The sequence below is a fragment of the Miscanthus floridulus genome, chromosome 18, assembly GCF_019320115.1.
Source record: "Miscanthus floridulus cultivar M001 chromosome 18, ASM1932011v1, whole genome shotgun sequence".
NCBI lineage: Eukaryota > Viridiplantae > Streptophyta > Magnoliopsida > Poales > Poaceae > Miscanthus > Miscanthus floridulus.
In genome coordinates this window covers 122,724,525-122,794,923 of record NC_089597.1, presented here as the reverse complement: position 1 = coordinate 122,794,923, position 70,399 = coordinate 122,724,525, and the positions used below count along the sequence as shown (strand labels likewise).

The 70,399-nt window shown below is 47.4% G+C and overlaps 4 protein-coding genes, 1 long non-coding RNA gene and 2 pseudogenes across 6 annotated transcripts; 5 read left to right on the top strand and 2 right to left on the bottom strand.

The window, feature by feature from the left end:
- Nucleotides 1–25,504: 25,504 nt before the first annotated feature.
- LOC136522273 (tyrosine-sulfated glycopeptide receptor 1-like) lies at nt 25,505–28,026 on the bottom strand (annotated as a pseudogene).
- An 8,508-nt stretch (nt 28,027–36,534) lies between these two features.
- On the top strand, nt 36,535–38,881 carry LOC136520395 (uncharacterized). The gene is made up of 3 exons (XR_010775234.1): nt 36,535–36,953; nt 37,171–37,236; nt 37,398–38,881. It is a non-coding gene; the product is annotated as an uncharacterized lncRNA (long non-coding RNA).
- Nucleotides 38,882–38,908: 27 nt separating this feature from the next.
- LOC136520394 (cytochrome P450 716B1-like) lies at nt 38,909–41,675 on the top strand. Its single transcript, XM_066513896.1, has 3 exons — nt 38,909–39,034; nt 39,874–40,907; nt 40,988–41,675. The coding sequence occupies exons 2-3, from the start codon at nt 39,953–39,955 to the stop codon at nt 41,479–41,481; spliced, it is 1,449 nt and encodes a 482-aa protein (XP_066369993.1). The 5' UTR covers nt 38,909–39,034; nt 39,874–39,952; the 3' UTR covers nt 41,482–41,675.
- A 140-nt stretch (nt 41,676–41,815) lies between these two features.
- On the bottom strand, nt 41,816–46,497 carry LOC136520393 (uncharacterized). Its single transcript, XM_066513895.1, has 12 exons — nt 45,722–46,497; nt 45,495–45,615; nt 44,981–45,064; nt 44,274–44,390; nt 43,986–44,180; nt 43,703–43,894; nt 43,114–43,598; nt 42,882–42,981; nt 42,682–42,741; nt 42,505–42,597; nt 42,303–42,422; nt 41,816–42,170 (listed from the first exon to the last, which is right to left on the bottom strand). Exons 1-12 carry the CDS (start codon nt 45,802–45,804, stop codon nt 41,847–41,849), a joined length of 1,974 nt encoding a protein of 657 aa, XP_066369992.1. The 5' UTR covers nt 45,805–46,497; the 3' UTR covers nt 41,816–41,846.
- A 6,514-nt stretch (nt 46,498–53,011) lies between these two features.
- Nucleotides 53,012–56,400, top strand: LOC136521752 (putative cysteine-rich receptor-like protein kinase 20). Of its 2 annotated transcripts, none has more exons than XM_066515525.1 (8): nt 53,012–53,531; nt 53,836–53,891; nt 54,007–54,092; nt 54,554–54,735; nt 54,867–55,068; nt 55,292–55,529; nt 55,622–55,775; nt 55,913–56,400. In XM_066515525.1, exons 1-8 carry the CDS (start codon nt 53,046–53,048, stop codon nt 56,258–56,260), a joined length of 1,752 nt encoding a protein of 583 aa, XP_066371622.1. In that variant the 5' UTR covers nt 53,012–53,045; the 3' UTR covers nt 56,261–56,400. The 2 variants fall into 2 exon arrangements, with proteins under 2 accessions (XP_066371622.1, XP_066371621.1); XM_066515524.1 differs by having other exon boundaries at nt 53,833–53,891.
- A 283-nt stretch (nt 56,401–56,683) lies between these two features.
- On the top strand, nt 56,684–61,118 carry LOC136521466 (putative cysteine-rich receptor-like protein kinase 20; annotated as a pseudogene).
- A 5,297-nt stretch (nt 61,119–66,415) lies between these two features.
- LOC136523043 (uncharacterized) lies at nt 66,416–68,150 on the top strand. Its single transcript, XM_066516825.1, has 2 exons — nt 66,416–67,175; nt 67,272–68,150. The coding sequence occupies exons 1-2, from the start codon at nt 66,963–66,965 to the stop codon at nt 67,557–67,559; spliced, it is 501 nt and encodes a 166-aa protein (XP_066372922.1). The 5' UTR covers nt 66,416–66,962; the 3' UTR covers nt 67,560–68,150.
- The last annotated feature ends 2,249 nt before the right edge of the window (nt 68,151–70,399 follow it).

Sequence of the window (70,399 nt, the reverse complement as noted above, 5' to 3'; positions counted from 1 at the left end):
CCACGCGTGGTGGTGGCACAGAAGGCAGCGGCATAGAACGGGGACAAGTGCACCAGTTTTGGGATGAAGAGGGAGATATGAAGGAGTGCTCAGCAGTGGTGGAGGAGCACAAAGAAGGGAGCTCACCATTATTCATCGTTCGGTGGCTGGCAGCGAGGCAGAGAAAGAACGACAGTGGACAGACTGTTGATGGTAGTTATCATCCATCATAAACAGACGACTTAACTTGAATAAATGCATGAAAAGGATCACCAACATAGACTTAGGGGTTTAAACTGACAATTTTCATGAGTTTTGGTGAATCTGTGTTTTTAGCAGGGTTATTTCAGAAAATCGTCAAGGAGGATCAAATTGTCAAATAAAATCACGCTTATCCGCAGCGAAATCAACTCCAGAAGGTTCTAGAAGACTCAAGAGGACTCCACACCAAAGCAGGGGCGAAGCCTCTACCAGATGGGGCTAGAGGCTTACCCGGCCCCTAGGGGACCCACCTGTCAGCCTCCTTCGAAAGTAGGTTTCCCACCGCCTCCTTGGATGCATCTACACCGTCCTTTAAGTCAGTTTGATTCAAGGGCTCATGTTGGACTGCTCTGGCCTATATAACCTACCCTTGCCCCCCTCCAGGGCACGCTGCCATAAGTCAAAATTAGACCAAAAAGTAGGGTTTCCAGAGAGATGAGAATAGAGCTCTAATTCTTCAACTTTCTAGTATAGGCTAACTAGCAAGATTCAAGTAGAGTGTGGGCTATTGCTCAGGATTTCGGATCTACCGTCTGGAGACTGGTATAGCCATTTTATCTCTTTATTTATGACTTTGTGCTACTTTAATATTATGTTGCTATTTATTATGTTCCTAGTTTGCTCTAGTAATATGCTTGATATAGTTACGATTGATGATGAATATATGCATATGTTTTCAAAGCTCTTAGCTTAGTTCTCGAGAGAGTTAAGTGGTCGACATTATGTAAGCATTGTGCTTAGATATTGTTTGCCTACGGATACATTCTGCACTCTAGGTCATGTGGTAGATCACGGATGTGACACTCCCATTGAGTCCTTTGTAGTCCACTCCCCATTTGTAGAGCACGTAGAACGTGATTGCGAAGGAAGACAAGCTCTGTTCTTAATCTTCCTTAGTAATGTTCCTTATGCATAGATCCAAAGTTAGTTATACTATAGATGAGAGTGTATATACTTGGGTGTACAAAAGACTTAGTAGATAAGTAATGACTTAGAAATCTTTTGCTCTTAACGAATCTCCTATTTAGCCTTACTACATTTTATGAGTATCTATTTCTATCTTTGGAATACTATTATTTCCTTACACTTATCATTTATTTATCACTTGACTTACCCCTGCCATAGCATGAGAGTGGTTTTATGATACGTATACATATTTGTCAATATCTCTATGCCAACACAACCCCATAGCTCCTCCCTATGGATAAAATATAAATAACGATACTTGGTATACTCCCGGGTGAAATGCTATAATGGTATATTATCTGTGTGCTTGCGGATACCTTATATATAGTTTACAAGTGTTCTCATAATTACCAACAACGCATTTTTGGCATCATGCTAGGTATGACAACTTAGTTAAGAGTGATGCTAAGAAATGTCAACAAGCATTTCTTGCGTCGTTGCCGAGGAGGGGCACATGACTAAGAGAATTGACCAAATAAATACTTGTTGATAAAATCATAATCTCTGCTTTAGCAGGCTTACCCTTGTTTTATCTTTGTTCATATCTTATACAGGGTATTGCAGGATTGGTTGTGATTCAACAATTTCTATCAATCTGAATCAACCGAATAAAGAGGAAGCTCAACACCAATTTCTGAAGCTATGGCTGACAAGACTCTGCATGAGTTCTCTGCTCCAAGCACCGAGAACATTCGCACTGGGCCAACACTCAAAACCGATAATCTTGAGTTCGAGCTCAAGCCAAGCCTCATCAACATGGTGCAAGCTACCCCATTCTGAGGAAAGGCACATCAAGATGCTAGTGCTTATCTTCAGAATTTATGGGAGATAAGTAGCATGGTCGTCATTAAGGACATTGCTCGAGACATCATGCTACTTCGTTTGTTCCCATTATCACTTGTGGGAAGAGCGAAGCAATGGTTCTACACCAATAAAGATCACATCAATACATGGGCAAAGTGTTCAAAGGCCTTCCAAGAAAAGTTTTTTTCCCTATAGGAAAGACTAATGCCTTAAGAGAAAAGATTTCAAACTTCCAACAGCAGAAAGGAGAGGCAACCATACTTAAGAGAATTAGTCTTAGAACAAGCTAGGATTAATGAGAATATTTCTAAAAAGCTTGCTTTTAATGATAAGGTCCTAGAAAATATAAATACTAAAATGGATAGTTTTTCTTCTGCCATACAAGACCAACTTAACTATAATAAAAAGATAGAATCTCAATTAGCCTAGTTGGCCGCTGTGGGGGTATTAACCCCTATACCCTTACGGCTAGGCTTGGGCCGGCCCAGTCTAGGGGGTCCGGTCCACTAGAAGACGACGCATGGCTTTGCCGATCTACTCAGAGTCCCGCGCAAGGAATCAAGACAGACTTGGAGATCAAGCAAGATCCTAGTCGGTTAGAATAGGAATCCTTATCCGGCCACCTATGGCGATTGTAACCAGTTAGGATTAGTTTCCAGATCTGTAACCCTGCCCCTAGACTATATAAGGTAGGCAGGGGACCCCTCTCAAAAACATCCCTCATTGACATATAGCAATACAATCAGACGTAGGACGTAGGTATTACGCCTTCACGGTGGCCAAACCTGGATAAAACTTTATGTCTGTCTTGCGTCACCATCTTGTTTGTAGCTTGCGCATCTGTCTGCCGATAATCTACTACCTTGGGCATACCCCTAGGTAGACTGCCAACCATATTTCGTCGACAGTGGCATGCCAGGTAGGGGGTGTGCGTACTGCTCTCTAGACGAATAAGATGGTCATCATCCCCGGTTCCATGGCTACGCCGAACAGCCTCACGTTCACCATCGGCCAGATCACCTAGACCACTGGCTCCGACGACTTCATCGCCATGACCACGAAGGAGGCGTGGATTCAATCTGCATCGATCACTGCTTCACCTGCATCGGCTATGGCTCCAACCATGGTGGATCCAGCTCCAGCCACACTAGCATCGTCTTCAGCCACGCCGACAACCCGTCGTCCGCTTCCTCGATACAAAGGGAGGCAAATCGACAACACCGACCTGCTCGACTCCATCGATCGGGTCAGCACCAAGCTTGCTAAAACCCTAGCTCTAGTAAGTTCGATTCAAAATCAACCTAATGAGCAGGTAACCACTACCCATAACAGATCTACCCGACCAGCTCGGGCCAGTCGTCCTACATGACTCAGTACAGATCTCGTGGTCACATCTACTCCTGAAGGGCGCTCCGTTCATCGCCGACCAGCCCCCACGACGGGTCTCTGGCTTTTCGAGTGCGAAGCCTCGATGGAGAACTACCAGGCTCAGCCCTATGGCCTGCGCAACTTTGTTAACATGGTCTAGATTGAGGAGTATCAAGAAGGATCAGTCCACACAGTTCAAGAGGGCGGCTCAAGCTCCCCGTCTGGCATCGCATCTAATGGCTCTGTCCACACCGAGCTCCAGCATCATGACAATGAAGGCATTGAATACGATCTGGATATCCCAGACCACGCCCTAGGGTTCCCACGATTCCCATCCTTCCCACCAAGGCGAGGAGACTTGATCAATGCCTTTTGCCACTAACCTTGAGAAGGTCAACGCCATAATCACAAGAGGTGGCAAATCTACTCATGATCCGCCATATCCAATAAGGACAGGTAAGACACCAGTGGTAGTGCAGGAAGAGGAGAAGAAGGACGATGAAGAAGTTGGGCCACAAGAGCAAGAGTTACAACAAGATTTTCATGACACAACCTTCCTACTATTTCCATGCAGAAATAGAAAAGCCAAAATGGACGAGCAGTTTGATAAGTTTGTAGAGGTAATTCAAAAGTTATATATCAATATTCCATTACTACATGCCATATAGGTGCCTACCTATGCAAAGTATCTCAGAGACATCCTCAACAACAAAAGACCACTACCCTCCACTGAGGTAATCAAGTTAACGGAGGAGTGCAGTGTGGCCATCCTAAACACAGCACCTGTCAAGAAGAAGGATCCAAGATATCCCACTATAGATTGTTCGATCAAGATCCAGAACTTTGAGAATACGTTATGCGATCTTGGAGCAAGTGTTAGTGTCATGCCCAAGAAGGTCTTCGATAAGCTCAACTATTCAACACTCACACCAACATCGATGTGCTTACAACTAGCTAACCAATCAATCCGCTACCCTATAGGAATCGTTGAGAACATTTTGGTAAAAATATGAAACTTTTTTGTTCCTATAGATTTTGTGGTACTTGACATGCAGGAGGACATAAAGACACCACTCATTATTGGGAGACCCTTCCTGAGCACTACAAATGCGCACATTGATGTCGGAGCTGGAGAGATCAAATTTCATATTAATGGAAAGGAAGAGCGGTTCGCTTTCAAGCCAAGATATGAACAATGTTCCAATTTTGAGTGGCATGAGAAGCAAGTATCAAGGTCTCCATCTCCGGGACCAAATGATACACCTGAAGAATGAACCCAAATGGAGAAGTCTGGTTTGGTGGACTTAAAATTCCGAACCCTCACCGGGAGGTAACTCGGTAGTTATCCATATTTACTTTTCGCATTATATTTTTACTTCGGCATATCTACTTCTTAAAACTTGCATTAGAAAAATGAAATAAACAATACTCATCATGGCATACTAAAAATTTAAGTCCCATGAAAATAATTTTTACAGAGTAAAAACCCGTAAGAAATATTTATCGTGGAGGCATAAAAATTTAAAAATACCATCATTCCTCTTGTTATACTTCATAGCTTCACAAAAGTATTTTTGCATATTTATACATGCATATGGTAGGAATACGGGAGACACATGGGACCCACTCAACCACCACCCATCACTTCCATCACCTCCATCTCCACTTCACCTCCACCATCACCTCCATATCTCCACCACCCTCACTCACCTTACTTAACCACGAAGCAAAGAAGGATCATGAAAATGGAGAGGCCATTTGGCCACCTTGTGGGGCCGACCAGCCCCACCACTAGGCCGGCCAGCCTGCTGCTTCCCCTCTATAAATCCCACTCCTTCGTTGCTGCTCTTGGCCTCCAACACAACACAAGGCAACCACCTGAGCTCAAAATTCTAGAAGCAAAATTCATAGTTGAATTTCCTTTGGTAGAAGTAGTGTTGGAGAAAGAAAGAGTGTGGGAAAGATTGAGTGTGAAAGTAGTGCTAAAATCTTGAGAAAGAGAGGAAGAGGTTCTGCTGAAATTTAAGCAAGAAAAATAGAGTTTAAGAGTGGTAGTGCTGTCCAAATCAAGAGAGGGAATTAAAAAGAATTAGGGTGGAAGTCATGCCAAACTATTGATTACAAAAATTCATTAGAAAATCTTGGACAACTAACCCCCTGGACGACTAACTTTTGGATGGCTAACCACTAACATTTTTATTTCCCTAACCCCGTTCCATGAGTTGTATTATTTTTTGCCTGTTTTGCAGGAAAATGAGCAAGATCATTGGCAAGCTCAAGCGGGCGATATCGTTCCATTCAACAAGAAGTTCTTCGTCTCGAGCAAGCACCGACATGGAGGTTGATCCTCCTGAGCAAGCACCGACATGGAGGTTGATCCTTCGTCTCCCACTGTTGGAGCACCATCCCGATCAGCCCCTATAGAGAGGAACATTCTTCTACAAGAAAAGCAGCTCAAGCTCCAGGATGATAGGGAGAATGGCATCTACAAGAAGCTGAAGGACCGGGATTTTGTCCTCACCCCTGCCTTCGATCCAGCCCTACTTCAGTCCATAGGTATGGACTCCAAATTTGAACTCATTTTCAAGGCCATAGGATGGGAGGATGCATGGGAAATATATGAGTCAAGGTGCAAGCTTTTAACTATTGAATTTTATGCACTTTACAAACCACCAACTCGGAAGTCTCATTTAGGTTCTTTGGGAAAGAATTTTCTTTTCCTTGGAAGAACTTTAGTGAGCTTCTAGGATTCCTTGCTCAGTGCACAATTGATGTAGATTCTACTATACAAGACTTTGATAGAAATAAGTTTTGGAGGAATATATCGAAAGAGATTGTTTGCTACCGCCCTCGCACCAATGACATTCACCACCCTACTTTGTGGTTCATGCACAAATGGCTAGGATTTTCTCTTTTTCCTAGAAATGATTTCTGCACAGTAAGGAATGATGAACTTAAACTACTCTATGCCATGGTTAAAAGAAAGAAGGTTTCACCTATAAAATTCATGATGACACAATGGGCAGAAATTCCTGGACTTAAGGGAGATGTTGGGTGCACTTCTTTGGTCACCCTCATAGCTAGAAATTTGGGTTTACTAGCAAATGCTTCTATTACATACATTGATAGTCCCCGATGGATTATTGATTATGGCTATTTTAATCATGCACATATGTTAAAAAAGGGCAAGGATGGAAAAATAGTCATGATGTATGTGGACTACATAAATGAATTTCTGTTACCAGACCGAAACCTCGGTCTATATGTGGTAGATTCATTTGTCTTTGATTTGCAGAAAATAGAGCAAGCACCTTGCAGGAGTGCCTCTGCAAGGATCACTCGCAACCCGCAGCCTCGGTACCATGGAGACGACCCCATTCCAGAAGGCCCTGCCTTCACCGGCTACACATGATTTGATCAAGCAGAACCTTCCTAGATGCACCTTCCTCAGCATGCAGGCTGAGACTAGCCGGGATCTTTCTGTATGCACCAACCTGAGCATGCTAGGTGGGAGCAGCCTTCTCCGCATCATTCAGAGAGTTCCTGGCAATAGGGCCCAAGTGGGCAATGATAGGACAGTAATTTTGACTATTACCAGTAGTAGTCTTACGAGGAGGTCTCCAGTGGCCACCAGGGAGGACGCATGTCCTTCTCTACCCATGGCTACCATGACCATCCCACAGGTCATCATGAGCAACAGATGGAGTATGCTCATTTCGACACCAGGCTCACCACCATCAAGGAGAACCAACAAGAGATCCGGAACACTTTTCACCAACATTCCCAGTGGCAAGAAGTAGGACAACGCCTCGTCGCCATCCAGCAACAACAGCAACAGGGGAATGACAACTAGAACTACTTGTTTGGCCATCTCCACATTGACCACCCACCTCGCTGAAGGACCATAGCAACACCCAGCTTGGGGAGGAACCCCCATTTACCAAAGGTAAGTTTTGTTTCTAGTATTTTATTATTTTCTTTAGTTTATTTAATTTTCAAAATTGTATTAGTTAAAAAATGCAAAACCAAGAAAATAAAATAAAAAATTGCCTTTGTCTTATATATATATATAACTATGGTATGATCTAAAAAATGATGGAAACCAAATAAAAAGAGTATGTATATAGTTTGCTTAAGGAGTGCTTTAGTTTGTTTTTAAGAGTCAACAAATAAATAGAACTTGAAGAAGATTTCACATGATGGAAATGATGAATAGTTGCTCTATTATAATTCCTTTCAAGTACCTAGTTTTCAGCCTTGAATTCTCCTGAGTTTTGGATGAGATTGATTTGACATGAGAATTTACTCTGAACTTGAAACTAGTGGGTAGCAATGCTTGATCTAAGTCTAGGTAATTGACGGATATGATATGAGAAGGTTTGAGCTGCTATTTATCTTGTTCCAAGTGAAACTAAAGTTCTGGAGATTTATCTTTTGAAAAACATAAAAATATCACATGATGAGATCCTGTGTGACAAAGCTTGAATTCCTACCAGAGCCAAATATGTTTATTTAGGCTAGGAAAACTTCTACTTATATGCTACTTGTTTTGCATTGAGTTTAGTCAAGCTTTGTTAATGCCTTATGAGAGGTTTTTCATACTCTTAAAATCAAGATCACGTACACACCACCCACATATGCACTACTCCTACACTAGGGGTAGGCGCAAAAATATGTCTTCCATCTAGATCCACCAAAAAATGTTTTACTCCTACATTGGCAGAAAACACCAAAAATATGCTTCATAGGTTTCCACCAAATAAATGCTCCAAGTTCTTATTGCTATCTCTCAAAAGTTTGCTGCAGAAAAGAGGCATGGGCTATGCAAAAATTATTCATAAGAATAAAGAAAGGAAAAAGAAAGGAAAAAATTGAAAAAAAAATGGACAAGTGTCCGAATTATCAAAACAATGGGTACTTAGATGCCCACCTAAAAAAAGAGAAGAAAAAGATGAATAAAATAGCCCATGTTTTCTTGCAATTGTTTCCAAATTTAAAATGAGAGATATGTTTTCAAGGAGCATAGTAGAATTAGGTTAGCCACCATATATATTCACCATATTCCACACACATGCACATCTTGATTTGATTGTATGACTTAACTCTCTTTGGATTGACTTTACAATATATGTATTGCAAGTATGCTCTCTTCATGCAATTACCACTTCTATGAGCTCCACATAAGAATTAGTTATAGGAGAAGAAAATGCATAACATCATTCATTGCCTTGGTGAGGATCCACAAATACCACATATATGAGAGACTTGAGAGTGTCATACAATGGAATCTCTAAGTTTTATTTTGAAAACTTACAAAAACTCTAGAATAATGGTTGAACAAAAGAACTTGAGACAGTTGATCATTCTGTCTTTCAATTGCTCAAGATCCAAGTGAAAGCTAGAAAGCCCCATGGTTGAAGGTAATATGGGTAAGTTTGAAAGTTGGATCGATGAATTTTAATCCAGAGAACAATTCTTGTTTGAACGCATGTGTACTTTTGAGGAATTGCAAAAATTCTAAACTTTGCTAAGTTTGGCATTGCTCAGGGACGAGCAAAGGTTAAGCTTAGGGGAGTTTGTTGACGATAGTTATCATCCATGATAAACAGTCAACTTAACTTGAATAAATGCATGAAAATGATTACCAACATAGACTTAGGGGTTTAAACTGACAATTTCCATGAATTTTGGTGAATTTGTGTTTTCAGCAGGGTTATTTCAGAAAACCGTCAAGGAGGATCAAATCATCAAATAAAATCACGCTTATCCGTAGCGAAATCAAATCCAGAAGGTTCTAGAAGACTCAAGAGGACTCCACATCGAAGCAGAAGCCAAGCCACTACCAGGTGGGGCTGGTCAAGGCCGCCCTACCCCTAGGGAACCCTCCTATTAGCCCCCTTCGAAAGTTGGTTTCCCACCGCCTCCTAGGATGCATCTATGTCGTCCATTAAGTCGGTTTGACCCAAGGACTCATGTTGGATGCTCTGGCCTATATAACCAGCCCCTGCCCCCCCCATCCAAGGCATGCTACCATAAGTCAAGATTAGACCAGAAATTAGGGTTTCCAGAGAGGAGAATAGAGCTCCAATTCTTCAAGTTTCTAGTATAGGCTAACTAGCAAGGTTCAAGTAGAGTGTGGGCTATTGCTCAGGATTCTGGATCTATCATCTAGAGACAGGTATAACCATTGTATCTATTTATTTATGACTTTGTGCTACTTCAATATTATGTTGCTATTTATTATGTTCCTAGTTTTCTCTAGTAATATGCTTGATATAGTTATGATTGATGATGAATATATGCATATGTTCACAAAGCTCTTAGCTCAATTCTTGAGAGAGTTAAGTGGTCGACATTATGTAAGCATGGTGCTTAGACATTGTTTGCCTATGGATACATTCTGTACTCTGGGTCATGTGGTAGATCATGGATGTGACACTCCCGTTGAGTCCTTTGTAGTCCACTCCCCGTTTGTAGAGCACGTAGAACGTGATTGCGAATGAAGACAAGCTCTGTTCTTAATCTTCCTTAGTAATGTTCCTTATGCATAGATCCAAAGTTAGTTATACTATAGATGAGAATATGTGGCAGAACCACCTAATTTAATGCCTCATAGGAGTGCTTATCTTCCATTAGACACTAAGCACTCGAGGGAGAACACTAAATTACTCGGTTCCATCGGGCACACCCCAGGGGAGAACCCAAAAATCCACATTTTACCATCAGGATCACAAATGAGAGAATAAAGCTTACATCATTCGTAACCATTTCTTACATCACTTTTAATACAACATCAGAGTATAATATTTATTAATATAACAGCAGAATGAAATCATGTTATCAGAGTTATAAACAATTTAATTGAACAGCGGAATAGAAACATGTGAACAGAGTTACAGCGGAAATAAACATCTATTAATGACATGATGAAATATTGATTTATAGACTACGACAACATATTATGAAACTTTTGTTTATAAAAGTATTTAGTGAGAGTTATAAATAACAACTACGATCGCAGCATAAAGGAAATCCTCTCTGAGCCCACCAGGAGGAATCCACACACAAAGGTCAGCTCAAGCCTCCACCTATTACCTACAACAGGGGGAATAAAACCCTGAGTACTCAATTGTACTCAGCAAGACTTACCCGACAGGAGAAAAGAAAAGACTCCAAGGATATGCAAGGCTATCTGGCTTGTGGGTTTATTGCATTAGTAGGAAGCATTACTAAGCGTGCGTCCTTAAATTCAATTTTTATTAATAGCCACATTGGTTCATTAACTAACCATTCTATGTAAGCACCTGTGCTTCTTTCAAGCAGGTGGTAAGCAATCAGATTTTCTTTTTCCATCTTGCATCTTTTAGTTCTTACTATGATGCTAAACCGTAGACAAGCCGTACCAGATTTCTCGGCGATTCGCGAATCAATCCCCCAGCTGGGTACCTCGAAAACACACGCCCCGCTTGTACCCCAGGCACAAGTAGGACCAACCCATCACTCTCCTATCCCGGGTGTCCAGGTCCCTGTCCAAACTGGGACTCCAAGCCCTCGCCCCTGAGTCCTGGACTCAGTGCAGTGCAAGGACCTCCTCCACCAAAAACAAACCCTGACAGTCGGTCTGGAGAGAGCTGGATCCGCGACAAGAGAGCAACAAGTCTTCCAAGCGCCCATACACAAGTATATGCTCGGGATAATAAGTCTGTGACCTGCCTAGAGTCTTATGCAACGATCAGTCCTTAACCGACCACACAGGGAAAGCAGTGTAACCAAGCCACGCCCTGCATCCGCGGCGACACAACCTCTTACACCCACCAATACCCAAACCATATCCCTGCCCGGTCACCATTTTTCCTTTCCACCATTTATATTTTTCAAGTGATAATAATATAGTAACATATTTACTATATCTCGCGAGTGACAGGCAATCACTCGACTTCTACCGGTGTCCTGTAGCATAGCAATCTACATGATCCAATCATACTAGTAAGACTCATTGGATAAAGATATATATGCAAGTGGGTTTCATTCAACTTCTTAAAACTTAATGCACAAATATAATTTAAACTGCAGAAAAGTAGGGGTTATGCACCGAGGCGTGCCTGGGTAAAATATAACCAAAAGTTAGCATTCCATCTCTGTGACATGATCATCATGACATCATCTTTTAGCTACTCCTGTCGATCCCATGACCCATCATCGTTCCTCGCCCGGCGAGTAATGTCGACTCTAGCCAGCGTGCAGCTTGCAGACAGAGCAACAAAGTCGAGAGAGTGAGAAGAGAGCTGGAGCTATGGAGAGCGGAGGCTCAGCTGCTGGACTATGCGGGCTCGCATTTTGTAGGCTGCGAAGAGAAGCTGTGAACCGTCGGCAAGCTTGATTTAGCGAGATGCAAGAGTCCATGAAAAACAATCTTGCTTCGGATATGGAGGAAGGAAATAGTTTTATAATACTATATTATATATCTACAAGTATGGTTAACAGCAAGGCAAACAATTCGGGTGATGGACGTGTCGTGTGTGACAAGTTATACGAGCACATTTATGACGACCGACTCTGGCTACGAGAGAAGGGAGAAAAAAAGATGTGACATTGCCCTGTCGCTGCCTGTGGTGAACAGTCTTTCTTAGCTATAGCTACCATGTTTTTACCGGGCTTATTACAGCAGATGGTGACTGCTGACAGTAGTCGTCGTCGGATAGTGAGAGAAGCTAGCTAGGCTGAACAACTAACTGCTTGCATTGATAGTCCCCAGCTCCCACACAGCTTGCTTGTATGTGTGTGGCGTGCTGCACATGCGTCACATTCTTTTCCTAATAACACGTCATAGACTTGACTTTTGTCATCGTGTACGGCACGGTATATAATGCATGCATGTATACAGGGGACAGCTAATTAATCCATGGGAGACTTTGGTGCTTGAGCTAGTACACTATAGCCGGAAGGCACGACTTAGTTTGCAGGTGCATACCAAGGATGGTCAAGAGCTGCAAGAGGTCATGGAAGTCATGGTTCTCTGCAGAAAAGCAGTGTTTTCTGCGTGCTACAGTGTTTTCCATGGCGCTACAGTGATTTCCACGACGCTGCATTGTTTCTGTGGTGCTGCAGTACCCGACAGGCAAGACGTGCCAGCCGCAGTGAACCATGTTTGGATTTCAGGTGATGGACTTGTGTGGTCTTTGATCTTTCAATGTGTCAACTGGGCTAGTTGATCAGAGGAGTCTGAAATTGTCCATGTGTTTGTGGGTGCTTCGACGAACACTATACTTCATTTTTTTTATTTCAAAGACGAATAACACGACACTTAAATACTGCCGCTTGACCAGCATGTCATTTTCATCAGTGCACTGATCAGCATTCGCACAGACAATAAGCAAATAACTGAAGCTGTTCAAAACTCCTTTTGCATCCGTCCATGACTTTGGAAGTCTTGTGCTGAGTCATATTATTAGCTCCACTGTTGCACTTCACATAGTCATATCGAGCCACAGGCCACATCCTATAGTTGATTCATGATGGACTTGTACTCGAGTGTGTCTTTGTCGTGCCAACGGGGCTGATCAGCAATAGATAGTGTATGTGTGCTAATTAAATTAAGAAGGGAGAAGGAGAAGATCATTCGCAGACTAGCTCAAGACGAACAACCAAGGAGATGCGTGCGGGCTCCGTTACTTCTTAAACACGATGGCAGGACGGCCAGGCCCAACGTGGCCGGCAGGGCGTGCCGGTTGGCACGGACAAGACCACGGCCGTAGAGACAAGCAGTGAGGGAGGAAAAACAAGGAGCCGCTCGGCAAATGTAGACAAAAGTAATCAAGTCAGAGAGAGAAGCAAAGCAAAAGCCAGAGAGCATGGATGCGGATGGATGAGGAGACTTTGCAATGCAGCGAATTGCAGGGCCACGATGAGAATGAGACAGTAATCAAAAGTAATGCCAGGCGAGTACGTTGCATGCCGGAAAAATAAACGAAGCTGATGCGCTCTCTTTCTCGTCCGTTCGTGCTTAACAAAATAAACCCATGGATTTTTATTTTATTTATAAAAGTTGATTTTCATGCTTAATCTAACCGAACAAACCGTTTGCTAAACTCATCGTCGGACATTCCTAAATATTTCTACGCACTGAGTAATTTAACTTGGGCGTTTATTTGAGTCCATGAAACTAAGTCACACAGGATTCACTTATCGCATCAAGTACATTTTAAATCCAAAAATTTCGAGAACTCGTTTTGAAAATTTTACTTAGGCCTAAATCACGGTGCTAAACGAGATCGTAACACTAGGGGTGTTACAACCAACCCCCCTTAAAAAGAATCTCGTCCCGAGATTCAAAGCAAGAACCAGAAGAGGGGAAAACGTGATCTCATTCCGTAGATTAGGGATTACACAAAATATTACACGACTTCAAACACTAAACCACACGGGGATCTATGGATTCATGGTTAAGAGCAACCTGGTACAACCGAGACTTAATCCAGAAGTCAAGATAGATGAGAACAATGGAGAAACAACAAGATAATGATTATCCAAAACATGGCGTAGCACCAACAAATCCAAAAACAGTCGACTGAGAAGTAAAACATCGCGAATCCTAAAATCAAACTATCCAAAGAAACTTGAACTTCTTCAACGAACCGGATCCTTTCTTCTCCTCAGATTACACCATCACCTCAGACTAACAAATCTCGCTTCACAACGGCAACTGGATCTCGTAGCTCTACTCCGAATGAGAGGGGAAATGGGGATGAAGGAGAAGAGCAAGGACCAAGGGCATTTTATAGAGGCAAACGGAGGTGGGGCGCAACACACTAGAGGTGGATGCGGCAGGGATGGGATACACACATGGTTCATGCTGTGAAGATAAGATCGGACATGGTGTGCTTCCTGCGCGAGCGGCAGAGGGGGAAATAAAGGAGAGGAGAGGGGGACGGGTCCGCTCGATGAGGCAGGCGTGCGGGCGACCATGTTCACAAAAGAAGAAAGGAGGGAGGGGATGGGGGGTCCGGTACAAGGGACGAGGCGTGGGCGTTGAGAGCTGACCGGATGCTAGGAAAAGGAAAAGCGCACAGTGCACAAGGACAGCGAGTGCGGCACGATGCCACGGCCACACGAAAATGGGGTGCTAAAGGACCCAACACAGACGACGTTCGCAAGGCATGCAGCGAAATAACCTGGCATACATTGCGTGGTCAACTAAACATAGTACTTGGGACATGATAGCCACTCAGACTTCTACACGCACTCCCTACTACTCGAGACTATCCTTCCTTACTACTCTTCTTTTCTTTCCTTTACTCGACCACGTCCGTCTTTCATGTAGACTGAGACCATGTCATACTTTCTTCCTCCAAAACCATCTCCTCTTGTTTACCTTGAGAGAACACTATGTCATCAACCCATTGTGGATTTCCCGTTTGAACACCTGAACATTACCAAGGAGAAAATTTTGTAGCAAAATGGTATGGCGGTGTAACTTGGTAAAGGTACTTAGTCAAAAACCTCGATACCAGCGTGTGCCGAGCAGCGTCACCATGTGGCAGCTATTCCATAGGGAGCCCTCAGTTTCGTCGCGGCACCGTAAGCTTTTAACTTGGCAACTATTACCAACTTACACGCCATGAGGGCGGTGGGGTCATAGACCATAGAATAAGAGGAGTATTGCAACGGAAAAAATTCAAACAACAAAGGTTCCCTTCACAACAAGGGACAAGGAATTAAAATCGAACGGCGGATTTGTTTTAAAGAGATTCAAGTGTTCTGCTGGGACATCCACAATTAGTCGATACAATGTCCTATGTTCATGGTTGATCTGCTGGCATCTAAATGTCGACTTCTCATGTAACCCGCTTAATTTTGCCCATGAAAACTCTTAAGCACATCTAACAAACTTAAGGTAGATGAACTCAATAAACACAGCGAACTAAATAAAATGCATGTTCCAACGGCCTTATACGGGTACATCATACAGGCATTCAGGCTCCCATTCACGACACAACATTCCCTACAGTCGAACGAGCTCAACAACTACGGACGACAACTATGGCAAGAGTACAATACCAGAGAACAACAATGAAAACACTACTTCTAGGGGTACAGCATCCCAAGGCAACTAATCTACATCTTCTTGTGGCAGTGACTGACTGAGAGGAACCAAGGGTTCTACTTCTAACACTTTTGAAGGTGGAGGTGCTGGCAGTTCTGCATCTCCGGTTCTCCTAAGATTAGGGCATCCTACCTTTCAGTAGCCATCGTCCTCCGCTTGGCCCTGGTGACAAGATAGGCCTCACACAGCTGATGGACATGCTAGTCTTCAGCCTCCTTCAGAGCTTCCGACATGACAGTCTCCCAGCTCTCAGCAGCTGCAGCACTGGCATGCGCTTCAGCGAGCTACACCTCTAGCATCCGGGTGAAGATCTCAGCTTCCTCGGCTCGACGGAGGCAGATCCTCAGTTCCAAGGCTTGCCGGTCATACTACTCATCTAGAGCAAGCAGGTATGTGGTCAAGTGCACCACGGTTGGACTGTCCTCTTGCGCATCCCGCCCTTGCAAAGCCTCCATGCGAGCCCTCCATACCCGCCGATTCCTGTCCAAAGGTGGAAAGAACCGCATGGGGGTACGGGCGTTGGGCTCCTCATAGATCTGACAGAGGTATCGCAAGGCTTTGCGGGCCATAACCTGGTAGGTGTCGACAAAGCGAAACCCAGTTGCGGTCACACTCTAGGCTTCAGTGAGGTCAGGGAACTCCTCACTCTTCCCGATGTAGATGGTAACCTCACACCGCTCGGTGCCATGCTCCTCATACTCATGGCCCTCATACTCGGGATGATCTCTGACTCCAAGCTTTTGTAGGGTGGCATGCAGGATTCTAGGGAAACCCTCAATGTTAAGGCAGTAACTACTAACCCAGGCTTCTGCCATTTCTGGTGGTGGTGGTGAGGAAGGCTAAGCGAAAAGCTAGCTCAAAGGAAAAGCTAAGCGAGCTAAGGTGCACCGAGTGGTGATACCAATAGCTAAGTCAGGCTCTGCTTATAAAGGCAGAGCGCTCAGTGGTCCTGGCACGGTTCACCAGGGTTCCCACGCAGGATCACTACGAATGAACCGGCCAATTTCTGCGAGTTCGAGGCGAGCGACGTGCGAGGCCATTACTAACTAGTACGACTGTAGGGCAAGGGTCCGACAAGAGCGCATAAAAGGGGTATGGGGAGATGTGGGTCACGATAGGCGTGAACCATAGGTGAACACGGAGCACGAAGCCACAGTGTAGACCTAACTCAGGAACAGGAATGAGTCAGTCGTGCACAATACGACACGCGTGACACCTATGGAGAACGTATCCACAAGCAATACAAGTGCTACAATGCACAAACAGGATATGCATGGATGCACGTCCTATATGACCTTCCACTGTTGCCAACATATAGGGCAACCGTTCTCAGTTTTTTGGCACAACGTTCTCTCCCTGTAGCTAGTCGATACTATCGGACTATGCTCGAGTCAGTGTACCTACAGAAAAATTGATTAAGCCTACCTAAGTCAACAGAGTGCCCTCTATCCTGTATATACATAACCATAGTAATAGGGCATACTTATATAACTTCGCATACAAACGTCCTAACTTTTAAAAAGAATTTGTTGTCGAATTTTATTTTAGAAAAGTTTTCGAAGCTATATTTCCTCATTTGCACTCTGATACCACCTGTGGCAGAAGCGCCTAATTTAATGCCTTATAGGAGTGCTTGTCTTCCATTAGACACTAAGCACTCGAGGGAGAACACTAAATTACTCGGTTTCGTCGGGCACACCCCAGGGGAGAACCCGAAAATCCATATTTTTGCCATCAGGATCACAAATGAGAGAATAAAGCTTACATCATTCGTAACCATTTCTTACATCACTTTTAATACAACATCAGAGTATAATATTTATTAATATAACAGCAGAATGAAATCATGTTACCAGAGTTATAAACAATTTAATTGAACAGCGGAATAGAAACATGTGAACAGAGTTACAGCGGAAATAAACATCTATTAATGACATGATGAAATATTGATATATAGACTACGACAACAGATTATGAAACTTTCGTTTATAAAAGTATTTAGTGAGAGTTATAAATAACAACTACGATCGCAGCGTAAAGGAAATCCTCTCTGAGCCCACCAGGAGGAATCCACACACAAAGGTCAGCTCAAGCCTCCACCTATTACCTGCAACAGGGGGAATAAACCCCTAAGTACTCAATTATACTCAGCAAGACTTACCCGACAGAAGAAAAGAAAAGACTCCAAGGATATGCAAGGCTATCTGGCTTGTGGGTTTATTGCATTAGTAGGAAGCATTACTAAGCGTGCATCCTTATATTTAATTTTTATTAATAGCCGCATTGGTTCATTAACTAACCATTTTATGTAAGCACCTATGCTACTTTTAAGCAGGTGGTAAGCAATCAGATTTTCTTTTTCCATCTTGCATCTTTTAGTTCTTACTACGATGCTAAACCGTAGACAAGCCATGCTAGATTTCCCGGCGATTCGCGAATCAATGCCCCAGCTGGGTACCCTAAAAACACACGCCCCTCTTGTACCCCAGGCACAAGCAGGACCAACCCATCACTCTCCTGTCCCGGGTGTCTAGGTCCCCGTCCAAACTGGGACTCCAAGCCTCCGCCCCTGAGTCCCGAACTCAGTGCGGTGCAAGGACCTCCTCCACCAAAAACAAACCCTGACAGTCGGTCTAGAAAGAGCCGGATCCACGACAAGAGAGCAACAAGTCTTCCAAGCGCCCATACACAAGTATATGCTCGGGATAATAAGTCTGTGACCTGCCTAGAGTCTTATGCAACGATCGGTCCTTAACCGACCAGACAGGGAAAGCAGTGTAACCAAGCCATGCCCCGCATCTGCGGCGACACAACCTCTTACACCCACCAATACCCAAACCATATCCCTGCCCGGTCACCATTTTTCCTTTCCACCATTTATATTTTTCAAGTGATAATAATATAGTAACATATTTACTATATCTCGCGAGTGACAGGCAATCACTCGACTTCTACCGGTGTCCTGTAGCATAGCAATCTACACAATCCTGTCATACTAGCAAGACTCATTGGATAAAGATATATATGCAAGTGGGTTTCATTCAACTTCTTAAAACTTAATGCACAAATATAATTTAAACTGCAGAAAAGTAGGGGTTATACACCGGGGCGTGCCTAGGTAAAATATAACCAAAAGTTAGCATTCCATCTCCGTGACATGATCATCATGGCATCATCTTTTAGCTACTCCTGTCGATCCCATGACCCATCATCGTTCCTCACCCGGCGAGTAATGTCGACTCTGGCCCGCGTGCAGCTTGCAGACAGAGCAACGAAGTCGAGAGAGTGAGAAGAGAGCTGGAGCTATGGAGAGCGGAGACTCAGCTGCTGGACTATGTGGGCTCGCATTTTATAGGCCGCGAAGAGAAGCTGTGAACCGTCGGCAAGCTTGATTTAGCGAGATGCAAGAGTCCGTGAAAAACAATCTTGCTTCGGATATGGAGGAAGGAAATAGTTTTATAATACTATATTATATATCTACAAGTATGGTTAACAGCAAGGCAAACAATCCGGGTGATGGACGTGTCGTGTGTGACAAGTTGTACGAGCACATTTATGACGACCGACTCTGGCTACGAGAGAAGGGAGAAAAAAAAAGATGTGACATTGCCCAGTCGCTGCCTGCGGTGAACAGTGTTTCTCAGCTACAGCTACCGTGTTTTTACTGGGCTTATTACAGCAGATGGTGACTGCTGACAGTAGTCGTTGTCGGATAGTGAGAGAAGCTAGCTAGGCTGAACAACTAACTGCTTGCATTGATAGTCCCCAGCTCCCACATAGCTTGCTTATGTGTGTGTGGCGTGCTGCACATGCATCACATTCTTTTCCTAATAACACGTCATAGACTTGACTTTTGTCATCGTGTACGGCACGGTATATAATGCATGCATGTATACAGGGGACAGCTAATTAATCCATGGGAGACTTTGGTGCTTGAGCTAGTACACTATAGCAGGAAGGCATGACTTAGTTTGCAGGTGCATACCAAGGATGGTCAAGAGCTGCAAGAGGTCATGGAAGTCATGGTTCTCTGCAGAAAAGCAGTGTTTTCTGTATGCTACAGTGTTTTCCATGGTGCTACAGTGATTTCCACGACGCTGCATTGTTTCTGCGGTGCTGCAGTACCCGACGTGCAAGACATGCCAGCCGTAGTGAACCGTGTTTGGATTTCAGGTGATGGACTTGAGTGGTCTTTGATCTTTCGACGTGTCAACTGGGCTAGTTGATCAGAGGAATCTGAAATTGTCCATGTGTTTGTGGGTGCTTCGACGAACACTATACTTCATTTTTTTTATTTCAAAGACGAATAACACGACACTTAAATACTGCCGCTAGACCAGCATGTCATTTTCATCAGTGCACTGATCAGCATTCGCACAGACAATAAGCAAATAACTGAAGCTGTTCAAAACTCCTTTTGCATCCGTCCATGACTTTGGAAGTCTTGTGCTGAGTCGTATTATTAGCTCCACTGTTGCACTTCACATAGGCATACCGAGCCACAGGCTACATCCTATAGTTGATTCATGATGGACTTGTACTCGAGTGTGTCTTTGTCGTGCCAACGGGGCTGATCAGTAATAGATAGTGTATGTGTGCTAATTAAATTAAGAAGGGAGAAGGAGAAGATCATTCGCAGACTAGCTCAAGACGAACAAGCAAGGAGATGCGTGCGGGCTCGGTTACTTCTTAAACACGACGGTAGGATGGCCAGGCCCAACGTGGCCGGCAGGGCGTGCCGGTTGGCACGGACAAGACCACGGCAGTAGAGACAAGCAGTGAGGCAGGAAAAACAAGGAGCGGCTCGGCAAATGTAGACAAAAGTAATCAAGTCAGAGAGAGAAGCAAAGCAAAAGCCAGAGAGCATGGATGTGGATGGATGAGGAGACTTTGCAATGCAGCGAATTGCAGGGCCACGATGAGAACGAGACAGTAATCAAAAGTAATGCCAGGCGAGTACGTTGCACGTCGAAAAAATAAACGAAGCTGCTGCGCTCTCTTTCTCGTCCGTTCGTGCTTAACAAAATAAACCCGTGGATTTTATTTTATTTATAAAAGCTGATTTTCATGCTTAATCTAACCGAACGAACCGTTTGCTAAAATCGTCGTCGGACATTCCTAAATATTTCTACACACTGAGTAATTTAACTTGGGCGTTTATTTGAGTCCACGAAACTAAGTCACACAGGATTCACTTATCGCATCAAGTACATTTTAAATCCAAAAATTCCGAGAACTCATTTTGAAAATTTTACTTAGGCCTAAATCGCGGTGCTAAACGAGATCGTAACACTAGGGGTGTTACAAAATATATATACTTGGGTGTACAAAAGACTTAGTAGATAAGTAATGACTTAGGAATCTTTTGCTCTTAACGAATCTCCTGTTTAGCCTCACTATATTTTATGAGTATCTATTTCTATCTCTGGAATACTATTATTACCTTACACTTATCATTTATTTATCACTTAACTTACCCCTGTCATAGCATGAGAGTGGTTTTATCATAAGTATACATATTTGTCAATATCTCTATGCCAACACAACCTCATAGCTCCTCCCTGTGGATAAAATATAAATAACGATACTCGGTATACTCCCAGGTGAAATGCTACAATGGTATATTATCTGTACGCTTACGGATACCTTATATATATAGTTTACAAGTGTTCTCATAATTATCAACAACGCATTTCTGGCATCATGCTAGGGATGACAACTTAGTTAAGAGTGATGCTAAGAAATGTCAACACGGACGACGGATCCCGGCCTGGGTTAGCCCGGAAGCCGTACGAGCGGGATGGAGGAGGCTACGACAGAGACTATGGTGGTGCTGGATGGCTCAAGGGTGGTCTAGCGGGGGTGGAACGCGCGATGGCCGAGCTCAGAGCCGGCATCCATGGCGGACGCAAACGGCAAAGGGAGAACGAGCATGAGCGGGGAAGTGATGAGTGGAGCTCGGGGACGCTTAGAAGAAGGCAAGGCGGGGAACAACGAGGCATGGGCACGGTGCGGCAGGGCATGGACGAGGTGGCGTGGCGCAACAGGGGCCGACATGGGCAACCTAGGCGGTGGCGTGGGCGACTTGGGCATGGCAGTGGCTATGTACCCAAGTTGATGGCACTTTGCTGAGCGAACGGTCAAGAAACGGCCCCTACTTCCTTCACAAAAAGATCTTCGTGAAATTGTAGACTACAACTTTGCTTAAGGGACCAAGGTCATTAGGGCAGCGGATTAGTGGGTAATTAGGGCCAAAATTAGCAGTGTCAGTGAAAACACTAAGCACTTGGAAACTTTCTAAGTCTCCCAAGAAATAATATTTTATTCAAACTTTGAAGCACTAATTAACCTATCAAACATGCAAACTGAGCACCAACAAGCACTCCACCACAAAATTCATAACTTGCACTAAGTTTTCACATGGACGTATTTCAGAGTTTATTAATAAATTATTTATTTATTCAGCCTTCAACAAGCTATCAAGCAATTAAGAGCATCTCCAAGAGTACCCAAAACACTCTCCTAATCCTTTACTTTTTAGCAAGATTGAAAAAATACATCTCCAACAATTCCTAAACCCAACTCCTGATCTTTTGGGAATTGGTAAAAAACACATCCGCGCGCGTAAAGATACGCGCACGTAGCTCGCCCGTATCCTCTTACAGAGTCTTCTTTGCCCTCGCGCGCATGGTCACGGCGGGTACATCGGTTGACATGCTTGGAGCCTACGGCGACCTGCTCTGCCCCCTCGACGTGCGCAGCTGCGCCGTCAGGATCTCCAACCCGGCCATGGCGAGTCGCTCGACCTGCTGCTGCTGCTGCCACAGCCGCCGTGCACGAGCACGCGGCATGACCCGCGCACGTACTGCCTCGGCTCTGACGTGACGTGTCCACGGCGGGAGGCAGCCGGGGTTTAACTCTGCGCGTTGGCGTCGAGCCGCACTTGCGCGACGGCCTCCGCATCACTGACGCGCTCATCATGGAGGTAATCGAGATGGTGCTCGCCGGGAAGGTCAGCAAGAACCTCGTCTCCCTCATTAACATCGTGGGAGGAGCCGTCGTCAGCCTCTGCGGCAAGGACGCGCGCCTCATCGAGATGGTGCTCGCTGGCCCTTTGTTTGTTTTTGTACGTGATTGTTTCTTTTCTGTTTCTATATGTGCTTGTTCATAGGAAGAAGATGATGATATTTATAAAAATGCCACTGATTGCTTGGAAAGTTTGATGTGGGCCTAGATTTTTTTTATATTTTAGGAGTTACTTTTTAGAAACTGTTGGAGAAGCTCATCTTTATTACTCCCCATTTTTTTTTAGCACTTGGAAAACTCAATGATTTTAGAAAGAATTTTTTAGGTACTCTTGGAGATACTCTAACACCAATTAGGGTTTTTGACATTTTAAGCATTTTCTCCATATTTTTCCAACATGAACCCTAAACAACTTTTGTTCACAAATTCATTTAGAGATGTCTAAGCACAAAAACAAAGTTGGTTGACATCACACATATTGATTTTATTCATGGAAGTGATCCAAACAAATATGTACTTATCATTTCATGCAAGAATTCATCATCAAACCTAGGTAAACCTATTTATCAAGTTTTATTAAGCCTTAAACTATTGTTAAACAGGTACGTAACACTGGCGTGTTACACTCTTGATGCCTCCGTAGGGTAATCTGACACCTTGCGAGCCTACTGGTAGTGCTTATTTGGACCATGGTGTAGACGTGGAATCTGAGGCTACAAGCCACGCTGTAGCGTTAGGCGTGGCCTTATCCGACCCTAAAAATCCCTAGCCTATTGTTAAACAGGTACGTAACACTGGGGTGTAACACTCTTGATATCTCCATAGGGTAATCTGACACCCTGCGAGGCTACTGGTAGTGCTTATTTGGACCATGATGTAGACGTGGAATCTGAAGCTACAAAAAGCCACGCTGTAGCGTTAGGCGTGGCCTTATCCGACCCTAAAATTCCCTAGCCCATCTGCTGTTGTAAAGTGGGAAGCAGCGTCAACCGCTCAAATTAATATACTGTTTGCAGTGGTTGGGAGAAATAGAATAATTTATATTGTTTGTATTTTTATTAAGTGGATGTTTCTCTTCTCAACGATTTGAATATATCAATCACTGTGTTGGATCTAGTTTATCTCCTTTGACCTTTTTTCAAGGTTTCATTATGAACCTCTATTATTGATTTTTTTCCTATATCGAGTCTTGAAATTTTTTCTATTATGTTTTTGCTTGAAGTATCACTATATTGCTACTTTGGACCCGATTTTAAGGCCAACTTCAAACTTTTAAATGCATGGAGAGATTTTTTAAGCTCATCATTATTTTTTGAAACGCGCGAACCCTGCCATTTTTTTTATATAAAATTCAAACAGAAGATTAAACTTTTTTCTGGTTCCATCAGAAACCAAAGTTATTTTCACTCTAGAAACGTTTCTGCCAGATACCGAATCTCTGTCGAACACACTCTAAAGATACTTACTTGAAAAAACTGTTATTACTACTTGAGATTAGATACGCATTTTTTAAACTTTATATATCATATCCTATGAACTCAAAATTCTGAATTTCGAAGAAGGGGCTGCTGTACTCTGAGTCTCTGACCAAGCGGGCCACACCGTTCGATCAATATACCGCATCGGATCCGAATCGGGCGGCCAACCCGGAGCGGCGGCAGCGGGCAGCGTCCGCCGGTCGAGGGGACGGAGACGGACGGCAAGCGTACCGGCTCCACTCGGCCAGCCAGCCGGACCTAGGCCACGCGGCCACGCCGTCGATCTAGTGCCACCGCGGTGCGGGAGAGGCGCGGCCGCGCGGAATGGAGTGAAGCGGAGCGGCTGTTTCCCCATCAGGTCCTCAGGCGACACTCGATGGGCGGCTGGGTGGTCGCTGCTCCGGCTGCCGATGCGGCTGCGGGCAGCGTGCGCAATGTCAAAGTCTGCGTGGTAAAATTTCGAGTTTTATTTTTTTTTCAAAATCCTACTGTGCCTTTTGAATCCTCTGTTATTGCGTGATTTTTTTGGGGAAATCTGTGGCGGATTCAACTGTAGGAAGACTACACTTGGCATTTAGCTCCTTAAGAGTCCAAATCTTTATAGGTAGATGTAGTTCTGTACATTGCTAACTAGGTTATGTGGTACTAGCTTTACAGCAGTAGCAGTGCAGCATCTAGCAGTGCTGAAAATTGTGTTAGGTCAGCCCAAATGCACACTGACTGCACACAGAGATGGTATGATAACCTCATTTTTTGCATTATACGTTCAATACATGCTAATTCTGGTTATTATATCCAATCTGGTGGATGCACAAGAAAGGAACGGCAAGGGAGCTGATTTCGGACATCGTAGAGGTATAGGTGTTATGACGGGCGTGCACTACGGCCGGAGAAGGCCTGGTCGTGGCTAGGGCCGCGTCCGGGATGGGCCTCAAGCCCACATCGCCGCGTCATATTAGCTATTATTAGAATTACTAGAAGTTATTTCCTATTATTAGATGAGAGGAGTTATAAATACCTTGTAAGACTCTTTTGAGGATTAAGCAGAAACAAATCTAATTGTTTCCGGCTTCCCCTGGGAGCCGGGAGTTCTTCCCTAGCCGTCCCTCTCGCGCCCTCGCTGCAGCCACGGCGCCGCCGTGCCGTCTTCCTCGTGCACTTCGACCTCGTCCTCCGATCCTCCACACATACAATCTACGATCTCTCGCGAGCAGAACCAGAGTTCCAAGCAATAGGCTTCTCATATGTAGTGGGACATCTTTTGTTATCCTTGTTGTCAGTACTGCATTTGTAGCTGGTAACCCCAGCGTGTAAATCCCGTTAAGGCGTTACTAGCTTTCTTAAAAGCAGAGTTAATCTCCTTTAAAGAAACATATCCAATCTGGTGACAATGGTGCACAATGTCACTACAATGTTTAAACAGCGCTAGTTCTAAAAAGGGTTCTAAAAAGTTCGGGAGATCTCCTGCCAACCATTTCAGAAAAGCTCTAGAAAGGGTTCAATAACTTGTACATGGCAGTATAAGGTTCAAGTGAATAACAGTACAAGATGTAATAAAGTAAAGAAGTCTAAATCATCACATAGTCAGTACTGCTACCGCCTGTGTAGGGGAACAAGGTTTTCGGTGTGGTCATCATATACCAACCGTGCTATGAGGAAGCATGCAAGCAATGAAAGAGCAGCAAGTCCACCAAAAATGACACCGAAAACAACTGCCAAGAGGGTCTTCTTGTGCCTCCTTTTCATTGAGGCTGAAGGTGCTTCTAATGAGCCACAATGGATGCTGAGCATAGGACCACATAGCTTGGAATTCCCAATGTAGCTAGTATTTGTGAAGGTATTGAACTGTCCTCCAGTAGAAGGGCGGGCCTAGTGCAAGCGGTAGAGTTTTACCGCCTGTGACCGGAAGGTCCTGGGTTCGAGTCGCGGTCTCCTCGCATTGCACAAGCGAGGGTAAGGCTTGCCACTGACACCCTTCCCCAGACCCCGCACAGAGCGGGAGCTCTCTGCACTGGGTACGTCCTTTTATTGAACTGTCCTCCAGTTGGAACTGGCCCTTCTAGGTCGTTGTTAGACACATTGAACCAAGAAAGGAAGTGAGGATTACGCAATGCGGATGGGAGTTCACCTGTGAGCTGGTTATTTGACAAGTCTAGCGTTTGCAGGTTTGTGAGGTTGCAAATTTGTGGTGGTATTTCTGCAGATAAGCTGTTGGTGCTAAAGTTGAGGACATTGAGCATTTTCAACTGACCAATCCCTTGGGGAATTATGCCTGTCAAGCTATTGTTGCATAGATTCAATACATTGGGGAAAGCATTGAGCCAACGGTATTGACGTGATTGTGTCCAAAATACAGGTAACTCAAGGAACTTCGGGTCCAACTTGGCAGCATTCTTCTCAGATTGTAGCATTGGCATCCCCATCAATTCAGTTGGGATATTCCTTGTAAGCCTGTTGCTTGATATGTCCAGAAAGAAGAGGAGTGGGAGCCTGTTAATCCAGGATGGTATTGTTCCAGTAAGGTGATTGTATGATAGATCTAATATCTCCAATTTTGTGAGTTTTGATAACCAAAGAGGAATTTACCCAACCAATGGGCATGCGTCTATGGTTAGGATCCGAAGATTCTCAAAACCTTCAATTGCTTCATTCTGCGGTATGGTTTCACCTTTGAAGTTGGTTCCCATAACTAGGGTGGTGAGGTTCTTGCACCACTTGAGACTCCGTATCACATCTGCCATATTTGTAAATGAATTACTGGTAACTGAAAGGAAGGAAAGGGATCTGAGATTGGCTATTCTTGGTGAGAACTGGCCATGAAAGTTGTTGTAAGCCAACCGCAAAGCAATTAGATTGCTGCATGCATATATGCTTTCAGGAATTGTTCCAGTGAATTTGTTCAGTGAAAAATCTGCAGTCCTCAGATCCATCTGGGTGAAGTTAACTCTGCTAAGATCTCCCATAAAACTATTGTTTCTGAGGGTGATATAATTGAGACTTCTGCAGTTACTTAGGGTCGATGGCAGCTCTCCGATCATCAGGTTGTTGTCTAAGTGGAGCTGCTCCAATCTTCCCAGCTGCCCAATAGAATCTGGCATCTCTCCTTCGAGCCCATTTGATCCAAGGTCAAGGAAAATCAGATTACTGAGTTTGACTACGCTGGAACCATCAAGTGCTCCTTGCAAATTATTGTTTGGAAAAGCAAGGTGCTCCAATGAGGTAGCATTAAACAGTTCATTGGGTAGACCTCCGGTAAGGTTGTTGTGGCCAGCCTTGAGTACTGTCAACTTGGAGCAATTGCCAAACTCTGGGGAAATAGTGCCACTGAAGTCATTTAAGCAAAGGTTAAGCATGGCAAGTGATGGGGCGTTGATACAAATAGAAGATGGCAATGGTCCTGTAAAGCTGTTGTTGCTTGCATTAAGAGCGACAAGATTGTTCATCACTTGCAGTGTTGTGGATGGTAACTGTCCTGTAAAGAAGTTACTTGAGATATTCAGTACCTTGAGAGGAAGGCCAGAAATTGGGGATTGATGCTCTTGCAGAGGACCAGATAGGTGGTTGAAGCTGACATCCAGGATGCTGCTGCTGCTGGAAAACACCAATTCTGCTGGCAGACTGCCGTAGACTGAATTGCATGACAGGTTGAGGTGCCGCAGCCCTGTAAGATTGCTGAAAGATGTTGGGATCCTCCCTTTGGGGCCTTTAGAAGGCAGCAAGACTTCCGTGACTGCTCCATCGATGCTGCAGGTGATTCCTTCCCATTGGCAGCAGTCTGTGCTGTTGGCCCATGACATGTTGAGGCCGCCATTGCCTTCCTGCGAGAGCCCATCTCGGAAGTCAATGAGGGAGCTCTTCTCTTGCTCTGTACAGGAGCTGGCGAGGGACGCACAAGAGAGGAGGACGAAGGAAAGACCAAAGAAAGGTATATATAATTTGGAGGTGCTACTGTTGCTTCTTGGCAAATTTAGTGACTGCATGATTCTCTCATGAAACTCACCTGCTGCAGAGATGCTTGTTGATGAAACTGGAGCAGTTCGGTTGTTGTATATATCTAAAGATCTCGATGGAAAGGAGGAGAAGAAAACTTGTGCTAGTTGATGACACAAATTACATAACGCTGCAAATAAAAAAAAATCAGGAAAGCCAACCACACAAAGTTACAGTAGAATATTAGAGCACTAAAAAAGTCGCTGGGTAAGTACGGTCGGAGCTCAGAGCCACTAACATTTCCAATCCAAGTCTTCGGTGTTCCAGTCCAAGTCTATTGTAGAGCACTAAAAAAGTCGCTGTGATTACACCTTCGGTGTTCCAGTCCAAGTCTTCTCAATATAGGATAAATGTCAACGAGATGCATCTATCCTTTCCCTTATTCCTATACTACCTTATCTGATCCCACAAACGGCCACGTCGCCCTTTTTCCTTGTCCATTAGATTTTCAATCAGCGGTCCACGCTGGTGAGCGAAGACGTCATAGCCATCGAGGCGTAGGTTTCTCGCAGTCCGACCAGTTTTACTCAGCGTTTGTTTCCGCAAACTTTGCTTCCGGGTCTTAATTGTGAGAAAGGGTTAGACGTAAAGATGGCAACAGGTACAAAATATCCGCATGCCCGCGGGTAAGAGACCCGCTGGGCAAGGATACAGGTGTATGAGTCTGCCCGCGGGCACGGATACGGGTACGTCTCCAAACCCGACGGATGTCAGCTGACGGGCGAGAAAATATGCTACCCGCACCCACAAACCCGCCATACCCGTTACCCCCAACGCTAGCAACCAACAGCCCACATTCTTGTTCACGGCCCATTGAAGCCCAGCACAAAAGTCGCATATAAAAGCAGCTAAACCTAACTGCTCAACATATCTCCACTCCCCACTCTCCCGTCTAGCTGCCGTCGCCGCCTGCTTAGCGAGTCGCGATTGCGCGTCGCACTTCCGCGGTCCCGTAGCATCACGCCCGCAGTCCCTCTTGCTCGCAAGTTCTAGATCGAGAGACGCACTCCCTTCTCTTGCAGTCATGCTCACGCATGCCGCATGCGTTCCAGATCGAGAGCCGCACTCCCTCTCTCTTGCAGTCACGCATTCAGCAGGCATGCATCCTTGAACACTCGTCCATGATTGGCTAAAGGAGAAAAGAAGCGTAGAACTGCTGGTCCTTCAACTCTGGTCCGTGATTGGCTAAAGGATGAGGATTGAAGTCTTGGTCTCTTGGAGGAAAGCAGCACAGCACTCCTGTCCGCTTTGCATTTTTTTATTTGGATTTTTTGAGATAGGAACTACAATTGTTTCTACTTTACTTTCTCGATTGGAAATTTATTGTTGTATAGTCCTCGCCGCCCTGCAGTCGTCTTGCCGCCACCGCCCTCCTCTAGATCTTGCGGGCACACGGGCATGCCCGCGGGCAAGGCATGCCGGCGGATAGCGGGCGCGGGCATGGGATGGTGCCCGTGGCGGGTGGCGAGCACGGGTACGGGCACGGAATTTTGGTCGTGGGCGCGGGCATGCAGCACCTGTATCCGCGGGCATTTTGCCCGTTGCCATCTTTAGTTAGACGTAAAGATTGTCTACCGGATAGATATGCTCTTATTAGCCCCCGAGTGAGGCCGACCCCCCACCGTTGCTGGGGTCAGGTGTCACCTAAAGATCGGGGAGTTGATAATGAAACTGATAAGAGAAAATGTGCGTATATTAAGGGTAAAAGTGACGTAGATACTCGATGTTCCAGGCATTGATGAAAACTTCGTCGTCGATGGCCTTGAACTTGTAGGTGCCTGGTCGGAGCACCCCCGCGACGACATGTGGTCCCTCTCACGACGGAGAGAACTTGTGGCGGTTCTGGTTGCTTTGGACGAAGTGGAGCAGCAGGTCCCGACGTTGAAGGCCCGACCCCGCACTTGACGGCCATGGTACTGGCGCAACGCTTGCTGGTACTTAGCAGAGCGAAGGAGGGCAACGTCATGCGCTTCATCTAGCTGGTCTCCTTCATATGCTCTCCCTTGTTGAAGCCCTCGGACAAGAACCGCTTTAAGAGGCCGCAGTCCTTGTATAGGTGCTTCGAGTAGCCTCTCGAAGTGGTTCGGGGTACCCTCGGTGGGCTTCCAGTCTCCCTTACGGTCGGTAATGGCCACGAGCGAGTCATCACGCTGCTGTTTGTTCTTGTTGGGACTGTTGGAGACGCCTTCGTCGGCGTCCTCGTCCCGCTTCGCCTTGCCCTTGAGGATGCGTCGGTCGAAGGCCTGAGATCCCGGCAAGTCGGGGCTCGGGCTTCGGTCCTCTTCGCTGTCGTAGCGTCCGCCACGACGTGGGTGCTAGCCGTGGCTAGCCCCCTCCCTCGCATCGTCGCATGTATGCCTGCGGGCGTCGAGGGTGTCACGTGCATCGTGGTGGAGGCCGAGACGCTCATGCACCGGAACCGCGGTGCGCGACCTGCCGCCTTGCTGCGTCTGGTGGATCAACACGTCCTCATCGGGTTGTTCTGAGGGCGCGTTACGCCTGCAGGCATTGAGAGTGTTGCGTGCGTCATGGTGGGGGCCGAGATGCTCATGCACCAGAACCGCGGTGCGCGACCTGCACGGGAGCGCTATCGGGGCGCTCCAGACGAGGTATTCCAGAGAGAGCGGCTCTCCTCCGGTTAGCTGCGTCATGACATTGGTGAACAAAAAGGCGAGGTGACGCAGGTCCTCCTAGGACGGTCGGGGTCTTAGGAAGGCGCTGAGCTGGTGCTCTAACCTCCTGTAGTCGAAGCCGGGGGGGGCTAGTCGCTCCCGGGGGCGCGGACCTCCGGTGCGTGCAGCTGTAGCTCCCCCAATGCCTCGACAGTCGCATCGAGGCCTGTGGAGTGGTGAGGTTGGACGGCTACGGGAGCCGGCGCCCAGCTCTCCCTCTGTCGTGACGAAGAAGTCTAGGTCCCTGAAGCGCACGTGTGCGCCCGGGACCCAGCTAACATTGCGATTAGCTATCCGAGGCCTGGTGTGGATGTCGAGACACGCAAAAGGCCCCTACCTGGCATGTCCACTGTCTGTGTTTCGAGTTGACACCAACAAGTAAATTTCTAATATTGCATGTCTGGCTTGGATGGTATGCTAAGAGGACACGAGGTTTATACTGATTCGGGCAGAATGTCCCTATGTCCAATTTGTTGCTGCTGCTCGTGTTACTAGCACTAAAAGTTCGTAGTAGGGGTTACAAACGGTCGAGAGAGGGACAGGTCCCAAGTCTCTGGAGGAAGGAACGAATGGGTGCCGAGAGCTCGATCGCTGCTTGGCTGCGTGTTCGGGGTTTGATGGATCGATCAGATTCGAGTCCGACGGTTCGATGCGATGTGTTGCGATGGTTTGTCCGATGCCCCCTAATGGAACGCCCTGGTTTTTCTTTTATAAGCCAAGAGAAAGCAGGGGTTACAGCGGGGGAAAAGAGGAGAGTCAGAAGGAGAAGAGGTCCCCTAGGGTCGTCGGGTCCTTTTCTCCTATGCAAGTCACGCCGACCCTGTAGACATCAATAGGGACAGCTTCACGTCGCGGCCCTGTCCGTCACTGGCGCCATGCGCAGGCATCGTCCGCCGGTCATGGCACTCCACCCCGTCCTAGCGGATGTCGTGGTGAACTGACGCGCCCGTCAGTGTTCGTACGGGGTTAGGCAAAACAGCATCGGTACGCCAGATGTTGTTCCTGATGTGAACCCTCAGGTATGGCCCGTCGTGGTCGCGGGTTACATCGAGGCATGCCAGTCTCCTTCCTGGTGTCAGAGCTTTGACCCAGGCCCATACGCTTGGACTTGGAGTGGTTGGCGGCGGTATGGGTCTCTGCCAGGCAAGGCGGAGCCCCCGGCCTCGGGGTCGGGTGAGGCGGAGTTCTTTCCCAGAGGCGGGGCGAGGCGGAGTGCAAACCCAAGGCTCGGGCGAGGCAGAGCCCAATCCCAAGGGTCGGGCGAGACGGAGCCCGCGGCCTCGATGTCGGGTGAGACGGAGCCAGCCCTTAGGGGTCGGACGAGGCGGAGCCAGCCCTCAGAGGTCGAGCGAGGCGGAGCCCGCGACCTCGGTGTCGGCCGAGACAGAGCCCGCCCTCAGGGGTCGGGCAAGGCAGAGCCAGCTCTTAGGGGTCGGACGAGGCAGAGCCAGCCCTCAGAGGTCGGGCGAGGCGGAGCCCGCGGCCTTGGTGTCGGGCGAGACGGAGCCAACCCTCAGGGGTCGGGCGAGACGGAGTCCGCCCTCAGGGGTCGGGTGAGGCGGAGCCATCCCTCAGGGGTCGACGCGAGGCAGAGCCCGCGGCCTCGGTGTTGGGCGAGGCGGAGCCCGTGGCCTCGGTGTCGGACGAGGCGGAGCCACCCCTCAGGGGTCGAACGAGGCGGAGTTTGCGCACCTGGGGGTCGGTTGGAGCTGTAGTCGCACTCTTGACTTCTCGGATGAATCAATGTTGATGGTTATTAGCTACTCCTTTTCGGATATCCTAGTATTAGTCCCGACACTCATCTTTTCCCTTATTCCTATACTACCTTATCTGATCCCACAAACGGCCACGTCGCCCTTTTTCCCTGTCCATTAGATTTTGAATCAGCAGTCCACATATCAGCGCCTCCACCTTACACTTCTACATCCCCCACATACGGTTAACAGGAATAAAAAAAGAGGCTTTTACATGTATGCCATTAAGAAAGTTTGTAATTACACACAAGCCATTAAAAAAATTGACCGCACACGAGTGCCATCGTTCTGAACTTCTTTGCTCTTCAGGCCATTCCGTCGGTGTTCTGTTTGTTTTCACCGTTTGGGAGTCCTGACAAGTGGGTCCGGTCAGTCAAAACGTCCATAATATCCCTCTCATCCTTGTCCTCTCTCTCTCAAACGCTCTCTCTAAAACTCTCGGCCTCATGGTAGTGTCCAGCATGGTGCCCTCACGGTGGACCACGCGGCGGCGCTACTGGTGGGCTGCGCACTAAGTTGCACGGATACGGATACGCGTATCGGTATCGGAAGGATACGGATACGCAGATACGGCAATTTCCTAAGAAATCCGATACGTGGATACGTTTTACTGTTTTTTAATAAATATAGATAATAGCGCATATTAAAATTGTGAAAGAGTGAAAGTAGTAAATTACCTTGCAATAGTAAATTAGCAAGTACCAGCCAAAGCAAAGACCGGAACTCCGGAAGCATCTCCATTCTTCAAATCTTCAATTGTCCATTGTCGAGTTCTCCAAGACTCCAAGTCCAGAATTTGCACCAAAAAACCAAGTAACCAACTATCAATCAATTTATTACTAAAACTTGACTACTTGAGTATTCAGTAATCAATAGTAGTTCAGTACATCACCTTGTACTACTAGTGTACTGGAGTCTGAACTCTGAAGTTGACAGGAGATGAGGAGAGGAGAGGACAAAGGAGTACTGTAACTGCTATTTAAAACTAATAAGTGATAACAATAAAACATTGCAATAGGTCATTTAACCTTTTTTCAATACGACGTTTCACCGCGGCAGCTCGCACCGGCCACGTCGCCCCAAATTCGTCCAGCGAGCCACGTCGCCCGGAATAGCTTCTCGTGGACAGCAGCTGGCCACGTCGCCCTTAATTCCCATCCAAAAAACCTCTCACCCCTCCCTTCCCCATCGCAAAAAAAAATCGCACCCATCCTCTCCCTCTCGGTCTCCCACGCCACGAGGCGCACCCACGCCTCCCGTGACCCGCGCCGCCGCCCCCGTCCCCCGCCCCCGTCGTCCCTTCCTCTCCCTCTCTCTCGACCCTCACTCTCCGAAGGTGGCGGTGCTGCGGCCGGCCCCGATGCCTCCCTCCCTCTCTCTCCCGGTGCGGCGTCCGCATCCGCGCCTCCTCCCTCTCCCTCCTCTCTCGCGGCGGCGACTAAGGCAGGCGCCTTGCACGGCGGTGCGGCCCCTCGGCGTGGCAGCGCGGCGGCTCGCCGCCCAGGCGAGGCTGCCCCCCAGCGTGGAGGCCCCCGGTGTGGTGGCGCGGCGGCTCGGCGCCCAGGCGAGGCCGTCCCCAATGCGGCGTCCTCGGCCGCGGGCAAGCTGGCCACTGGCTGCCTGCTGCCCAGCCAGATTAAGGTGCTCTCTCTTGCTCCCCCTCCCCTTCAGCTGCAGATCCGTGGTTGAGAGAATATGTGACTCTGTTATTGGGCCGGGCCGTATCCCATATGGCCGATACGTATCAGCCCACGTATCCAATATTCGCAAAAATTATTAAAATTCGGATACTCCGACGATACGTATCCTTGGCGTATCTGACACGTATCCGTATCCGATACGTATCGGATACGCGATACGTACCTTCCTAGACGTATCCGTGTAACATAGGCTGCGCGTTCGTGCGCCGCGCCTCGGAGCTCCACGCCGCGGCGGTGCGCGCCGACGTGGACCAGGACAAAGCCGTGGCCTTCCGTCTCCAGCGCGCGTACGCCGTGTCCGGCCGCCTGGACCTCGCCGTGGCGCTGCTCCGCCGCACGCCCGGCCCGACCATCGTCTTCTACACCTCCGCCATCCACGCGCACTCCTCCTGGGGCCTCCACCACGCGACGCTGGCGCTCCTCTCCGAGATGCTACTATCCCCCATGGCCTCCACCACACGGCACTGGCGCTCCTCTCCGAGATGCTGCTGTCCCCCCACGGCCTCCTCCCCACTGCGCACACCCTCTCGACCTCCCTCCTGGCTTGCAGCGGCTAATGTAGACGGGGATCCCGATCTTCCGTCAGGTTCAAGATAAACAACGATTTGTTCGGAGAGCGACACACCGATCCGGCTTCAGATCACAAAGACCTAAACCCTGCAATCTTAGCACCACGTCTCCTCTGGTTATCAACCGTGTCACAATCCGGTTGACCTCGCCAAGAAGGCTAATCCCTGCTGCGAATCGAAGAACACAAGCAAGAACAAGATAAAACGCAACTCAATTAAAGTGACAATTGCAGATGAATGATTAAGCACTCGAAGTTGGGGTCTTGCAAACCGATAACGGCGACTGTTCAATGACAGATTGATCTAAAACAAAACCCAAACCATAAAGTAGGTGGTGGCTACTGATTATATAGCCTAAGGGACGTCCAAGGATCCCTCTTGACGTCCTAAAGGTGTCCCAACACGTTACCAGGCCTAACAGCCCAAAAGAAGGTGTCGCAGTACCCTGACAGATTCTGGATGCTGACTTGTTTCGACGATTTCCATTGATTCCGAAGAGCTTTTGATGTGAAACTACTTGGATTGGCTTCCTTATCAAATTATCTTTCCATCCATATGTGGATCATTGAAAACGGAGTTCGAATGCGTCCTGGGTGTCCGTTTTATTGCAGACTAGTCCTGATGGCCGAGGCAGACTCGAACTCGGATTGGACTGGGCCTCTGGCTTGGCTTGGACGTCCTTGCTGGCCTCCTAAGGTGGTGGCCAAGGAGGAGGACGTCCAAGGCCATCTCTTAGGCGTTCTCCATCTTCTTGGGGCGTGCTCCAACTTGGGCCTGGGTCCTAAGGATGTCTAACAAGCCCATGACGACAGTGTAGCTCTTGCCAGAAATAGCGACAGAATATATTGGTGATTTAGAGGCCTTGCCGACGTGATATTGAGATGGAACCAGATCTATTTGAAAGCCTATCAAACAAGCTTTCCATCAAGTGCTCATTGACCTCGATCACACTCCGGATGGATGAGTTATGGCCTTCCCAATGAGGCACTATCGGGCTGCCGACGAACTGAAAGTTCAACTTTGATGAACTTCCATTATAAAACACATTTGAACCTACATCAATAGTGACATGTACATGTGGAACCAAGTGAATTATAACCAAAGCCACTATGCAAATGTAGGAACGAGCGCACCTTATAATCATTGTTCGTATCCGAAGGTGCCATGTCCTCATCAGCGGCCTTACGGTCGGGTGCGCGCTACACGGGTACGCAGGGAAGCTGGCGCTCTCCGGCAAACCGTACATGGCCACCGCGCTGCTGGGCATGTACGCGCGAGCTGGGGACGCCGCGTCCGCATGCTCGGCCGCGGCGCGTCGGGCGCGGTGGTGTCGCTCGCCGCCGACGAAGCCTCGAGCGCGCTCTTCGCGGTCAAGTCCCTTCCTGGGTGTCCGCGCTCCGGTCCCCGCACGTCGTCCCTGCCTGGGTGTCCGCGCCGCGCCCGACGGGGGCTACCAGCTGCTCCTTGAGTTCGCGCCGGGGGGCTCGCTCGCGGACGTGGCCACCAATTTGGACACCGAAGACGCCGTGCACGGCTGCGAAGTCGTGCCGCAGCGTCCTGCACGCCCCGCACGGTGCCCCCACCCCCGCCACCGCCTGCTCCTCGTCGTCCAGCATCTCCTCCTCCGCTTGTGTCTGCGCCCGGCGGAGCTCCGGCCGCCGCGAGCGCGGGCGCGGGGAGCTCCGCCCCGGCCGTCGCGGGCGCGCGCGGGCGCGGGCGAGCTCCGCCCGGCCGCACGCACGAGAAGAGAGAGGATAGGAATGAGAGCGGTATTATGGATGTTTTGACTGACCGGATCCACTTAGAGTGCAAAGAAGTTCAGGGCTCGTGTGTAATTAAACTTTCTTAGTGGCATACATTTAAAAGCCTCTCTCCGGCTCGCGAACCTTCTGCGCCGCTCGCGCCCCGGTGCCCTCCGCCGCCCGCTGTCCCGCGGCCTGCGTGCCCTCCGCGCCGCTCGCCGCCTCTGCTAGCGCCATCGTCGCTCCGGCCGTCCCCATCGCTGGCTCCCTCCCCTCACCGCGACCTCCGCATCCATCGGAGGAAGCCGGCGGCTGCTGACGCCCGCGCCACCGCCGACAGCCGCGGACACGCTTGCCCGTCCGGCTCCCTCCGTCGCTGCCTCCGCTTCGTCTTCGCGGCCACAGACGAAAGGATGTAACCCTTGCCGGAAACCTCAGACAGCAGGTGTCCGCCGTCGCCGCCGCCCTTCTCCACCGGCTTCACGGCCGCGCCAGGCGGAGGGGCAGCCCTGCTCCGTGTTCTTCCTCCTCCCCATACACGGTAAGGCCTTCAATCCCTGTTCTCTTTCACCTTTCTCTCTTCTGCCTTTACGTCGCTTGATGGAATGCCAAACCAAAAAAAAAAATGAAGGAAAAAAAAATGGATGCTGCCTATACAGCCGTCACCTGCACAACCAAACTTTCAGTGTGTCAGTATGCAATTAGTCCTTGCATATTTTTCCATCATATGACCAAATTCCGTTCTTTGTTTACAACAGATATGGCGCGTGCAGAGGGTTGTCCATTACGACTGAACTCAGGATATGCTTCTCGAAGAGAATAAGGTACATTCCCATATTTTAGCAAAGAAACAAGATTTCGAGACATTACACCATTCTTATTTTCCTTGCGTGTGTTTTTTTTTCTTCTCCTAACCATACTTCTTTTGTATCTTCATAACCTGATTATTGGTTATACATATTCATTCTCATCTGATCCTTTTCAGGATAGCAATAGGTATAAGTAGTATCGAATGCAGCTAACAGTCTACTCCTTGATTATGATGACACTCGGGTGGATGACAAGTGGGTCCATCTGTGTCTATGAATGTGGGTCCAGGGTCAAATCTGCAAATGACCGATGTTTCGAGTCCCATGTTTGCAAATCTCCCATGACGAAAAAATTGCAAAAATGACACTCGAAAGATTGACTCCTTGATTGCAATGACCCACTTATACTCCACAGGTACTTCCGTTCCTTATTCCTTTCAAAGTCATCGGGTTATCTCTTTTACTACCATTCACCCACATCTAACAGTGTGTTCAGGTCGTCTAGATACTTCGAGGCAATTCCCATAGGTGCCTACCTTTCCAAACTTTGGGCAATGTTCCACATTCAAGATTCTATATTGTCTATCCTGTTGTTTGCCTCTAAATGATTATTTGGGCTTCAGTGATTGAGTTCACCTGAAATGCATGTTTCAACTGATTACATACACCTGCCCGTGGTTTTCTAATTTATCTAATGAAAAGGCTGTTGGGGCCTTGGTTGACATAATGCATGAATCAAAATTCTAAGATCTGTTATTGTTATGGTATATATTATATTCTGGGTCTCTGATAGTGATGTACAGAAACATTGCAGCTAATAAGGTAGATGATAGGTTGATTTTTTTATCTTCATTCCACCCTTTTATGCAGTCCAAATTTTGGCACCAAAGCTTTGTCTTCTCATGTGCTTGCTATAGTAGACTTCATAGGTCTCTTTTCAAGAACAAAATTTCCTCTAATATAATACATGCTTCTGTTGGTTAATACTGTCACATTCTTCAACGTGCACAGGACTGGTGAGTTCAAATTAGATTACTACCAAGATCAGTTGCATCAGATATTTTTTGTTTGGGCAATGTGGACTGCCATCTAAAATATACACAATAGGCAGATACCTCATTTCCTGTATGTACCATTTTATCTGCTATATTTATCCATGAACTCACACGGCAGTACATGGTCAAATATTTATGTGCTTATTGTTTGCTAATTGACATTTATCTCATGCCTTACCCTCTTATCCTACAGTGCCTTTAATTTGCCAGATGTCTTGCGTAGAATTTATACCAGATTTGCTAAGCATGAGGAAGAATTCAAGAAGTATTTTTAGTTTTGGAACAACCGCATTGTATTTTATTATGAGAACATTGTACAATGTGACAAATTCTCAGAGGTGCCAATATTTAAGGATACTAACATGTGTAATATATTTGACTGTTTTTATTAGTAAACTTATATGTGTCAAAGCTAACATTACTGTATGTTGGGCCAGTGGTATGCTACGAAAATCAAGCAGAATACCCTCTTCATGCATTTTTGTGTGGAGATTTTTAGTTTCAATGCAATTCATGTGCTACAACCAAGGTATGAATCTGATGAAAAACATAAGGCTCATGTATATAAAAGTGGCCTTCAGTAACAGACATTTTCTGCTTTCCTACGATTCAAAACTGCTCCTATGATTCAGAGCTTGCTAGCCCGCGGGGTTCCAGCTAGTTTTCTTATATTTTTGGAAACACAAGAAAGTGAGTCCCACATAAACTTGGGGCGGAAGTTCAGTAGCGAGTTCTTGCAGTGATGAGGCCATAACGGGGTACGTATGTCAGCAGTGTCATGTACTCATGTAGTAGTTGAGGATGACTGCTCTAAATGTTTTCGTGGACCTTGATGCCCACCTTGACTTAGTCGATGTTGTCTCCATAAATTTAGTTGAGGATGATGCGGATCGCCTATGGCCTATGCACTAACTCTTGGTTGATCTGTCCTAAACCTCCTTGTTCGTTCTTCACTGCCTTTGGATCAGTTGACGCGAAAACTTGCTTGACCTTAATCACTCAGCGTTAGCCACCATATCGCATCCAATACCTACACATCACAAACCAAGAGATACATTTCCTCCACACAACACACTCATCAACTCAACATCTCTGATTAGTCCACCATAGTCAATCTCAATTGAACACAACCAAAAGGCTCATACCATCTTATCAATTACTCATCGTAACATAGACAGGGACACACCATCTCACAAGTTGTTTGTGAAATTCAAAGTCATGTGGGCAGTTTCCCCCAACCCCCTGTTAGTCTGTCTATTCTTCTGGAGCCTCTTGCAAATGCAGGAATACAGATAAAATTTTGTTCCGTTGAAAACTTCACTTCTTTTTTTTAAAAAAAAAATGGCACCAATGTATAATACTGAGAAATATTTATCTTGGTGTTCAAGTCCCAACAGGCAACACCCTAGTGAAAGGAACATTAAGTTGTTTTTCTAGCGGGCTATGCCTATATAGAGATTACCAATATACCATTCCCTATCCTATCTGTCTTTTTCGTCCACTTGTTTTCTTGTTTATCTTTATGTTGTCATCATATGCTGACTAATGACTAATCATCTTGTCCCTACTCCAATGGCATCCACCTTCCAACCACAAGGCATCACCTCGAAAGAAATGTGGAGTAGGAACCTAACAAGGAAGTACTACTGCAAAGTGCAAGCTCTTGATCGGAAGCAATGGATGCTGCTCCGGCGACATTGGCGGCTGCAGTTGCCGTCGTCCTCGCGGTTGTAGCATCGGTCCCCGTACTGCTCGGCCTCCTCTCTGCCAGCGCCGGCGGCAAGAAGACGAATCCGAAAGCACCCCTGCCTCCGGGCTCATTCGGTCTGCCTTTCATCGGGCAGACGCTGAGCCTGGTCCGCGCCCTCCGGGCCAACACCGCCGACGACTGGCTCCGGCGGTGTGTGGCCACGTACGGGTCCGTGTCGCGGCTGCGCCTCTTCGGCTGTCCGACGGCCTTCCTTGTCGGCACCACCGCCAACAAGTTCATCTTCACCAGCGCCGGGGTGACCGCCAAGACCCCCGAGTCCTTCGCCCGGATGGTGGGCCGCCGGACGATCAGGGACGTGGTCGGCGACGAGCACCGCCGTGTCAGGGCCATGATGGTGCAGTTCCTCAGGGTGGACGCCGTCAAGAGGCACGTCGCCAGCATGGACGGCGAGGTCCGGAGCCACCTCGACGCCGAGTGGCGCGGCCGGGGTACCGTGGCCGTGATGCCGTCCATGAAGTCGCTCACCTTCGATATCATGTGCACCGCCATCTTCGGCCTCAGGACGGGCGCCGTCCGCCGGGAGCTTTGGACGGAGTTCCAGGAGCTGGTGAGGGGCATCTGGGCGGTCCCGGTGAACCTGCCCTTCTCCACATACAGCCGGTGCCTCGCCGCGAGCCAGCGTGGGCGGCGCGCCGTCGCCGGGGTCATCCAGGAGAGGAGGACCAAGCTGGAGCGCGGGGAGAGCTCGCCGGCCAGCGACGTTGTCAGCCTCATGCTCTCAGAGGGCCTGCCTGACGAGGAGATCATCGATAACGTCATGTTTCTCATGGTCGCCGCGCACGACACCACCGCCGCCCTCCTCACCTTCCTCATCCGGCAGCTCGACGCCGACAAGGACGCCTACGACAAAGTTGTCCAGGGTAATTCCCTTCATCATAGCTAAGCTCTAGCAGACACGCTGATGGGTTGTTCTAATCCATGGACGATACAATCCGATCAGAGCAAGAAGAGATTGCGCGGAGCAAGGCGGCCGGGGAGGCTCTGTCGTGGGAGGACCTCGGCAAGATGCGGTACACCTGGGCGGCGGCGCTGGAGACGCTGCGGATGGTGCCTCCGGTGTTCACCATGATGAGGAAGACGGTGGAGGACGTCGAGTACGGCGGCTACCTCATACCCAAAGGCTGGCAGGTGATCCACGCGGCCAACATGACGCAGTGGGACCCGGCCATCTTCCCGGAGCCCGGCAGGTTCGACCCGGCTCGGTTCGAGAACGCGTCGGCGGTGCCGCCCTTCGCCTTCGTGCCCTTCGGCGGCGGCGCCCGCGTCTGCCCCGGGAACGAGTTCGCCAGGGTGGAGACGCTGGTGGCCGTGCACCACATCGTGACGCGCTTCAGGTGGAAGCTCGCCGCCGGCTGCGACCGCAGCTTCTCCAGGTTCCCGCTGCCGTACCCGTCTCAGGGCCTCCTCATCGACATCGAACCTATTCAGAAATGAATGCTCGCTCGGTTGAGCAATCGCCTTGTAAAGTTCAGTCGCAGCCATAGTTCACTTTGCTGGATGTACATACCCAAGAGGCATGATGCAGGTTTACTGGCTGTGAATTTGCAGGATAATTTTGTGTTACTTGGCAATAATTAAGCCACTAACCTGAAACTGAACCATCCGAATCTCCAGTTATATTTTGGGTTTGCTCGATGTACAAAAGCTAACTGAATTTTACATACAGAGAAGAATCCTAGTCACCCCAAAATTTACAAAATGTACAGCACAGCTAACTTACTTAGTTTTTTTTTTCATTTTTCACTATGTCAAACGCCCACTCTAGTGGCTTTCTGCACATAGAGCAAACGCAGTTTGTTTCAGTTCTGGCACCTACTGTTTTTGGACAAGAATAGGTACCGGAATCTTGAATCAAATGGGATGACGCTGAAACTGCGCACTCCAAGAAGGCGTTGCTTATGCGACGATGATGTATCTTGGATTGCAGCGACTTGGTCTAGTGTTAGATGACGGCAGATCCAGTCGGCGAGTAGAGAGTCCTCCACAATGCCTTTGGCATAACTCTGCAGTAACTTGGGGACTATAAGCTCTCCCTTGTCATTTATACCAACTGATGCTCGGATGTAGTCTCTCATTGATTCCTGAAGCTCAGCTCGAACATTTTCAGCAGAGAAAATCCTTACCTGGGTGATAGGAAGTCATCATTTCCAAAACGGTAATAGGGAAAGAATATGGTTCAAGTATTATGGCACCTTTATGCACACTGGAAACAGAATTTCTTGTTAACAGAGTTCCATTGTTACCCATTCACTTACCGCAGGTGAAGAGAACATCCCACAACAGAGTGCGAAGAGAACACGGGGCTCAGTATCATCGATTGAATATTTCTTGAGATTCTCTGATGTTTTAAATTTGTGAAGGGCCAGCATCAAGGACTGAAAAGGACGAAAATAGTAAGATGGATTTTCAACTTGTATGATCAATGGAGGGACCTGGAAATGATGAACAAAGTTATACGAGTTGTGGCCGGTGCACGGGAGTCTTCATCTTCAGAATCACAAACTCTATTTCAGCTGCACTGACAGGCTGCCCACCGATCGTGTAACAGGCCTGTAACATTATCACTAGCTTGTCAAAATACTATTTCTTTAAATTTCAGAGAAAGTTATAAACCAAAGCGACATTTAATCAAACCTTTTGCATTAGTGCGAAAAGCTTAATGTCATTTTCAGGGACACCGTATGCCAAATAAGCCTAGTAAAGTTCAAGTAAACATGCACGGTGTTCAGGGTGCAATACTATTTTGACAATAATGAACGAAAGAAAACATCAACTTCTATCTCTAACAAAGTAACTTATTGACATTCTTAAAAAAGGTGATAAATCACACTTACATGCATTATTAATGCATTGTACAGGTTAATCCAAAATGCTAACCGTTCATCACAGTTCATACAAGATGGGTCAACCTTTGATAGGTGCTCCACAAGAAATCTGCAAAAGGAGAAAGGGAGAAATAGTTATTACCGCTTACAAGTAAATTGCAGTGCTTCTTAGTTGTAAATTTTTCAGCATTCGATGTGTTAATTATAATCAATAACTGAAGGCAAGTGTTTAGCTGGAAACCTGAACTTTTTCAGAGCTCCAGATGCATAGTCAAGTTGTTCATTGCCAATATACATCCAAGACACTTCAGCTACTGAACAATAGCTTCCAATGTCTCTCCGTGCTTCCTTCCCATTAACATTGTATGGGTCAAAGTTTCTGATTTCATCAAGAATGCCATCATCATGGTTCAAGTCAATTGAAGGACTGCGCAGCACTGAGGCTATTACAGATGAATCCGACAAAGTAGTCAATGTTGAACCAGACAGACGTTCTGCTGATGAAGATGAATTAGCAAAAGGCTCCTCTGGTGATATCTTGGAAGATGTAGATAAATGAAGGAAGATATCTTTCATGGAGCGCACCATCTCTTCAGAGAGCTGATTTGGATTAATCCACAAATTTCCACTCATGTTGCCTTTCTTCAAATTTGGCTGGCTAAATGGTAACACATCTATCTTCTGATCTTCTTTGCCTTCTTTTTCCATAGAGCATGCCTCTTGCATCTGCAGGGATACAACTAGATTTTTCTTAACTGAAAACTTAATTTTCTTGGGTCCCAAGATGTGCATTTAAAACTAAGAAATATGAATGCAGTGCAGAGTAGGACCTCTTCATCTCGGTGTTCCAACAGTCCAGTTAAAGAAACATCTTGGTGCTTTTCTAACAGCATATTTAGAGATACCCGTTCTCCATCTTCAGCGTCTTTTTCATCATCCTGCTGATCTTCAGGTTCAGTTGAAAAATCTTCTTCGACTGGGTGATAATCTCTGAATCTCAAATCTCTTAACATTTGTTCGGGCTTAGAAAATTTGATAAAGAAACAGTCACTAATTTCATAGTAAAAAAGCGTAATTATAAAAAGAGATTTAAACTTTGTGAAGATAACTTACTTCTCGCCCTGTACAATCGCAAGCTGTGGAGGGTTGGCAATCTGATGCTCTAGGTAGCAAGCATCCTGGCTTATTTTCTGCAAGTAGCCTTTCATTCCTTGCATGACATAACTGGTAATGCAGGTGGTTTAGATCCTCTTCAAGCTTTGTGATAGCGGTTTCCAAAGAGGATATGCTAATTAATAGCTCATGTGCCTTTAAAAGGGATAGGATATCATAAGATTGCTGGGTCCATGACGAGTGTCACAAACAAATGAATACATTAATACTCTTATCTAAAGTGTGCACCTTGTCTGGAAGCTTTATAGACGACTTAAGTATCAGTGCCGCATTATATGTAATGGCATCTGCCAACGCCAGATGCAAATCAATCTCTTCTTGGAGTTGCCTTTGCAATTTCTTAACCTGTACAGGTATGTCAAGATCAGAGTATTACACACTTAGTACACAATCACATCTGGGATACCTGCTTTTTGTTCTTTTGAACTTGCAAAAAAAATAATCTCCTGTCATAGAAGCTATTCAAGCTTTCCTTATCAAAGGTGTCCATGGAAAATTGCTTGAACCACAGTGATGCTATTACTGATGAAGTTAAAGGCACATGGGAAGGCATGAAAAATAAAAAATGCACATTATTTTAACGAACTTCATATAATCAGGGTACAAATTTTAGAGAATGGATTTCATCATAGGACCACTCTCATCAGCAATTTTCAATGAATTCGTTTCGCTGAAAAGCCAGGCTAAAAAGTACTGTTGGTTGATTTGTTGCGAGAGAAAAACATTGTACCATGACTGATAAGCCAGGCTAATAAGTTCAAACGAACGGGGCCGAAGCACTGGATATGCCCACCGCCCACCAATATTAGCCAGCTTCCATTTAAAAGGAACAGAGCCCATCACAACTCGAAACAAAGCGGAATTCTTTCAACTGAAAACAACATGCTACAAAATTCAAAATTGTAGAGTTCAGAAACCATGGAAAACACACTCACTTCCTGCTCGAGCTGCGATCTGTACCGCTGCATGATGCACCTTCGTGCCCCTTCCCTCTTGGCACTACCAATGCTGGTATCATCCTACAAAGAAAACACAAACACCAGACCAGTACCTGCATCAGATTTCACAGATCACCTGAAACAGTTTGGGAACCAATGCAAGAAACGAGGCATTCCATCCGACGATACATCCGAGGCAGGAAAGTGACAACTCCACAAGTACAAACAGTGAAGAACTAGCACAAAGGGAAAGCGACGATTCATCTGGTCTGGGCCCCTCTCGAACACGGAACGCGAAGCAATCAGACAGCTCGTCTGGAGCTGATGCTACCTCACTACCCTACCCGATGCACAAGACAACACCGCAGATTCTTGCCAATGTTTTTGAGCGCAACAAAAAACAATCCTCGAACGATGAACCCAAGTTGCACAGAAATTGCGCGGCTACTGAAATATGGCAGAAGCGCGAGCGCATGCGAAGGCTTTGATCATAAGGGAAGCGAAAACCAACCCCGGAGCAGGTGGTCGACGCTGACGCCGACGCGTCGCCGGTCCCCGGGTCCGCCGAGGCGACGCCGGGTCTCCTCCGGCCGCCGGCCATCCTCCGCACCGCCCTCTGGATCGTCCCGCCCCTGCACACACGCAGACGAAAGGAGCCAACTTTGAGCACACTCAAAGACCCAACCCAACGAAGCACACTTGCAAGTTTGAGAGAGAGGGAGAGGGAGAGGGACTGACAGGGTCACGGAGCGCATCTTGTCGGACGCCGCGGCCGCGGCTGCAGCGGCGGCCAGCGCGTCCTCCGCGCGCACGCACAGCATCCAATCCGCGCCCGCCTCCAATTCTTTACTCCCCCTCCTCCGATCCACCCGCGCAGCTAGCCGAGCAGAGCCGGGACAGAGCAAACGACAAGGCGCCCGCCGCGGCGCATATGTGTGCACGCACGCACGCACGACACAGCCCGTGGGCAGGCAGGGCGGCCACTGCGCCGCGAGTGGACGGACGGACACGGAGCCGCCTCAGCTGGGCTGCACACTGTGCTGCCGGCTGCCGCAACTATCTCGGCAGCTCGTGATGACGAGCGAGAAGTGTGGCTATGATGATGATGATGGCTGCCATGACTAGCTCCACTCAACCCGGAGCTAGCTAGCTAATACTCCTACGCGAGTAGTAGGCGACGGATGGATGGGCCAGTGAGGGTCAGGGTCAGACCCACGCCATTGACGCCACACCTGTCGCTTCGCTGCGGCAATAATTGCGTTGCCGAGAGACCTGGCGAGGCAGGAGGACGGCGTGCGGGTGCGGGGCAGGGGGCCGCAGCATGGAGTGGTAGCTGGTAGGGCGGGCGTCAAAAAGCGCAGCGGAGTGGTGGTAGCTAGCTCAGGCTGGTCGGTCCTCTCTTGCTCGCGCGTGGCCGCCGGGTCCCCCGGGCGCGGCGCAGTGGGAGTGAAGAGGGCGAGGGCGGAGTTGGTGTGCCAGGGGAGCAGAGGACCGGAGGCTTCGGCAGCTTGCTTCTGCTTGCTTGCGCTTCAAGTGGGTGGGCCGCCCGGGAAGCCGTCAGGACTCAGGTCAGGACGAGAGGACGGACGACGCCGTGCCTTTTTCGCGCTGGAAAAGAAGGAAACGCCGCGCGCGGCATGCATGCATCTGCGTGACTGAAACTTTCCTCCTTCTCGCTCGTCCTTTTCAGTAACCGCCCGACATGGGTTTTTGTGTTTCTGAGCTGCGGTCCTGCGGATCGTCGTCGTCAGGAGGATAATGCTGGAGGCGGGGAGGTGAGGACGTGAGGTAGGAGGAGATCTTTATGGCTTTGGTTCGGATCTCGTGTCTTACACATTAAAACCTCCGAGGTAGTGACGTCCGTACCACGCCACGCCATCAGGATCTGTGAAATCTTTATGGGTGGGGGTGGCTCGTCCAGCTCCAGCAGGATCGGGATCTCCGCCGAGAGTGGAGCGGAGCGCAGCTGCGGAGCTGTAGCGGCAGCCTTGCGCTTGCGCCCGCGGCCCGCGGGCTACGCACGCGCTTTCGCCTGCGTCTAACCGTTGGTCTCCCGCATCAAAAGATGAGCCGTTTGTTATTTTTTGCCGTATCCATTCGGCCACCCCCACTAGGAGGAGTAGCTCTGAGGTCAATGCCAGGGTGTTTGTGCTCTGTGACAGTGATGAGTGAGTGACAGTGTGTTGGTCTGCGTCATGTCATTACACTCTGCCTCCACTGCTACACTGCTCCTCCTCCTTTATTTAGGGCCTGTTTGGGACTGTTCTGCTCCACCTTTTATAGCTCTGCTCCTAAACTTTCCTGCCAAATAGGTCCAACTCCACAAACTCTGCTCCCAAAAAAAGATGGAGTTTTAGTCCAACTCCATGTTTTTCGCGGAGCTCCTCAGAGGGTACTCCACAAACCAACGTTTCGTATGTCCTCGTGGAGTTGGAGGTAATTACCCGCAATTGCCACTCGTTACACAAATACCGTTTCGTTCTATTTCCTCCCGTCGCCCCCCAACCGACGTTTCGTTTCGTACGTCCTCGTCTCTTCTTCCCTGTGAGCCGCGACTCCGCCAGAGGAGATCCCGCGGATGCCGTCGGCCGCTGCCGAAGAGGGCGCCGCTGACGGAGGAGATCCCGCGGACACCGAGACTTTGCTAGGCCACCGCGACTCCGCCGGAAGAGGAGATCCCGCGGGCACCGCGGTTGCCGCCGGCCGCCGCCGGAGGAGGAGCTCCCGCGGCCACCGCGACTCCGCCGGAGGAGGAAATCTGCTCGCCCCTCCCCCTTCCATCGTGAAGCCGCGACTGCATCCTCCGTCTGGCCACTGCGCACCGGATTACCTCGGTGCGTTGCTCTCCAACGGCGCGCTCCTCCGCAGCCGACTACTACCGCGGGGCTCAGGCAGTGAGGCTGCCATGGACGAGGAGCAGGAACTCGTTGAGCAATGCAGGCGCTTGGAGGTGCAGGTGAGGAGCAGTGGGGTGGACCAGTTTCTTCTCTGAACATACGCGTTGAGTTCAGTTTAGCCTCTGAATGGCTTGTTCAGTTCAGTTTAGCCTCTGAATGTCTTGTCACTTTGATTGCTTGCTGATTATTATTCTAGCAATCTATTGATTTATTTACCTATTGTGATTGATGCGTGAGTCGATGGCTGCACAATAGTGATGAACTGATGACTAATTGATGCGTGAGTCGAACGTGCAAATAATTACTAATAAAGCATAAAATATGTCAGGGGCATAAATATGTCAGGGGCGACCGTGATCCAAATTATGTTCCAGAGATTCCGGAAAGGTACTTCAAATATGTGGCTAGATCAAATGGCTCTACCGATGCACCATATTTGTATCCGAAATATAAACTTTGTCAATTATCCATCAAGCGCTTTGAAATTTACGTGACAAAAGTATGTAATTATTTGGCCGAAATATTTGTTTTTTACTTTTCTCCAATAAATTAAATGAGATTATAATATTACACCATATTTGAATTGGTAAAAAAAAATATTCAATTACACATGCTCTGCATACAACAGAACATACACCAAACATCGATCAGGGGCATAGTAGACCTTTCCTATACAAACCTCTTGTTTCCATAGCTAGAGCTAAACTGCGTGCCAAACAGATCCACTTGCTCCAGAAACTCCACAGTGGAGCTGCTCTGTGGTGGAGTTGGTGGAGCAGAGCTGAAAAAGGTGGAGCAGAGTAGTCCCAAACAGGCCCTTATTTACCTCCATAAACCCAATCTTGATTGTGGTCTACAGTTAACCAACAGCTCATGAGTCATGGCCGTTTACAGCGTTTGGCAATACCATTCATTTTATTTTTGCTATGAAACTTTAGTTGTACCTTCACTGTTCGGAGCTTTATTAGTCACTGGTCACTCGTTTGATCTGAACCACGCCTGCAGGAAAGGAAAAGGCTCGCAGCCACCTCGTGAAGCTTTATCCGAGCAGAAATTTTAACAATGTAAGGATGTTTGGATTTTAGCAGAGACAAGCAGACATGAACTTTTTGGGCGTCAAATCCATCGTCCAGTTTTTGCCAAGACGTTGGCAGAAAAAGTGGGGCTAATTTGAACAAGTCGTAGTAGTAGTAGAACCGAGTTTTTTTTTCGAGGATACAGATACAAGTAAAAGCTGTAATCCACATGTCTATCACCATTTCCTTTTTTAGAGAGGTATCACCTAGACCTGTTGAGACATATACTGGAGATATGTTCCGATTGTAGCAAACTCTTGTCAGGCCTAATGAGCTCATGTTTGATTGGAGCTGCACCCACTCCACTACAATTCACGGAGAAAACTAGAAAGCCAACAATTTAAGACAGACATGGGCCATGGCTGAGGAGCCGAGCCTATTTTGACCATCAGTCGACGTAATCGGAAACAGAAAGCTCATCTCCTCTCAACTCTCAAGAGAAAAAGAACACTGCAGTGTCCTTAAGTTCCTTAACACTAGATTTTAAGACCGCCTGATCCATGGCTTGATTCGCGTCAAAATGCTCTTTCCCCACTACGTCGATATTTAAAAAATGTTTGACTTACAACTCTATAAATTGATTTATTCAGGGAAAGAGGAAATATCTATTATGCCAATTATGTTAAAAAGTGAGCAATATAAGTAAATTTTATTAGTCTTAGTACTAAACAATAACATCTGATGCTTATGTTTAATATGATTCTAAATAATGTGTCAATACGGTTGGTGGACTAATTGCAACATAAATTATAGTGAAAACTAAGTTTTGGAGACTTGTCCCTAAACAACAACATAAAAAAAAACTAGAGAGAGTATAGGGACCTTGCTCTTGGTGCTCCATGAGTTTTGACGAAGCACTGGTGCACGTTAGGGATGGCATGAAGACTGCTTTCATGGGTCTCGGCACCTATATTGGCATCTCACCATATCTTTAGGCGTATTTTTTAGAGATTAAACTAGCAGTTTTTAGGATTGCACTAATTATTAAATAAATAAAGTTATTTTTAAAATAATCTAAAAAAACATGAGAGACATAATAATTAAGTTAAAAGGCCAGCTTAGTTCATTGTCAAATATTACTGCACCTAACCTTAGTTACATTGTCTATCACAGAAAATATGGCAAGTAAAATTGAAGATACACCGGCGGCGAAGTTTAACAGAAAAATAAGTCCATGACCTATGAAATAGGGTGCTAAGAAAGTATATCACGTCATAGTTTCAATAGTAAATCAAATAGTTGCTTAAAAACTTGTGGTATATTGATGTGACTCTGTTTGTCGACGAACCGACCCTGTGACTGGGGTGTTTGATACTAGGGGACTAAAGTTTAGTTCCGTCACATCAGATGTTTAGGTGCTAATTAGGAATATTAAATGTATACTAATTAAAAAACAACTTACACAGATGGAGGCTAATTTACGAGACGAATCTATTAAGCCTAATTAGCCCATGATTTGACAACGTGGTGCTACAGTAAACATATGATGATCATAGATTAATTAGGCTTAATAGATTTGTCTCGCTAATTAGTCTACTCCTGTGCAATTAATTTTATAATTAGCTTATACTAGGTAGCGTGCCCGTGCGTTGCTACGGGATAACTAATAATTTATACTAAAAACACACGGATCGCACGATAAGATAACAATACTGTAAAAATTAAATACCAACGTTAAAGTGACATTTAATCCAAAAAGCAAAGTTTATGAATTTAACACAGTCACGGAGTGCGCGGCGTCGCAGGCTCACAAACTCTACTTTATAGACCTTTCCGTGATGTGGCTAAGATAATGCTTTATATTGGCAGGAAGAAATCTCCGATACCCATTTCTTTCATTGTAATCCATTTATCTGGACAATATTTGAGGTGAGGGCACGGTTACAGTTTTTAGTAACTTTGCGATATTATCCGAAGCTATGAGATGATTGATGTCTTGCAATGATCCTTTCAGAGATTGGGTCGAATCCAACCTAGAGTCTCGGAACCCTGTATCTTTTCCTGGACGGGCTTCACTTTGGATGCGCCGGTAGCAATATCAACGATCTCCAATCGATGGACCAAGTCGTACGGATCCCCATACAATGGCTTAGACATGTAGATTTTGTTCTCCTTGTACTTGGATACACTTGTTCCACTGAAGCTTTCATTGAAATGTTTAGACACGAACAGTGTCTGGTCACTGATGTCCCTCACCCTGGACCACTCCGGCGTACGGTCGTGGAGGTTGCACTTGTAGATCACGCTGCTGCAGGTGAAGCTCTGTGTCTCGTGGAACGTGCGCACCATGGCACCCACAATGTGCAGCTCACTGTTTGATTCCAGGTAGCTGCGGTGGCAGAGCCCCGCAGGTGGCGACAACGATGGCAGCAGCGTCGCGGTTGGAGCACCCAAGCATGCCTATGGTCACGCACTCGCGGCCGGCGGCGTCAGGCGACGCCGAGAGCACGATCTCACGAAAGAACACGTCCCTCATGTCTTCTAGCTTGATGGCTCTGCCTGCGGCATCCGCGTCCCCGTAGCCGTTGGTGGGATGGAGGACCCACCGCCCGTGGATCCTAGACACGCGTTCCGATGAGGACGCCGCCGCGACGTGTTCGCCTGCTGGTGGGAGCTCAACACGGGGGGCACGGGCACCGGAGAATGGATTCAGCAGCGTCATGGACGCCGCCTCGTCCGTGAGCGCCAGCCACCCACACGAGGAGCCGCACGCCACCTTGTCGCGCACGTCGGGCAGCGTCTTGGACAAGACCTTCTTCTCCGGGATGCAGTAGAAGCCGACGCGGTCCGAATCGAGGGTCGAACGGGAGCAGCAGGAGCGGCCCGAATAATGTTTTCCACACCAATCGGATAACAAAAACCATTGCAATAAATTAAGCAATATAAAAAAATGCTAACCTAGACTTAATTTATTTTATATCGAACAATGTACAAATAATAACAAGCATAATATAAAAGTAATATTCGACCCTAGAACTAATTTATTTTTACAGCAAAAAAGCTATCCTAGATTTAATTTTATGATTACAACACATAATATAGAAGTAAAAATGTTGAAACAAGCCCTTAATGGGCCAGTTAGGGTTTCAGCCTAGGGAAATGTGCCAGATGAACCATTGAGCGGTCCAGCCACGGTTCGTCTGGCCCAAGTACATGAGCGGCGCCGCGGGGGAAGGCAGCGCGCGGCGGTGCTGGAGCAGGCTGCACGCGGCGGCCCGAGGGCAGGCAGCAGCGCTCGGCGGCGCGGGAGCAGGCAGCGCGCCACAACGTGGGCGCGGGCAGGCAGCGTGCGGTGACAGCGTGCGGGGGCCGGCGGCACACGACAAGAGCACAGAATGGTGAGATGCATACCTCGTCGCGTGTGGTAGACCTAGACGGCGACATGGTCCTCGATGCGGGCTCCGACGGGGAAGATGCCTTCGCGGACGGGCTCCGAGCGGCACGGCGAGACGGCAGGGCTCCGAGTGCAAGTCGGGGCTTCGAGGCGGGTGGGGTTAAGGCCGACACGGAGTGGCTTCGGCGAGGCGAGACAGCGGAGCCCCAAGGCGGGGCTCCTATGCAGGCAGAGGTAGGGATCCGGCGCGGCCGAGATGGCGGGGCTCCAAGAGGCGGGTGGGCTCCGGCACGGCTTCAAGGCGGGCGGGGCTCCGGAGCAGCGAGACAGCGGAGCTCTGAGGCGGGGCTCCAACCGAGATTTTTTTTTCGCACGGGCAAAGGCAGAGCGACAAACCGAGCGAGGTATCGCACGGTCGTGGGCAGACGGACGAACCAAAATAAATGTCGTACCAAAAAATGTCCACGCTTTGTTCTTTTTAGTTGTATGTAGGAGATTTAGTCATCCTAGTTAGCATCCGAACCTCAGATGTGAAAATGACAAAACTTTAGCCCAACAACGTAACTCTCGTGAGGCCTGTTGAGGTTGGGCTAGATGCCAACAATTCAGCAATGCTGAGCAGGTCGGCCCATTTTGACCATCAGTGAACAGATTTTCTTTCTCCAAAAGTTCCACACAAGTGCCACGCTTTAGTCAAAGTCACTGTTCAGCAGCAGTACTCACCAGTCACCTGACCTGACCGGTTGACCCGTACAATGGCGCACGCAGCGACGGTGACGAGGTTCAGAGCAGGAGAGGCCCAGGAAGCGGCCATGGCGAGCCCGAGCGGCCTGTGGACCGTGCTCGGGCAGGCCTCGAACGTGGCGCAGCTGGTCGGCGTGGACGCGCTCGGGCTGGTGTCCATGGTCGTGCAGGCCGCGCTGGCGGCGCGCCGCCACCGCGACGCGTGCCGGCGCCTGGCGCAGCACGTGGATATCGTCGGCGGCCTGCTGCGGGAGCTGGAGCTCGCCGAGCTGATGCGGCGGGAGGCCACGCGGCGGCCCCTCCAGCAGCTCCATGACGCCCTGCGGCGGTGCTACGCCCTCGTCACGGCGTGCCAGGACTGCGGGTACCTCCGCAACCTGTTTCTCGGCGCCCGGATGGCCGAAGAGCTCCGCGCCGTGGAGCAGGAGATCGACATGTTCATCCGCCTCGTCCCGCTTATCGCGCTCGTCGACACTACACATGAACGCCGGGTCACGGTACGCTCGTGTTTTAGCTTGTTGATTACTTTTGGTTGTTCATTTCATATCATGTGAACATGTAATTTGTATTGTTATTAGGAAGAAGAATAGCTTATTCTAGGGCCATTCGTTTTGTTTGTAATCCGATTGAAGTAGCATCTATGAACTGAAAAGTTTTATACAAAGTTACTACCACTGAATTCATCGAATGTCTTTTATATGTGTGTGTATGATTAGTTTTTTTAAAAAATAAACAGGTCAATCCTAGAGATAGATGACATCAGTAATACTTGTTGACTTCAAAGTCTTTGTCTACCAGCAGGCTGCTGAAGCAGTGCCAGTTCTAATCATGAATGGGTCAAGCCATCATCACGTCAGGTTACATTTTGTTTAAATGTAGTCGATTAAAAGTCAGCAAATTAATTCCTCGCATATCAAAATTCAAATCTATGTCATGCCTTTGAAGAAATTGGCATTTTGGCATAATGATCAGATTTCCAAGAAGTGTTGAGGACTTCACCAGAATACAAGTTCAAGGAGCTCCTAAAATTTATAATGTTGCAAAACAATCGTTTGCAGGTAGGTAGTTACCTCTATGATAGTATGATTTCTTATCCTCATAGTCGTGGTCTAAAAAAAATATCAAGAGACTGAAATTTTCATTTCAATGTTATCGCTTCAAGAATCTCTAATGCTTTAACTGTTGTTGATACTCCATGCTTTTGAACATACTGCAATGGAGAGAATAAAAGTGCTCGTGTGACTAATTTAATAAACTTGTACCACTTTCCTGTACCACACAGAATTTCATGCATCATATAGAAAGAAAATAAGCATGAATCATGGAAGAGCACTAAGCTAACTAGTAGTACTAGCATATATTATACATATGCAAACTCTAACCTGAAGTCCTACACTTGTCTTCGGATATGATGATCTATCAAAGAAGCTTGATTGTTCTCACTGTACTTCTTTATTAGCTTAACCAGATGAATGCTGCAGTTCCACCGGTGACAAGGATATACTATCCATAATTTCAGGAGCAATGGACTTGCAAGGACAGAAGATTCTGGACACTGAAGAACTGTTGGAGCTTTGTACCCATACTGAAGAGAGTTGCTCAGGATTCAGAAAGTTTGAATTCTCTCAGATTGTCAACGCTACCGACACATTCTCAGAGGATAGAAACGTTGGGTGGGGTGGTTTTGCTAAAGTTTACAAGGTAATTATAACCCAAATAGAATGAACTAACAAAATGAATGCTTGTAAGCATTATCTTTCAAATAAGTGATGCTCTAGTAGTCTATTTTGACATAATATAGTTCAAGCTTTATTTATTTGTGAACACTGCAGGGTGAGTTGCCTGATGGACTCATGATTGCCGTCAAAAGGTTGAATGAACATGTGGCAGTATATGATTTCACCAATGAATTTCTACTAGCGAGGCTTGAGCATATCAATCTAGTTAGGCTATTGGGGTGGTGCATCCATGGGAAAGAAAGAATTCTGGTGTATGAGCTCATGCACAAAGGTGGCCTGTACCAATTCATCTTTGGTATGTTTTCCTATAACCAAAGTTATTCTTCAAAACATACTTCACTTGATTCCTTTCATTATCTCTAAAGCCATTCTGATCAAATGAAAGACTTGAATAACTCCAGTTTTAGTTAATTCCTTCTTGCCTCAGCTGATCTGAATTTATTGTCGTTTGATTCAGAATAGCTTAAAATTGTAAACAAAAGGATTCTTAATATGCTTGTTGCCTTAACATTTTGCAGACAAAGTAAAGGGGCCATTGCTTGACTGGTCTAAGCGACTTAATATAATTAAAGGATTAGCAGAGGGACTCATTTACTTACACAAACACTCCAAGTTTTGCATTGTCCATAGGGACCTGAAACCAGAAAATGTCCTCCTGGATCATGGCATGAACCCAAAGATTTCAGATTTCGGATCAGCTGTAACTCTGAGTTCAGATGCATCAGAAGGGCATACAAGTAGGGTTGTGGGAACTTGGTAAGCAATTCACAACATTGATTGTAACAGGACTATGTGCAAAACAATTTTGTTCTTGTGCACTGATGCCACTCTCCTGATTGTTTATTCAGTGGTTACAAAGCTCCAGAGTATGCATCTCGAGGCATTTATTCAGTCAAGTCTGATGTTTTTAGCTTTGGGGTGTTGGCTTTAGTGGTCATCAGTGGGCGAAAGAATATCATACTGGAGCATCAAGGAGACACTGTTGGTAACCTCGTAAGAGACGTGAGTGATCCAACTTCTGAAATGTTGAATATTTGCTTAGTTTCATCCTCTCCATATTTATTTCAAAACCGGGCATACATATGTGAGTTTGGATTTACACTATAAAATCTTTGCTGACAGCTAAACATGTGTTTCAGGCATGGCAGTTGTGGCATGATGGAAGGCTACATGAGCTTGTAGATCCAATATTAGGTGATGGATTTGAACTTGCTGAGGTAAAGCAGTACGCTCAGGTGGCACTACTCTGCACTCAGGAAGATCGAGCAGATCGCCCCACCATGTCAGACGTTACTGCACTCCTAAACTTTGAAAGCATAAGCCTATTGCTGGATCCTAAGCAGCCATCTGAGCTGAACAATGGTGGTGCTACTGGCGACAAATTATCGACGTATGTTCATCAATCAAGTAGAACCATAAACATAACCATCACAAGCTCAGCTCCAGTATCAACTAGGGTCTGCATCATTGTGGAGCCAGAGACTTGAAATGTTCAAAATGATTTTAAAAACAGAGAATCCAGAATGTTTTCTCTTTGTGTAAATGATTTGTTTTGAACGAAATCTTTGTGTAAATAACATTATTTATTACTTTGAGAATATTACAGTATTTTGTTTTACTTCACCTCGATCGAGGCTCTGCTAGAGCTCGTTTTGGTGTTTGCCTTGTCTTTTTGCTTTTTTAAAAGGATTAAAATTGGCAAGCTAAGACTCTTTTTCGCGAATGCGCCTGAGCGTGTATTTCATTAAGAAGAGAGCGAGCACGATTTTTTAGCAGCCTAGGAACAGGAACATGGCTCACGTTCCCGTTCTCACGTTCCACACTCCATGAACCTCTGCGTTCCAGGAACGGGAACGTTCTGTTTCCACGTTATAAAATGATACCTATTTCCGTTCCGGAAATGGAACGGGAACAGGAACATGGCTACTAAGAGCACGACCACAAGATTCAAAACGAGCTCAGCCTCTTGTCAACACGGAAAAAACTTATCTCAATTCCACACTTAGTCAAAGTCGACGTCCACACTAACCTACTCACCTAGACCATATAATTGGGTTCGTCAATAGCGGCGACCAGGTCCGGGCAGAAGTGGCGGTGGTGAGCACGGCAGGAAGCGGCCATGGCAGGCCTGTGGACCGTCCTCGGGCAGGCCTCGAACGTGGCGCAGCTGGTCGGCGTCGACACGCTCGGGCTGGTGTCCATGGTCGTGCAGGCCGCGTTGGCTGCGCGCCGCCACCGCGACGCGTGCCGGCGCCTGGCGCAGCACGTGGAGGTCGTCGGCGGCCTGCTGCAGGAGCTGGAGGTCGCCGAGCTGATGCGGCGGGAGGTCACGCGGCGGCCGCTCGAGCAGCTCCAGGGCGCACTGCGACGGTGCTACGCGCTCGTCACGGCGTGCCAGGACTGCGGGTACCTCCGCAGCCTGTTCCTCGGCGCCCGGATGGCCGACGAGCTCCGCGCTGCGGAGAAGGAGATCGACATGTTCATCCGCTTAGTCCCACTTATCGCCCTCGTCGACAGTACGCATGATCGCAATGCCAAGGTATGCGTGTTTTACCTTGCTGATTAGTGAGTACTACTTATGAGGTGGCTTCTTGATTTGGTACTTCAGTTCATATGTTGTATGTATGAGGTCAAGAAGAAGAACTGATTTGAAGGAGATTATTTTGACCTCTCTGTAATCCCATCCCAAATTCTCCTTTCAGTTGACCCTAGGAAGTAGGAATTATGCGTGTGAATTTGAGTCCAATAGTCATTGCATATGCAAATGAAACAGTTTTATATTAACTGCTATAGTTCTCAACTGATCAAATGGCTTACTGTTCAATCACTCTCAATTGTACATCTATAGCATTTGTAAATTTTAACTGTTCCGTTCGTTAAGTTTTCTTTCTATCGTTGTCCAGCAGACTGCCGAGGGAGAACCAGGTCTAATCACGAATGGTTCAAACCATCATGTCAGGTGAGATTATTTTTAATGTAGTGGATAATACTCAGCAAGTGATTGCTCAGGTGTCAAATAGCAAACTTTATCATGCCCTACAAAATCTCAAATTATATCATTATCAATTCTTTATTAAGAAATCGGCATCCTAAGTGAACTTCAATAGATGAGCAATTAGAAATTTACTGATCATATTTGGCTAATTAATGACTAATAACTGATTTTAGATCATACGTTCTGAAAAGAAAAACATTTTTGGAGCATAGAGTTCTGAAAAAGCATTTCTGTTATTGTATATCAGACTAGTCAGTTTCATTTGGACTATGAATTAATTTGTCTAAAAAGAATTTTGCTTCCACAAATTTCTAGCATATTTGTTCATAGAGCAACAAGTATTTTTTTTTTACTTAAAAAAATCCGAGTGAACCTCTAATTATGTAACCAAGCAACCTGTTCTTCTGCTGAACACATTTTTCATCTTTTTCGGACTATTGATATTATTGATGGTTTTGGCATAATAATGATCTTTATCTACCTTCCATCGAAAAAAATGATCTTTATCTACCATTAGGTTTCCAAGAAGTGTTTCGGACTTCACCAAAATACAGATTCAAGGAGCTACTCAAGTTTGCAGTGTTGCAAAACAACCATTATCAGGTAGAAAGTCGCCACTGTAAGTTTCCTAGTTCTCGGGGATGTAGAATCAACCAAAAATAATAATAATAAAATAAATCCAAACTCAAATACTAAAATCTCATAGTAATGTTTTTTCTCCAAGAATCACTAAATTATTTTGACATGCATAATTTTTAATACTCTACTACTCATGCTTTTAAACATACTGCAACAGGACTAATGAAAAAGGGTGACATGTCACTAATTTAACATCTTTTATACCACTTCTGTATGCCACACAGAATTTCATACTGTATATATAAAAAATGAAATTAGCATGAGTCATGGGAAGAGTATTAAGTTACTAGTGTTACTAACATATCTGTAAGAGGCAAATTACATAGTCTTGCATAAAGTTCTACACTAAACAGTTCCTTTCAAAGTAAAATGTTATTTCGGTATCCAAACTACAAAGGTCTTCCAATGTGTTGATTCAATGATCTACCAAAGAAACTTGAACATTTTCATGGTATTTTTGTTTTTAATTATCCATATCAGCAAGTGTTGCGATTCTACAGTTAATATGGATAGCTTATCCATGATTCAGGAGCACTGGACTTTAGAGAACAGAAAAGTCTGAACATTGAAGAACTGTTGGAGCTTTGCATCCGTACTCAAGAGAGTTGCTCAGGATTCAGCAGGTTTGAATTCTTCCAGATTATTGATGCTACAGACAATTTCTCAGAAAGTAGAAACATCGGGTGGGGTGGTTTTGCTACAGTTTACAAGGTAATTATAACCCAAAACAGGAATTAACTAATGGAGTGATTGCTTATCCTTTGTCTTTCAAATGTGGCGCTATTTTTGTATTCTTGAAATGTTGTTTAAAGTAGATCTAATTAATCATTGCAGGGTCAGTTGCCTGATGGATCCATGATTGCCATCAAAAGGATGGATGAACATGCTACAGTGTTTGATTTCAGCAGTGAATTTCTGCTTGCGAGGCTTCAGCATACCAATCTAGTTAGATTTTTGGGGTGGTGTATCCATGGGAAAGAAAGGATTCTAGTGTATGAGTTCATGCACAAGGGTAGTCTGCACCATTTCATCTTTGGTAAACTTCCCTATGACCTGTTATTTTCACAGTATGTTTCGATATAGTTCCTCCATTTGTTTTTTCTAACATGAGTCATAACTGGTAGGAGCTCTGCCTATCGATTAAGAAGGGAAAAAAAGTTTAAACATCTTTATATACATAATACACCGGTGGGCATGGCCAGTCCCAAAACTCCACAGGAGCACCACATAATTCACCTGGCAAGATTTTTACACAACACAAAATTGCACACAAAGCAAGATTTACAGGTTGAGATCAACCGCAATGAATTAAATGCCCTCTTACACTACTCAATGTCTTCCTCAACTCTGGATGCCACTTGCTGCACTGTTTGGAATTATTTTCAAATATATGCCTATTGCACTCTTTACAAAGATTTCACTCTTGTTTCACTTTATTCTTGGTTTTAGATCATAGTTGATCTGAAGCTATTCTCATTTTGGTTTGTAGTTGTGTAAACCATAATTTCATTTTAAACTGAATCACAATTGTTCTTTTGCACATTTTGCAGACAAAAGAATGGGGTCCGTTGCTAGACTGGTCTAAGCGAATCAATATAATCAAAGGGTTAGCTGAAGGACTTGTTTACCTTCACAAACAGTCCAAGTTATGGATTGTCCATAGGGATTTGAAACCCAAGAACATCCTGTTAGATCATGACATGAACCCAAAGATTGCTGATTTTGGATCAGCTAGAACTCTGAGTTCAGATTTCGCTGAAGAGTGTACAAGCAGGGTTGTGGGGACTAGGTAAGATACACATAATTTCAATTCTAGGCTTCTGCAACAATAGTGTTCCAATGTGTTAATGTCTCTCTTTTGGTGTTTATGAAGTGGCTACAAAGCTCCTGAGTACATGTCTCGAGGTGTATACTTCACTAAAGACAGATGTGTTTAGCTTTGGGGTGATGGTTTTAGTGACCATCAGTGGGCGAAAGAATATCATAATGGAGAAGCAAGGAGATTCTGTTGGTACCCTTGTACGAGATGTGAGTAAACATGACATTTTAAAAGAGGCCATTCAAAATGTTGAATATTTGCAGTTGTTTTGTCCTCTGCATATTTGTACCAAAACTTTCTCCACTGTTTATGAATCTGTATTTACACTACAATATTGTTGGCCCTAAACAAACTGAATAAAATATTTCAGGCATGGCAACTATGGAACGATGGAAGGCTACATGAGCTTGTCGATCCAATATTGGGTGATGAATTTGAACTTGCTGAGGTAATGCAGTATGCTCAAGTGGCACTACTCTGCGCTCAGGAGGAACCAACAGATCGCCCAACCATGTTGGATGTTGTGTCACTCTTGAACTTTCAAAGCATAAGTTTATTACCAGATCCTAAGCAGCCATCAGAGCTGTACAAGCGAGGTGCTACTGGTGACAAGTTACCGACATATGTTAGCCAGTCAAGCAGGACCATAGACATAACAATCACAAGTTCAGCACCTATGTCAACGAGGGTCCGCATCATTGTAGACCCAGAGACCTAAAAAATGTAGACACAAATAAATATATAACAGAACATGGAGAACTTGAAATGTGATGGGCTTTGGGCCACTTCATGCAGAATGTCAAATATTAGGAGCATACTGTCTGTGTGTGTATATTACATCACTCTTGCCGTTTTTGGATTTCACCTATAATATCCAATGGTTAATGGGTAACTATCCGTGTCATTGTCAGGAAAAAAATATTTGTATCTTCATTGCTGATATGGTGATATCTTAGTCAATGTGTTAGAGCTTGTTGGCGCACAAACACTGCCACAGCCATCAAATCCATAGCAGATTTCACCAACGAGCCTGGATACTAAAATTTAGCATGAAACCAAGTAGAAGAGTAATATCCACATGCATCACCACCTATTAGCAATTACAGAATTACTCCTGCACAACAGGAAACAAAAAGGCAAAATCTAAATGGAGTAGGTCCTCCATTTTAGTCTTAAGAAAGGAGAGTCCACAAACTTTCTCAAAATACAATTTTGTCCCTGCCATTTTCAGGGTTCAGGAAAAAAAAGGAAAGATGATTTGTTTACTTTGTGCATATAACCACAAAAGTAACTTTATGGTCCGTAAATGTAACATGTGAAAAGTTACATCTAATTGGAAAAGGAATTTTGTAAGGCTGTAAGCTATGGTTTATAGTCCTGTGAATAGAACTAGTGAACAAGTTATGTCTAATACTAGAAAATTAACCTTGTTGTCTCAAAGATGTAACTTTGATGTTTTGGAAAAGTAACTTAACTGTTTTGTAAATTTAACTTCTTTGTTGTTCAAAATTATTACTTATACTCTGATGATGCAATTTTATTGTTTTGAAAATTTAACTTTTCTATTAGGAAAAAGTCTACATAACCCCCTCACCTATTGCAACCCAACTACTTCACCCCCCAACCTATAAAACCAGTTATTTGACCCCTTAACCTTTGCAAAACCGTTTAAATAACCCTCTGGGGTGGTTTTGCATAGCAGTTTTGCCATGTTGGTGTGCTGTCTGGAACCATTTTGAAGAATTACCTCTCGAAGGGAAAGTAACGTGCATTCACTACCAAGCAAGATTGTCGAACAATCAAGGTACTGGTATATCTCATCTGAGGAACCACATTCAGGTGAGCTGCAAGCAAATCCCCCCAGATATTGATCGCAGTTCAATATTTGCAAGTAATGCCTCCACTACAGATACAAGTAATTTCATAGTGGACCCAAAAATCACTAGAGATTTTATGACAAAGTTTTGGATCAGTGCAAATGTTGCTTTTAAAAAGATAGAAGACAAATTCTTTAAGAAAATGATGAAATCAGCTCACCCTAGCCTTGAAGTTCATGGCAGGAAGACACTTAAGAATGATTGCATGGCTGTTTATGGTGATGAAAGAAGAAAGATTATGAGTTGCTTTGCTTCTTTGGATTCTCGTGTCAGTTTCACCACTGATATGTGGACATCAGTCCAGGAACTTGGTTATATTTGTTCGACTGCTCATTACATAGATGAAGAATTTAAGCTTCACAGTCATCTCCTCAATTTTAAACAAGTTCCTCATCCACACAACTCCACTGCAATTCATAGTACAATCATGGAATGTCTTTATGAGTGGGATCTATCAAATAGAGCTTTTGCTTTTACTCTTGATAATGCCACATCTAATGACAAAGCTGTGGGAAAGTTGAAAAGCTCACTTTGGGCGCATATGCCATTTAGAGGTCTGGACCTTCATGTGAGATGTGCAGCCCATATTCTGAACTTAATTGTCCAAGATGGTATGAAAATTATTCGGGGTGCGATTGAGCCAATTAGGAATGTCATAAAGCATCTTTCCTCATCTAGCTCCCGCCTGCAGGTTTTTAACACCCTTCCACAACAATTTGGGCTTCCACGTAAGAGGGGATTCATTCTAGATGTTCCGACTAGATGGAACTCCACATATGACATACTGGAGGAAGCTATTAAGTATAAAGATGCATTGGCACGCTATGCTGATTTGCAAAGTATTCCAGGGCCTAACTTGGAACAATGGGACTTGGCTATTAGAGTTTGTAAGTTCTTGCAAAACTTTGCTGATGCAACAAGAGAATTCTCTGTGCATTAGTATCCAACTGCACATATATATCTTGAAGAGATTTGGGGGATAAGAGAACTACTCCTTGATGAGAGCAACCAAAGTGATGACTTTTTGAAGGCCATATGTAATGAGATGAAGTTAAAGTTTGATAAATACTGGGATCAGCCTAATAAAGTTCTTTTGATTGCATTGCTGCTAGACCCACGATACAAAGTATATTTCATGAAATATTACCTCACAAAAGCATATGGAGGGGAGGTAGCTTCTAACGAGACAAATGATGCTATGATCTGGTTTAAAGCGTACTATACTCATTATGACAGCATGCTGCAGAGTAGTTCACAGAGCAATGTTTCTTCCTCGCCTGAAGTTATTGGATCAACAAGCATGCTCTCTCGGTCATCTGCAAGACGCAAGTTAGGGATGGAATTTGTTTTGTACAAACAACAAAGTCGATCTCATCGCTCAAGAAGATGTGAAATTGATACTTACCTGGAGGATTCATTGGCTTCTGGAAGGGAGGGTGAAAATTTTGATATTTTGAAGTGGTGGAAAACAAAATCTGATCAATACCCTGTGCTAGCTAGGATGGTTCGTGACTTTCTAGCAATACCTTTGTCATCAGTAGCCTCTGAATCCACTTTTAGTACTGCTGGTATGATAATTGACAAATACAGAAATTCTTTAAGTCCGAAAACAGTAGCGGCACTTATATGTACAAAAGATTGGCTCAAGGATTGCAATTCAGATGATGAAGTGGATGATGACAACAGCGACGATGATTAGTGTTCAGAAATGCACTCAGGTATGCAATTTCTGGATTTTTAAATTCAGTATACACTATACAGTAGCCTTAGCTCTTTTAGTCCTCATAGACTTAGCTCTTTTATGATCTGGACTGCTTTTCCTTAGTCCCATGTACTCTGTTCCTTTGTTAATTCCTTTTTACTATTGGTGTTATGAGTGAACATTAAACTGATTGCATGTCACTCCTACTAGCAAACTTATAAATATCTGTATTGGGAATTAGCAATGGATTGATCCACGATGGACTAACCCAGAAATGCACTTCAAAATGTCATCAAATCCGCTGTTGAATGTATGGCTTCTTGTAGTATATCTGTTGGCTGTTGAAAATGTCGCTACAGCTTTCTCTGAACCAACAGAGCTTAGTATATCTGTTGGTTGTTCGATCTGTTGTTTTGAAAGCTTTCTGTTGAAAATCTGCACCATGAGCTGAACTTGTGAAATTTCAGTTTCCTGCGATTTCGTTTGTTTATTTATTTGTTCAGAACGATATCTGTGTGGAGAGTAAGATCAGAACTCTGTTAATTCCTTTTTCTTTCTTTCTTTTAGGAAACTGTATCAAGTACCAAGGGTCAAGTATCAAGGGGGGTCAAAGAGGCATTGAAGGTAGGATGGAACCGCTACGCTCCTCTCCTCCGCCCCCACCCCCGCCCCCGCCCCCGCCCCCGTACGCCGCCCACCAGCCCAGATCCGCCGCCGCCGGCCGCGGCCCCCGGTCCCCGCGTGTTTCTACGCGCTCCCCTCCCCGCGGCCGTCCTCCCCATCCCGCTAGCGCCGCCCGCGGTGGCTCATGGCCACAGATCGAACAACCCTACCGCCGCTGCTCGTCCCGTACGCTGTCTCCCCACCATCCGGGCCCCGGTGCGCCCGCCGCTGCTTCCGCTGCGGCGCACGGGGAGTCCTCTGCCCCCTTTCCGAGGCAATTTCTCCGCCTCGGCGCCACCTCCGCCGGGTCCGCTGCTACTGCTGTCGGGTTGGAAAGGACGGAAGGCACGTCGTCCCGACGCGTTAGGTTCGCCGCTACCCTCTTCTGCCGTCCGGGGAGGCGTTACTACCCCACCAGCGCTGCGCCTGCAAGATCCTGCCTCAGATCCACGTCGGGGAGGCGCAACGCTCTTTCCGCTGGGCTGTCATCTCCAACTATCCAGTCTCCGCCCGGCTTTGGGGGTACTTCCCCTTCCCGAGGGGGGAGACCTAGACCTGTCACCGAGGCGTGGCAGGGGGCCGGTGCGGCGCATTCAAGCGAAGGTGAGGAGGGCTGGTCTATGGTGCGCCCGCGATACTGGTGGCGTCTCCCCGGGTTCAAGACCAAGGCGCATTCAACACCCTCAACCACCCAGGTCATTTCAGCGCGTCATCACCTCAGTGTGGAGCTGCTGCGGCGCTTGCGAGGTAAATGCTTCCGCTGCCTCGCCCCTGGCCACGCCGCGGCGACCTGCAGGGACCCGGTGCGCTGTTTCTCGTGCGGCCGCTGGGGACATAAAAGCAATGTGTGCGCTACAAGATCTTCAACCGCCAGGCAGCAACCAACACCGCCCAAGGCTGCTCCTCCTCCCCTCGACGAAACAAACTTCCCACCTCTACAAGCGAGCGGCATGGCCAGGCCCGGGGACCCCTCCGTCCGTCCCCTGGACACCTATGCAGTGGCTCTCTCCGTAGACTCAATGGACCAGGAGCTCGACCGCCTCTCCATGCATGGCATGGTGGCCTGGCTGGGGGGAACCGCCCGGTGGTTGAGCCGGAGATCATCAAGCGGGCCATCTGCCACCAGTTTCCGGTTCATCCGGAAGATGTCTCCGTCGTCAGGCACGCGCCCGAGGACTTCTTCATCGACTTCAAGCACCGGCACCACCACGATGAGGCGGTGTCGCGGGGGACCTTCCCCTATCGCAACCTCGACATCCACACAAGGCCATGGCAGCTGGTGACACACGGAGAAATCTGCGACCTCAAGTTCCGCGTCCGCCTATGCCTCGAAGGCATCCCCCTCCACGCCTGGAGCGAGAGCATTGCCAAGAGGGCGGTCGCCAGAGCTTGCGACATCGACTACGTTGAGAAGACCTCGCTGGACCGTGCCGACACCAGGGCACTCTGCGTCTGGGCCTAGACGCACAACCCATCCGACATCCCAAAGGTAACCTGGCTGACTTTGTCATGCAGAAAGACGGAGGCCCACTGTTCGCAGGATACCCACGGCCGCCGGGGACTCACCTTCAGGGTGCTGGTGCACCTTGACTTGGTGGAGGACCCTCTGGGCAGAGACGGCCTGGCCGCTGCTCCCCGAGTCTTCACGTGGGACTACGGGATCATGGATGGAGAAAGGATGCCGCGCGACCGCCACGACCCTCCACCGGCTGACACCCGTGGCGGCAACTGCGACGACGACAGCGACCATCGTGGGCGCCGTGAACACCACGGGGACAGGTGGTACTCGCGGCTCACCCGCAGCCTGTCACGGGCGCCAAAGGACCGCGAGCGGGAACGCTCGGCGTCCAGGCACGGTGGCCGCTGACACCAAAGTCCGGAACGTGGGGGTCGTCGACGACCATTGCACAGCAACGCGGACGGCCACGGGGATCGCCAGATGACCACAGGCGGTGACGCGGCTCGCAAGGGTGCACGGCAACCGACCCAAGGCGACGCTACAGATGCTGGCATGGGGGCTCGGCAGCACCTCGTCATCCACCCGGCTGATGCCCTCCGCAGAGCCAGGGGACGAAGCAGGGAAAGGGCGACCCACCGTAGGCCGCATAGGCGCGCGCGCTCGGAGCCGAGGAACACGACGTCACGCTCAAAATCACCATCGCCGCGCCTGCGCTGCAAGTCACCGGACTTCAACGGAGGCAACGGCAACAACCACCACCCGTCGCCAAGCCCTCCCAAGGTGCGTGCAGAACAGAGTCAATGCGACGACTCGCCCGTCATCCCTTTGGTCTCTGCCCCTCCAACCTGCGAACCGAACGACCCTCCAGTTGCCGCTGCACACGGCACATACGAACCAACTAACGACTCCTCTTCGGGGCACCTCACCAGAAACGTATCTCCTACTTGTATGAATGAACTGTAGGTTCCCCCCACCGACGACCACGACGTCGTGACAGAGCAGCGTGCACGCCTCGCGGCTGACCGACGCTTCCGCATGGGCCAGGTCTACGCCAGGAGGCCAGGCCCTCTCCGCACGCCCCGCGCCCACACAAAGCAGGCCAGAAACGCCCAGGTGGTGCGTTTCCGCCCTGGCGCGGTCTACTCCAGGCGCCGTGTCCGCGGGTTGTCCGGCAACAGCCCCAGCCGCACACACATGGCAAATGAACTTCAACAACTGCAGCCGGAACAGAACGCCAACGCCGAGGAGGTAAACAATGCCGGCCAAACGACGAACGCCAATGATGCTCTGGTATCTGATTTCCTACAGGGAATTTCACAATCCCTGCCTCCACCCATCTTGCAGGTCCAGCCGCGTCAGCACAGCACACCAAATCGACGCAAGAAGGCCCTGCTACCGGCGCGAAGAAGCGTCCGCATAGCCGCCATGAATTGGCCAAGGGGTGACACCCAAGCGAGGGCCAGGCTTGTGCTGATGAAAAGACTGGGCATCCTCGACAGGGGAGGACTCAGCCATGACGACGCGTTGCTGCGCTACTTCGGCTTGTACAAGGGACCACTTAATGACGACGCCGTGAAGGCAATGACGGCTCTGTGTGGCCTCGACGCCGACGAGGCGCTGCCACACGCCTAGATGACTGCTGTCGCAAATGGGTCGCCCGTTGTAATAATGGTAGTAATCGTTTGCCACTGCAGAAGCTCTTCGAGCTCCACATCTTTTGTGTACCGCCTGGGTTCGGCGACAGCCAGAGGCCTACAGTCGCCATCCCACCCAACTGCAACAAACCGTCACCTGGTAGTTAGATGTATCAAAAACTCAGCGTGCAGGGAGCAAGTGCTCTGTATCGTCGTGCCGACAGCCAGCGGCTTTCAGTTGTATCGGCCACTACGAGTTGATGCTTTCGTAATCTGTGTGTGCTTTTGCCACTGTGGGCTTACCTTGATGCCTATTGCCTATACTAAACCAACAAATGGCTTCCGACTTGCCTACTCCTGAAGAATTATTGTACGTAGGGTACCATTAGTTGACATATGGCACAGCTGAATTGCCAGGTACTTAATTGGAACGTCAGGGGGCTAAATGATGGCGCCCGACAGGACTCGGTTAGTGAGCTCGTGAGAACCACCGGCGCCACCATTGTATGTTTACAAGAAACAAAGATGCAAGCTATGGAACGTAATGTGGTTCGCCGAATAGTCGGAGCGAAATTTGAAAACTCCTATAGTGTGCTCCCGGTGGAACAAACACATGGAGGCATCTTCCTGGCGGTCAACAAAGACTTCTTTGACCTTTCCGACATTGCACTTACCGCGAACACTATAACCGTGCAAATCAAGATGAGGGCAGATGGAAAAACGTGGCAAATTATGGTGGTATATGGGCCGCAAGGGGAGGATGCCAAACTTCAATTCCTCCAAGAACTAAAAAACATTCCGCCACCGGAGAATGATAGATGGCTCATCCTCAGAGATTTCAACCTCATCTACCAGGCGGAAGATAAAAACAACGCCAATCTCAACCGACGTCTCATGGGGGGCATTTAGAGCGACGATCGATCATTTGGGACTCAAAGTGTCGGTGTTTTGGAACCGGGGGTCCCTCAACCAACGAGTGAATTTGTGCTGCGTGCCCCTAATCCCGGATGGTGATGCAAAGAGACACAAGGTTTATACTGGTTCAGGCAATCGAGGCCCTACGTCCAGTCTGAGAGATCGATCTTCTGTTCCTTGCACCGGAGTGCTTGTAGTAGGGGGTTACAAGCTAGGTGAGAGAGGGAGCTAGCCCCAGGTCTCGGCGAGGGTGGTGCGGGCTGCTTGAGGCGTTGTTCTCAAGCAGCGTAGAAGTGTGTAGTTCTATCGGTGTGTTCGTCTTTCCTCCCCCTTCTCTCTCTAGAAATGGCCCCGGTCCCTCCCTTTTATACTCTAAGGGAGAACCAGGGACGTCCATACATAGCGCTCTATAAATGGGGGTGGCGTATCTGAGCCCTGTAGCGGGCCACTGTTGTGGTATGGTCGATGGAGTGGCCCCGTCCTTGTCGTGCAGAAGTGACGCGCCGGTCATACTTGATCTTGTGCGTCGTGGGGCTCTAGTACAGCTTGATGCAGGACATGGCGGACGACGTGCTGGTCATCGTGCGATGATGTCGTAGGGAGCTGTGGCTCTGCAGATGCCGAGGCCGAGCCATCGTGGGGGGCTCGGCGGACATGGATCCTCAGGCTGCCGAGCCCCTGAAGCAAACTGCCGAGGCCTTGGAGGGAATTATTGGTCCTGGGTACTGATTCCAAGGCCACAGTATCCCAGACGTGGCTCCCCACGCTACGTTGTTCTCGGAGCAGGAGTTGGCAGCACAGTGAGGCATGGGCGTCAACCATGTGCATAGTGGTTAGCACAGTGGCGGGTAACCCCTGCCCAGTCCTACCTCCTGTCCCGTCAGCCATTCCGCTGTACTGTGCCGAGCATGCAGCCGATGTTAGGGGCAGCAGTTGGCTGAGTTAATGCGACACGACATTTTGTCAGAGGGACGGGTGAACGAAGAGGCAGCGGAGTGCTGCCGAGCCCGCCTCGCGCGAGACGGAGGGTCGGCGGCCCGGCCGAGGCCTACGACGAGAGGGGGTCGGCCGAGGCCTTTGGTGGGGGATCGACCGAGGTCAGCGGTGAGGGGGCCTCGGGCGAGTCGGAGAATCGGCCGAGGCCAGCGGTGTTTAGCTGGTTTTGACTTTTACGAAGTCTAAGCAGTCATTTTTTGGTTCTTGCTTAGGGTACCCCTTCTCACTGTATCCGACAGTAGCCCCCGAGCCTTGGGGGGAGTGGAGGCACTCCCCATGAGGTTCTGACGAGAATTGGCTCTTGATAGTTCCTATTGGGATGGTGTTTTGTACTCGAGGTTTCGGTAGGTGCGCGCGAGCGCACCCGCCGGGTGTAGCCCCCGAGGCCCTGGAGGAGTGATTTCACTTCTTCAGGGGCTTTTTTCTCTCTCGAGTGAGGGGTTTTCATTGTGTTTGCCGGGCCCGTGGGTGCGAGTTCGGATCGCAGGGCCTCGACGATGCTGCGGAAAGAGCCCCTTAGCCTCCGCCTGGAGTGAGAGGGCCGTCAGGGGTTCCCCCGGCTTTTTGTACGACCCTCGTGCTTCCTTTTCACTCGGAAGGAGGGGTGGAAGATGCCATGCTACCCTCGGTGGGCGCGAGCGACGGCATTTCCGGTGAGCTGATATCGGGTAAGTCCGAGTGGAGGCCCGTACCCTGTTCGCTGGGGGTCGGCTAGCGGTCCGGAGACGCGCTCCAAGAGTACCGGTGGGTTTCTCTAGTGGGTGCCGAGGCCGTTCGCTGGGCCTCAGTGGCTCGGTGCCTCCCTACGGTGGGATCCCATTCGGAGACCTCCCTGCCGGTCTCGGACACGACACAGGGCGCGCTCGTACAGGCTCGCCTGTAGTTGTCCCTGACTCTTTTGCCCTGGGGCAGCTGTCGAAACCCCTG

What these genes read in the sequence shown, in the direction of transcription:
- LOC136520394 (XM_066513896.1), top strand. Translation starts at nt 39,953, where the DNA reads ATGGATGCTGCTCCGGCGACATTGGCGGCTGCAGTTGCCGTCGTCCTC. An exon ending in CTACGACAAAGTTGTCCAGG is followed by an intron (nt 40,908 to 40,987) that starts GTAATTCCCTTC and finishes CAATCCGATCAG; the next exon opens with AGCAAGAAGAGATTGCGCGG.
- LOC136520393 (XM_066513895.1), bottom strand. Translation starts at nt 45,804, where the DNA reads ATGCTGTGCGTGCGCGCGGAGGACGCGCTGGCCGCCGCTGCAGCCGCG. An exon ending in TGGAACACCGAGATGAAGAG is followed by an intron (nt 43,599 to 43,702) that starts GTCCTACTCTGC and finishes GTATCCCTGCAG; the next exon opens with ATGCAAGAGGCATGCTCTAT. An exon ending in GGATGTTCTCTTCACCTGCG is followed by an intron (nt 42,171 to 42,302) that starts GTAAGTGAATGG and finishes CCTATCACCCAG; the next exon opens with GTAAGGATTTTCTCTGCTGA.
- LOC136521752 (XM_066515524.1), top strand. Translation starts at nt 53,046, where the DNA reads ATGGCGCACGCAGCGACGGTGACGAGGTTCAGAGCAGGAGAGGCCCAG. An exon ending in CCTGTACCAATTCATCTTTG is followed by an intron (nt 55,069 to 55,291) that starts GTATGTTTTCCT and finishes AACATTTTGCAG; the next exon opens with ACAAAGTAAAGGGGCCATTG. An exon ending in AGTAGGGTTGTGGGAACTTG is followed by an intron (nt 55,530 to 55,621) that starts GTAAGCAATTCA and finishes TTGTTTATTCAG; the next exon opens with TGGTTACAAAGCTCCAGAGT.
- LOC136523043 (XM_066516825.1), top strand. Translation starts at nt 66,963, where the DNA reads ATGGGCCAGGTCTACGCCAGGAGGCCAGGCCCTCTCCGCACGCCCCGC. An exon ending in AGAACGCCAACGCCGAGGAG is followed by an intron (nt 67,176 to 67,271) that starts GTAAACAATGCC and finishes CCCATCTTGCAG; the next exon opens with GTCCAGCCGCGTCAGCACAG.